The following is a 72,089-nucleotide window of genomic DNA, read 5'->3' on the forward strand; positions in this document are numbered from 1 at the left end:
TTAGATGGACAGAGCATTTAGTGCAGTCATTCTTTTAGCAATAATGTGACAATACGGCTCTTAATTATCCCAGAGCATGATAAAATATGATCTCTAACCTAATGAATACACTACTTACCTTTTCTTCTAAGACCCTGGTGGATATAAATTGCAAATTCATCCAAGCAAGCTTGAAGTAAAGGTCACAAATAATACTCAAACTACTTTTTCTCCTTTTTCCCGTGGAAAGGATTTGAAGGTTGATGCCATTATCCCTTAGGGAGTCTGTATGCCTCAAGCATTCTTACTTCATTCAATACAATACATGTTTTAAATTTTTACCCTAGTCAGATACAGTGTCTAATAGGCCACATGTTGAGCAGATTCCCTTGGGCATAATACAGATGCTTTGCAAAACTATGCATACTGCTGAAACTTAGTGTGATGCCACAAGCCTTGACATGCATGTCAATTAAAATTGTGCTTCTGCGCTTGTGTGCATCTGTGCTTATGCCTGTGCATCTGTCTTGTGTCTGCATGCGCGTCATTGTTTGTGTAAGTGCTTGTCTGTACTTGTACGTGCGTGTCTGCCTGAGTTTGTGTGTGCTTGTGGATGTGTGCAACTGTGCTCTTTTACACATGTACATCTGTGCATCTGTGTGTATGTATATGTGTGTGTGTGTGTGTGTGTGTGTGTGTGTGTGTGTGTGTGTGTGTGTGTGTGTGTGTGTGTGTGTGTGTGTGTGTGTGTGTGTGTGTGTGTGTGCGTGTGCCTTTCTTATGGGTATCCCATAGATTTTTCCACAAAAAGTGATGCCACTGTGTGCTCTGCATTTTGATCTTTAGAAAATAACAAACACTTCTTCCATTGTACAAAGGTGAACTTAATGGTCCTTAAAATCAGCTGTACATCCTGTTAAAGCACTTTAACTTTGCTGAAATGCAGTTGTGGTTTAAAGGATAGGGAAACATTCAAACACTAAAACAGTCAGTTCTGATCTGGTGTGGAACAAAAGAGTTTACATTCTCCTTTTGCAATGGTTCAATGGTTCTTTATTTTCACATATGCACAGCATAGTGAAATGCATTTGCACAACACACAAATCCACAATCGCCATATTTTGTCACTGTTTATAAAGAAAAAAGAAAAAAGTCCAAAGTACATATGTTGAATGCCCAGGTAAGCCCCAGACTGCTGCAGGCCCACAACGTGATGTCCCTCCACTTGCCTGACTGCCTCTGTATCCCGGGAGATGCCTCCTGCAGCCAACCTTGAAGGCGCTAGAGGCAATGCCCCATTCCCTCTTTGCATCTGTAATAGCCAGCAGCTCTCTCCACCAGAAAGAGGAAATTAAATTTCATCCATTAGAGATCTAGACTGGTCCATTGAATGAAAAGGTACAAAAAACATAGAAAATAGGTGCAGGAGTAGGCCATTCGGCCCCTAGAGCCAGCACCGCCATTCGATATGATCATGGCTGATCATCCAGAATCAGTACCCCGTTCCCGGCTTCTCCCCATATCCCTTGATTCCGTTAGTCCTAAGAGCTCTTGAATACATCCAGTGAATTGGCCTCCACTGCCTTCTGTGGCAGAGAATTCACAGATTCACAACTGTCTGGGTGAATAAGTATTTCCTCATCTCAGTCTTAAATGGCCTATCTATTCTTAAACTATGACCCCTGGTTCTGGACTCCCCCAACATCGCGAACATTTTTCCTGCATCTAGCCTGTCCAATCCCTTAATAATTTTATAGGTTTCTGTAAGACATAAGGAAGCAATGATACTTCAGTGATCCCTCATCTCTTGTTGCATGTAATATCTTGTTGCTGTCACATGCATGTTTATATACTGCAGATCATTCCGTGTAATAATTTGATATTTATTGTAGTATTGAGCCATTGAAAACTTGTCCAAAGATGAATTTGCAAATTTTGAAATAAATAGTACTTCCTACTAGTCATACAGCTAATATACAGCACAATATTTAAAACAATGAATAAAGCATTACAAATATAAATTAAGTAATGTGTATAATCTACTAAGAGGAAATGCATTTTATTAAGAATATGTTACTTCAGGTTGATTTATGGAAAGTATACAAGCACATTAATAAGCAGAAACATGTCTTTCTCCAATGTCTTCCTTGTCTTTTATAATAGAATGCATCTCCTTACTCTTTAATCATTTTGAAAGACAGCTAAGATAGTTTTACATACCTGGCATGTGAGAGTATTGAAGGCATAGTGCATGCATGATCCTTCCATAAATGTGTATCATGCACTGGAGCTTGCCTCTGCAGATTGTGCTGCTGCTACACAAGCTTTAATCTGTTTGATTTAACTATTCACTCAAAGATCATTCAAGCATAGATAATGGAAGATTTCCACTGATCATGATTTACTAAAGACCTATCATTTGAGCTGTTTCCCATCCTTCCCCCTCCTTGGCATCCAAATGGCTTTTAATTAATTACACAAATTTTGCTTCCTTGTCCATTTACAATAAGGTAATTCTCACTTTGTGTGAAGCGATTCATTATACCATACCAGATCCCTTAGATAGGTCAATGGGTACATTGTTTCTGGATTTAATTTGTTGGTCAGGAAAAGTGAAAATTGACCATTACCTTTGTGGCTTTGTTTTCAATCACGTTATTGAAAATGATTGATTTAATCACTTTTACCTACTATCGGAAAATCCCCACTTTGACTTTGTTCACATTTTCTTATAATTAAATCTTTTGACAACATGATCCATATTCTCTAGTGTTCTCATGGCTTGAATTTTACTTGTGACATTTCTTCTTTCTTGCAAATCTCTATTTTATAATAGTAGTTCCTCAGTTAATCACATTAAACCTAACTACTCCTAGTTTGATATTGATCCTCTCCACATCCACTCTATCCAGGCCTTTCACTATTCAGTAAGTTTCAATGAGGTCCCCCCTCATCCTTCTAAACTTCAGCGAGCAGAGGCTCAGTGCCGTCAAACGCTCATCATATGTTAACGCACTCAGTCCTGGGATCATTGTCGTAAACCTCCTCCGGATCCTCTCCAGAGCCAGCACATCCTTCCTTAGATACGGAGCTCAAAATTACTCACAATACTCTACATGCAGCCTGACCAGCACCTTATAGAGCCTCAGAGTTATTCACAACTCTTTCTCCCCTCTGATTATCTACTCAAGGTCAAACCGCACTCTTGTTATACAATCCAGGTGACATAGATTGAGATATTTTTGGTGTTGTTGGACAACATAACTAAATTGAACAATTCATGGCCTTACAACAAACAGAGAGGATAACACCAATACAACCTATGAAAGTCAGGGGTGGTTGCATCAACCAATTTGTCCTGGGTGTGATTTTTGTATTGTAAGAGTCTGTCAAGACAAACTTTAGTAACTTGAAAGGGAAATGTGGACAGGATTGATCACAACAGGCTCCTTTGAGTGATTGTTTTGAGTGGTGGGTTACAAATTCACATGGAATTAAAGAAAAACATATGTATGTTGAGAATGAAGGGGAATGATATGTGAATGCTAAAAGTATGTCAGTGTTTCTACATATTTTTTGTGAATGTGAACAATAGAAAATTAGCTTACCAACATTCAAAATACAACCTGATGAAATTTGAGGAGAAAGAGGGGAGTGTCAGGTTAACTCTCAATGAATAATTGGCAATTTCTCATTATATATAGAGAGTCAGAGGTGAAAGCTCATTCCGGGCTCTCTGTGACTCAAACTTAAATAAACTGCACCATCAGCTGCATAATGCTGTGTTCTTAATTACAAATTCTCATTACTTCTTTGAGCAACATTGCTATTTATCACATTAGTTGAATATTAATTTGCAAGCTTTACGCCATTTGATTGTATTAGTCACAGAGAGCATTTAAAATAGAAAGTAGTGATTTAATTGCTGCTATTCATACTTGATGATTACCCTCTGTGGTGTGACTCAAATGATATGATCATAAATTGCATGGGTTCTTTACTGAGACACAAAATAAACTCCAGCAAATTGGCTAAATTATACAGGAGAGGCAGGGTGAGCTTTGAGACCCTGCCATTTATTTTCTTCATTCCCCATCCTTTTTGGTGAGAGTCTCATGTTCTTAGGTGTTAATGCCACCCACAATTTATCCTGGACTAACTACATTGCAGCTACAGCCAAGGAAATATACCAATGCCTCTACTTCCATGCAATACTAAGGCTGCATGTCTCCAAAAACTCTGATCAACTTCTACAAAATAAAACATCCTATCAGAATGCACCACAGATTGGTTTAGCAACAGCACCGCCCAAGACCGAAGGAAATTAAAGAGTTCAAGATACAGCCCAGTGCTTCACACAAAACAGCCATCCCTTCATCCAAAACCCACCTCCCTGCCTCCCCCATTAACTTAATTTATACTTCACACTGCCTTCTGAAAAGTAGCCAACATAATTTAATTCACACCCCAGTCATTCCATCTCCTCCCCTCTCCTGTCGGATAGAAGATACAAGTCTGGAAGCATGTACCATCCATTTCAGGAACAGTTTCCTCCGTGCTGTTATTAGTCTACCGAATGGTCCTCCTAATTGTTAGAATATAGTCCCGATCTTCCAACCTACCTCACTGCGGACCTTTTTACTATTTTCTGATCTGCATTTTCTCTGTAACTGTTAAACTATAATGTTGTAGCACTATACACTGCGTTCTGATTATTTTTCTCTTTGCACTAGCTGTTGTGTGGCTTGATTGTATTCATGCATAGTATGATTTAATTGGATACCACACAAATAAAGCTTTTCACAGTATCTCAATATGCATGACAATAATAGCAGATGGAATTTAATCCAGACAAATCAAACAGATCGAAGGTATTTATTTCACAGATCGAAGGTATTTATTTCACAAATGCTGGAGTAACTCAGCAGGTCAGGCAGCATCTCAGGAGAGAAGGAATGGGTGGCGTTTCGGGTCGAGACCCTTCTTCAGACTGATGTCAGGGGGGCGGGACAAAGGAAGGATATAGGTGGAGACAGGAAGATAGAGGGAGAACTGGGAAGGGGGGAGGGGAAGAGAGGGACAGAGGAACTATCTAAAGTTGGAGAAGTCAATGTTCATACCGCTAGGCTGCAAGCTGCCCAGGCGAAATATGAGGTGCTCTTCCTCCAATTTCCAGTGGGCCTCACTATGGCACTGAAGGAGGCCCATGACAGAAAGGTCAGACTGGGAGTGGGAGGGGGAGTTGAAGTGCTCAGCCACCGGGAGATCAGGTTGGTTAAGGCGGACTGAGCGAAGGTGTTGAGCGAAATGTTCGCCGAGCCTGCTTTGGTTTCGCCGATGTAAAGAAGTTGACATCTAGAGCAGCGGATACAATAGATGAGGTTGGAGGAGGTGCAGGTGTACCTCTGTCTCACCTGGAAAGACTGTTTGGGTCCTTGGATGGAGTTGAGGGGGGAGGTAAAGGGACAGGTGTTGCATCTCCTGCGTTTGCAGGGGAAAGTGCCCAGGGATGGGGTGGTTTGGGTAGGAACGGACGAGTGGACCAGGGAGTTACGGAGGGAACGGTCTCTACGGAATGCAGAAAGGGGAGGGGATGGGAAGATGTGGCCAGTAGTGGGGTCCCGTTGTTTACTGCCTGGGTGATGGTGGAAACAGACATGAAAGTTGAATTTAAGAGACTTTTAGATAGGCACATAGATATGCATGGAATAGAGAGAAGCAGATCAAATGCAGGGAAAGGAGATTAAACTAACAAAGCATCATGTTCATTATAGACATTGTGGGCTGAAGGGTCAGTTCCTGTGCTACACTGTTCTATGTCCTAACACTGCTTATTAGGAGGAACTTCTTTTTCACAATGTTATGAACTCGGGAACACTGCATCTCATGCGATAAATCAGGATTTGCTGTGATATAGAAAATAAAAATAAGATAGAGAAATGTTGTATATGATGAATATTACTCACAGAAGGTCGTTGAAACATTGAAGAACATACCACCTGCTCACCATCATTATCGGTAAGAATGAGAACAGAATACAGAATACAGAGAATACAGAATACAGAGCCTTTATTTGTCATTCGGTACCGAGGTACCGAACGAAATTACGTTACCAGCAGTCTCACAAAAAAAGATACACAAGACACATAACCCCAACACAAACATCCATCACAGTGACTCCAAACACTCCCTCACTGTGATGGAGGCAACAAAACTTCCGCTCTCTTCCCCACGCCCAAGTCCCCGCGACCGAGCCGCACCGGGCGCTGAAACATCCCACAGCCGAGCCGGGCGATGGAAGACCCCGCGGCCGTACCGTGCGCAGCTAAGTCCCGCGGCCGAGCCGTGCCGGGCGATGGAAGGCCCCGCGGCCGAGCCGCACCAGCGATGTAAAGTCCCGCGGCCGAGCCGCACCAGCGATGCAAATTCCCATGGCCGAGCCGCGCCGGGCGATGTAAAGTCCCGCGGCCGAGCCGCGCCGGGCGATGATAGGTCCCGCAGCCGAGCCGCGCCGGGCGATGTAAGGCCCCGCGGCCGAGCCGCACCAGTGATGTTAAGTCCAGCGGCCGAGCCGCACCGGGCGATGGAAGGCCCCGCGGGCGATGGAAGGCCCCGCGTTTTTTAAAGTTTTTTTTTAGCGCAAACGGAGATACGACTCGGAAAGGGTCGCATCTCCATTGAGGAAGAGATTTTTAAAGGTTTCCCCCACCCCCCCACCACCCCCCACATATACACAGCTAAAGATAGACTATTTCATACATCTAACACTAACAAATAGACAAAGAAAGAAGAAAGACAAACAGACTGCCGGCGAGCCGCAGCTGCAGGGCAGCGCCGCCACTTCTACTCCTAGTTTGATATTGATCCTCTCCACATCCACTCTATCCAGGCCTTTCACTATTCAGTAAGTTTCAATGAGGTCCCTCCTCATCCTTCTAAACTTCAGCGAGCAGAGGCTCAGTGCCGTCAAACACTCATCATATGTTAACGCATTCAGTCCTTTACTCACAATACTCTCGATGCAGCCTGACCAGAACCTTATAGAGCCTCAGAGTTATTCACAACTCTTTCTCCCCTCTGATTATCTACACAAGGTCAAACCGCACTCTTGTTATACAATCCAGGTGACATAGAACTAGGAATGACATTGTGAGCCTTTCCTAAAATTTAATATTCTGTCTTGGCAATTTAGGGATGAGCATATGAGCAGACTGACATTGTATGGTGAGGGTGTGTTGGTTATTGTGGGGAGAGGGGTGTACAGTTAAATTTAGTTTAGTTTAGTTTCGAGGTACAGCGCAGAAACAGGCCCTTTGACCCACCGAGTCTGCACCGACCAGCGATCCCCGCATATTAACACTATCCTACACACACTAGGGAAAATTTACATTTATACCAAGCCAATTAGTCTGAAGAAGGGTCTCGACCCGAAACATCACCCATTCCTTCTCTCCTGAGATGCTGCCTGACCCACTGAGTTACTCCAGCATTTTGTGTCTACTTTTAACCTATAAACATGTACGTCTTTGGAGTGTGGGAGGAAACCGAAGATCTCGGAGAAAACCCACGCAAGTCATTGGGAGAACGTACAATCTCTGTACAGACAAGCACCCGTAGTCAGGATCGAACCCAATTCTCTGGGACTGTAAGGCAGTAGCTCTACTGCTATGCCACCGTGCCGCCCTACATTGGGAAGATAGAGGTCACTGCGTGCAAAATCAAACCCTAAGCCAATATAAATGAAATTTTATGAACTATGTATCCTTTACTTTGTTTTCATGTGTTCATCAATATTTGATACATTCTCAAACTTCTAAACCAAACATAAAGCTAATGGGTTTATACTAACTCAGAACATCTTGGTATCAAGTTGTTGGTTTCATCTACTTTCCCATTTACCAACTCATTCAAAATACTGATAATCATTTCTCATGCAATCTTGCAACATCCTTTGAAAGAATTATCAATGTATACAATCCATTTCCATGACTGCCCACCCAGAATGCCAGAGGTCAAGGTTATGCCTGAGTTACCACCATAATGCACTCCTCAATAATTCCTTCAGTAAAAATAGGAAATAGAAAGAGAGAATGGAAGTCCATAATGCTCCTATTATTGCTTTCTATACCTACCAATAATGGTAATGTGACCAGACTCAAATATCTAACTGGTTACATTATTTATCAAATTGGAAAACCTTATTACGGCAATGAATTGAAATTCAAATGTAATGGACTTGTGAGTGCCCGCACTGAAATCTTCACAGAAAAAAGGTATAAACACCTGCAACCTGATGACCTCTTCTCGAGAATAATAGACAGGAAAAATTGTGATTCTGATTTCAACACTATATTTTGAAAAATTAATTTTGTATCATTGGAACATGAAAATTTACTTTTCACTTTTCAAAACAAAAATGTACATATTTTTAGAATTTAAAGACAGAGTTGTACTGCAAAGAAATGGGGCCTTTAACTCACCACAATCCTTTTGCCCATTCCATTTGGAAACACGAGATCCATATCTTTTGGTGGCTTATTCAAGTGACTGTCCAAGTCTCTCTTAGTGATGTTATTTAACCCCATAACCTCCTCTGGCAGCATTTTCTGGATATCAACCAGTTTCTAGGTAGTGAAAAAGAGACAACTTTTTCCTTGGGTCCCCTTTGAAATTCCTTCTTCTCACCTTATACCTATTCCCTCTTATTTTTGATATCTCAACTAAGGAGAAACAGTTCTGACTACCAACCCTATCTATACCTCTTATAATACATCCCTTTAGAGTCACCACTAAGGCTCCTTCGCTCAAAGGAATATAAACTATGGCTATTCAATCTATCTTCATAACTAACGTCCTTTAATCCAGGCAACATCCTGTTGAATCTCCTCTGCCCTCTCTCCCTCCTCCCAATAGTGTGGTGCCCAGAATTACACACAATATGCACCAAGTATAGTCTAACCACATTTTTGTAAAGGTGAATCTTAACCCAACCTTTACATTCTGCAGCTTGATTTGTGAAGCCGTGGGCTTTTTCATCACCCTGTTTGTGTTGCCACATTTAGAAAACTATGGACATGATCCCCAGGTCCCTCTGTTCATCAACATTCCTTATTGCCCTACCATTTACCATACTGTCCTACCCCAAAATACACCACTTTGCCCTTGTCAGGATTAAATGTCATCTGATCTATATCTTGCTGTAATCTGAGAAAATCTTGCTTGCCTATCTACAACACAAACAATTTCTATATCTTCTGCAAACTTACTAATCATATCCACATCGTACACAAATTATTAATATGGCTCTCAAAATGTCACCATTTGGCAATCAAATTTTGGTGTTTATTGTTTGAAGGATGACCATTAAACCCATTGTATTTTCAGTTTTAAAGGGCTGCTTCTTTAACATCTGATCTTAATTTTATCAGTAAAGGTCAAGCATTTCTTGAAAAAAAATCCTTTTGGCAGTACAATATCTTGCTTCAATAGTAGATATAATGCTTCAAATCTTAATTTAATTTAAAAAATATTTCATCATTTGTATCTAAATTACAATTTATAATTTGCATTGTTTAATACCCAGCACATCTGTGTGATTTTCAACATCTGTGTAACTTTCACCCTCCATTATTTCAGTGATTTTGAAAAGCATTAAAAATCAGCCAGGCACTGTGTGCTTCCTTTTCGGCCTTTGGAACAATCATGTAACTTTTTTGATTTTTAATGTAATTTAGCAGGAGAGAAGATTGCTCTTTGTCACTGAGACCAAAGTTGAAAGTGCTGCACTGGTAATAGAGTGGCTACCATTGGCGATGCTATTTCCATAAAAAAAAGTTGAAATGACTTTCACCCCTGGCTGTCACTTAATATGTGCAAGAGCATCAGACAGCAGTGGGCATTTGCCTCCTACAGTTCCAGTTTCATTGAACTTAATGGAACCAGGTGTGTGGATGTGAGTGCAACTGACAGCCAATACTCATCTATTGTAGGTATCCAAACATAATCTGTCCTTTCTAGTCTTTGTATCTGAGGCAGAAATTACTCTTATCAGTTTTGCTTGAACACTATGGCATGTGAACCACCTTATAACTTGCATTTTAGCTGAAATTAATTTTGTAGCCTCATTTGCATAGGTCAAGGCCCATACTTATTTTTGGCGTTTGAAAGATAAATTTGAATAATTTCAATTATCTTCCCATTGGATAGTAATTAAATTTTAATGACATAAAAAAAGTTTTTTTTTTCAGAATGCTGAGCCTTTAATTTAAATGAGCACTCATCCCAGTTATTGGGTAAACAAGATGATTTTCTACAGCTATCTCATTTCTGAACAAGTTCATTTCCTCATGGCTTTACCTAGCGTGCATTAATAGCTATTCTTGTTTAGGAAAAATCCTGCTGGTTTAAACAAGATGCTGGAGCAACTCAGCTGGTTAGGCAGTATCTCGGGAGAGAAGGAATGGGTGAAGTTTCGAGTCGAGACCCTTCTTCAGATTGATGTCAGGGTAGGGGGCGGGACAAATATAGGATGTAGTTGGAGACAGGAAGACTAGTGGGAGATCTGGGAAGGGGGAGGCGATAGAGAGCGGAAGCAGGGACCACCTGAAGTTAGAGGTCAACTGGGGTGTAAACTGCCCAAGCGAAATATGAGGTGCTGTTCCTCCAATTGCCTGCCTCTTTGTAGGGTACATCGGACATTCCCTGTTCCAGGCGTACACTGGCCCTATCCCCTAACTCTACCTCCGCTACATTGACAACTGCATTGGTGCTACCTCTTGTACCCATGCAGAACTCACTGATTTTATCAATTTCACCACTAATTCCCACCCTGCTCCTAAATTACTTGGACCATCTCCGACATCTCCCTACCATTTTTGGATCTCACCATCTCCATCACAGGAGACAGACTAGTGACCGACATCTACTACAAACCTACTGATTCCCGTAAGCTATCTTGATTACACTTCTTCCCACCCTGTTTCCTGTTAAAACTCTATCCCCTCCTCCCAATTCTTCCGTCTACACTGCATTTGCGCCCAGGATGAGGTGTTCCATACTAGGGCATCGGAGATGTCCTCATTCTTTTGGAAACGGGTGTTCCCCTCTTCCATTATAGATGAGGCTCTCACTAGGGTCTCCTCAATATCCTGCAGCTCCGCTCTTGCTCTCCCTCCCCCCATTCGTAACAAGGATAGAGCCCCCCTTGTCCTCACCTTCCACCCCATCAGCTGTCGCATACAACAAAGTATCCTCCAACATTTCCGCCACCTCCAACGGGATCCCACCACTGGCCACATTTTCCCATCTCCACCCCTTTCTGCTTTCTGCAGAGACCGTTCCCTCCAAACCTCCCTGGTCCATTCGTCCTTTCCCACCCAAACCAACGCCTCCCCAGGTACTTTCCCCTGCAACCGCAGGAGATGCAACACCCCTCAACTCCATTCAAGGACCCAAACAGTCTTTCCAGGTGAAGCAGAGGTTCACCTGCACCTCCTCCAACCTCATCTATTGTATCCGCTGTTCCAGATGTCAACTTCTCTACATCGGCAAGACCAAGGGCAGGCTCAGCGATCGTTTCACTGAACATCTCCGCTCAGTCCGTATCAGCCAACCTGATCTCCCGGTGGCTCAGTACTTCAACTCCCCCTCCCATTCCCAATCTGACCTTTCTGTCCTAGGCCTCCTCCATTGTCAGAGTGAGGCCGAGCGCAAGTTGGAGGAACAGCACCTCATATTCGCTTGGGGAGCACACCCCAATGGTATGTTTGTTGACTTCTCTAACTTCAGGTAGTCCCTACTTCCCCTCTCTATTCCCTTCCCCTTCCCAGTTCTCCCACTAGTCTTACTGTCTCCAACTACATCCTATCTTTGTCCCACCCCTTCCCCTGACATCAGTCTGAAGAAGGGACCCAACCCGAAACGTAACCCATTTCTTCTCTCCCGAGATGCTGCCTGACCCACTGAGTTGCTACTGCATTTTGTGTCTACCAGCTATTCTTGTTTGTTTTGTAGCACATTAGCAAGCATGTGGGGAAAAACCTGTTATGTGTGCTTCCCGTAAGGTCGGATGTGCTGCAATTGCAGAGACAAACAGAATGGAGCAATAGTGCTGTGCTTGCTCAATTGTCAACCATGCACTTAACGAGCATAAGCTGCAATAATTGGGTAAAATTCCTTTGCCGTTCACTTTTTTCCAATTTCTTTAAATCTTCCCAAATAACACAAGATACCCAGACTTCCAGCCACTGACAAACACACTTCTTTAGATGGTATAATAACATTGAAGGCTGCAAAATCAGTTTGGGAAAATTGTTTAAGGTAAGATAAATTAAGATGCAACTTTTTGGCAGCAGCCGAGGCCTCGCAAGACCTTCTTTATACCACTCTACATGCACAATACAATGCTTTGTCTGCCAAAGGCTCAAAATGCCTTTGGGATCTTATTACTGCTGGATAGAACTGATTTGAATATCACAAGACTGCTTTCACCTGAAGCAAGTGGGATCTCTAGCTGTCCATATCCAATGTGTTGGCCAGAAAATGCAGCAGTCATGGCAGAGTGGGTGTGAGATGGTAAATAAAATTCTGTCACCTCATGTCCTCTTCCTGGCTTGGTTAACATTGGGACCGAGGCCAGAAAATGGACACATGGAGTTTCTCTTTATTTTCCCAGAGTGAGTTGTTATTTCAACAATATATGAAATAATATTTTACAGGGTTCAATTCGTGTTGTGAGTTAGAAAACACTATACTGAATAAAATAAGATGACTTTTAATATATGGCATTTTTCATTAAATTGAAAATTTTGAAAAATAATTAAGTTAATAACAGAAAAAATGTAATTATTTTTACTTTAGTTAATTATTTAATCTATAATGTCACAAATATTAATTTCTGCTTTAATTGGACCAGTATTGATTACACAATATTTCATGATCGCTTAGCCTTTGAGGAGAACCAGAATTGACAACAGAATGGAAAGTACTTTACCAGTTAGCATGCTGGGATCCTAATGGTGTACTTTTCAACTGAAGTGCATTTCTTAGATAATTTATAGTTCCATGGCCTTTAACTATCATCATATAATTTAGGAAATGGGCATTGTTTCTCTTTCACAATTAGTTTAAGTCTTTATTATATTTATTTTAACGTCTCTAAGGAAAGCCAGATTAATACTGCATTATCTTTTGTTGTTTTGCAGGATTAATTAAACATTGTCTCTGCCTCGTGCTTATAATATGCTTGAATATCAATTGTCACTCAACAAACATTTCACACACCAGAAACTACACGATATTAGAGTCACATTGATGTAACGCAGGTAACTGTCTTTCACAGGGCATAGCCCAAGGGTTTTTCTTTGCCAGTTTGAGTGGACAGTTAGGTCCAATTTATTAAGTCACTATTAAAATAGCACACAAAAGTATGCACCATGCCAAAATTGTGCTTGGCAATTTATACGGTGGAGATTTCACTGAGCAAGACAACTTAAATCAAGTCAAGACCAGAATAAAATTACTGAACCTTCCCCTCAACCCATAAAGTCTTTTTATTAAATGAACATAATAAAAATCCCAGGGTTCTCCTGAGGTCACAGAGAAAACTGATTTTCACACTATTGGAACTCCTGCACGATCTTAATAAAGCAGGGCTGTTGTAAACCAGTCTTGCGCACAGTTGGATTATGTGATTACCACAACAATTTGCATTGTCTGGAGTAGGTAGTCCTTAACTAGAGCAGAGAAGATAGCTAAGCAGATTGTCAGAAGATGGTTGTCCCAAAGTTAGGGGCATTCTGAACCTGAGAGGGCTGTGCATCCATAGTCAGTAAATACTGTACATCAAGGCTGAAACTGATAGATTCATGGAGATTAGGGGTGTCAGTGATTATACAGGGCAAAGAGCATAGGATTATCCCAAGTACTGAATGATTGAGTCGGCCTGAGTAAGTATGTGGCCTATTTGAGCTTCGAGTTATTATCTCTTTTGTTCTCATTTCCAATGCTTTAAACCAAAATGGCGGCGTTGCCATAGCAGCTGCGGCTTACCTGTGGTCCATTTGTCTTTGTGTTTTGTTGTTTTTTTGTGTCTTAATTGTCGATGTGATGTCGTGTTTCTGTGTTTTTATACTATGTGTGTATGTGGGGGGAGGGGGGGAACTGTAAAATTGTAAATATGTGTCCCTTCCGAACGGAGACCCGACCTTTGTTTTCTGGATTGGGTCTCCGTTCCTGCTGCGGCCTACCATCGGCCCAACTCCTGGAGCTGGCGGCCTCCAGGGCTCTGGTTCGCAGAGCCCGCGGATCGGACTTACCATCAGAGGAGCCGGCCGTCTTCGGAGGCTGCGGGAGCGGCTGCGACTCGCCTTAGGCTTGGGCCGCGTGGATGCCGACATCGGGAGCTCTGGCAGCGGCAGTGGCAGCGTGTTCGCCCGCCCCGGATCGCGGGGCTTGGGTCGCAGACATTTCACCGTCCGGCGCGGCCTAAAATAGGCCACGGGATTTTTCTCTGCTGGGCGGGGGCTTCAATGTCGGGAGCCACGACCGCCCCGACGTGCAGCAACAGCGGCAGCGTGTTCGCCCGCCCCGGATCGCGGGGCTTGGGTCGGCCCGCTGCGGACCGTCCGGCGCGGCCTGCAACCTGACCGCGGGAGAAGATGGCAGGGGAAGGGAAAAGACATTGTGGCCTTCCATCACAGTGAGGAGAGGACTGGAGGAGACTCACTGTGATGGATGTTTCTTTGATGGATGTTTCTTTTTTTGTGTGTTTTTGGGGGTTGTGTAATTTGCCTATTTTAATGCTTTTATTGTTGGACTGTGGGTGACTGAAATTCGTCCAATTTGGATGACAAATAAAGCTATCTTGAATCTTGAATCTTGTTTTGTTTTCATAAAAATTCCGGTCAATTTCCTTTATATTGCAGGATTTCAACAAATAAAAATGATATGTTTGTTCAGGATTCTGGTCACTGCATCTGTGGGCCTGTCGACTGTAGATGACAAATTGTCCTCTGCATTATCCATGACATGGTGATCAAAATCTTCACCGTTACTGGTGGCTTGGTCAACTGCTTCGGGTCATGTCAGTCCGCCTGTCTGACAGTGCCTTTGTGGTTGTATGACTGTAATGATGATGATTTGACAGGAAGTTTGTTCAGCAAATCGCCCAGCTTGTGTAACAATCACAAATGAACCTACTGAAGTGGATGTTAGGAATAGGAATACTTTATTGTCACATGTGACTAGGCACAGTGAAATTTTGTATTTGCTTACACAATGTATACAAATCGATGTTCTATCAATTCCACAGCTTTATCCACACAAGGTCCATCTACAGCATGCAATTGGTCACACTCATGAAGAATTGCAGCAAACCCCTGGTGGCATGATTATACTGGCACAGGAAGAGCAGTCAGCATTAAGTCAGTGCACCCATTGAGATCAAGCCTTAATGTCATCTCAAATATATATTCAAAGGTTATTGTTCACACTGCACCAACAAAATCCTACCAAAAATGTGCTGAAAAAATATATTGCAAATAAAGGGAAGACTATTTGTCCTCATGAAGATGGGGGCTAAAACCTGCTATAAATGAAGAAATCCAGGCCGACTCTCTTGAGCTAACCAGTGAATTTTGTTATAAGCCAGTTTTCCCTGAACTCCACGTAATGTTTCTTGAATAAAGCAGTCCCAATGGACCTAACCCACTGCAACAGTGAGTGGAGCAGACTTCAACCAGTGACGAGAGCTTGGGTCTCAGAACCCCTTAATAGTACAGATGTCAGAGGTTATGTGGAGAAGGCAGGAGAATTGGATTAGGAGGGAGAGATAGATCAGCCATGATTGAATGGAGGAGTAGACTTAATGGGCCGAATGGCCTAATTCTACTGCTATCACTTATGATCTTGCGAACTTACAATAGCCTTTGGCATCACCCAATACTATCAACGGATTTTCAACTGTTTTTATGCATCTCTGGCAGAAATACAATGCATTTAAATAATCATGCACATTATTAAGGAATTATACTGGGACAGGATAAATTATTATATTTATCCTATTATATACAGTATTATTAAAATACTAGTGAGTAAAAATTAAAATACACTAATAATCACTCAGACACCTACCTTTTTGTCCACAGGTGATCCTCTTCAAAGGAGTTGGGTCCCCATTTGTACATCATTCCTCCACTATGCGATACTGCATGCAGAGTCCATCCATATTCCCTTTCTGCAACAGGTTCTTGAAGCGTTGAAGAGCATGTTAGGTGTCTCAGATGTTGGTCAGAAAGGATTTGACTAAGTGGAATCAAGGTATTTGGTGATAGGTTTTCTGCGGCAGGAGCAGGACGAAACAATGGGTCTGGCCTGGCCTTTGTCCAACCATCTGCCGACTAAACCCCCCTCACCTGCAGACACCTATCACGAGTGGGAGAATCTCATAAACAGGGATAAAGTTACAAGGCTAAGGGGTGGCCATATAAAAATGAAATGCAAAGCAGATTCTTCTTGCAAAGGGTGATGAATCCCTAACCCTATCCTGGGGGGTTAAGGAGGTTATCTAATTCCCCCTCACCCCTCCCCCTTCCCCTTCACCCCTCCCTCCTCCACCCCCTCCCTCTCCCCCACCCCCACGACCCCCTCCCACATCCCCTCCCCTCCCCATCCCCTTCACCCCTCCCGCATCCTCGCCATCCCCCTTCCCTCCCTCCCTCTCCCTCCCCCTCCCTACCCCCTTCCCCCCTCCTCCCCCTCCACCCCTCCACTTCCTCCCCCCTCGGCCCAACCATGGAGCCGTTTCTTCTGCGGAGCCGATGCGTCTCGGCTGCGATCGGCGGGGAAAGGTGGCGACGGCATTGACCCGTTGTCGGGTGGGGAGTGTCTCCCGGGACAATGGGTGGGCGAGACTGGACAGGGAGAAGGCACTGATCTCGGCCCCATTTCTCCTGCTGCGAGCAGCGGGGACGGCCATCTTGTTGGACCCTCTGCGGCGCGCTGCACCATGGGAGGAAGGTCAGGTGCGGGGCATGCCGGGACGGGCGTCGGTCCTCCAGCTGGACCTCCCGAGGTGGGGAGGGGAGCGAATCTATTAAAGTTTATTCGGTAAATTGTTTTTAAAAATTAACAAAACTGGGTTTATTCACACCACAGAGGAATGGTGAGTAGGGTGGGCCTAAAATTGTTGCGTTATCGTGTACCGTTTGGGCTGTGTAGAAGACATGGTATACACATAAACACAAACAAACCGAGAGTTTTAGAGGCAGGTAGGTAGGTAGGTAGGTAGGTGGGTAGATAGGTAGGTAGGTAGGTAGGTAGGTGGGTGGGTGGGTGGGTGGGTGGGTGGGTAGGTAGGTGGGTAGGTAGGTAGGTAGGTAGGTAGGTAGGTAGTGAAGTAAGGCATCTGGGTAGAAAGACTGAGAGATTAGTTGATGTACAGAAACAAATGGAACTGGGTATGCTCGTACCTAATCCTTGAAATGGTAGGACATGTTGGGACAGTAGTTAGTAAAGTACTTGCGATTCATAAATGGAGGCATAAAGTACAAAGTAGAGAAGTTATATTCAACCTGACTAAGACGCTTGATAGGTCATAACTGGAGTATTTTTGATAACTTAACTTTAGAAAACACTAGACCAAGTCGACCCGTTGGGCACAAACCTCTCTTCCATTGGTGCAGCACCCTCTCCTCCCCTCCTCCCCCTCCCTTCCCTCCCCCTCCCTCCCCTCCCTCCCCCTCCCCCTCCCATCCCCCTCCCCTCCCCTCCACCCTTCCCTTTATCCCCTTCCTCTCCCCCCCACTCCATCTCCCTCAATCCCCCTTATCCTCCCTCCTCCCCTCTCCCTCCCCCCTCCCTCCACCCTCTGCCTCCCTCCCCCCTCCCTCCCTAGGAGATAGATTTAAACTTTAAAATGTGAATAACTTCAAACATATAACACCGATTTCAATGAAACTTCTCTCATTAGCACCAAAGGGTGAGTAAGGTGGGCCTGATTATTGTCGCGCTATCGTGTACCATTTTGCCTGTAGTTCAGGAACAAACAAACAAACAAACAAGAGTTTTAGTATATAGATTTGACGGACACACAAAGGCTCCAGAAAAGGTTTACCAGTATAGTTGCAAGGATGCAAAAAATCAACAGAGAAATTGGTTGCACTTCTTGGAGAAAGACGTTTGAGAGGAGATTTAATTGAGATGTCAAGACGGTTTCAAATCAGGTCAATAGAGGGGAAGTGGTGCCCATTAAAAAATGGTTGTTGGACATAAGGGGAAGGAATAGTATTATGGAAAAAGATGCAGGTTGTGTGTGAGGAAAATCTTGTTTATGTGATCTTAAAAATACTAGCTATAGGAATGTTGGAAATTAATTCTGCCTGAACTTCCATGAAAAAATTAAATGAACATTGAGATTCAATATTTTTCAAGTATATAGGCAAAGAGTGAGGGACTGGGACCCACTGGATTGTTCCACCAGGAGGCAGTACGGACTTGATAGGCAAATTAAAATTTAAAACATCAGGTGTTGGAATTCTGAAATTTAAAAAAAGACTAGAAAAAATACTAGACATGTCACACAGGATCTGCGAAAGAAAAATAAGTTAATATTTCAGGTCCCAATTCTGACCTTCTCTTTCTATGAACTGTTTTCTTTCCACAGATGCTGCCTGATCTGTAGGGTGTTTCCAGCATTTTCTGTTGATGGACAAATGGCTGCCTTCTCTTCTGAAGCATTTCTATAATTCTGTTATATGATTCGCTCTTATCAAATCTTCTATGTGCATAGTAATATCCAACATTCTGCAGAGAATTACGGAGCAGAGGTCAAAGATAAGCTGTGTGCAATATGCAGACATTTGCAAGAATTAATATAAATTTAACAAGAACTGTAAGTAAGAGGTAAGGTTGAGGAACTACCAGTTATGTACTCACTGTGATTTTAGAGAAATGTACCTAGGCAGGTAAACAACATGCATCTTGAATTGTGTAGACATCATCTGTGCTTCCATTTCTATTCAATATCCTCCTCAATTATAATGGAAATCAATGTGCAAAATGAAGTTTGAGTGCAAGCTTTAGATTGCTTTCAAAAAGGTAATCATTACAAAATAATTTAGACTCAGCATGCTGACATTGGCATGAATAGCCCACAACTTAAAAATGAAGCCTTTTTGTAATCTCCAAACAGGTTCAAAAAGCATATCTTGCCTTTCAGTCAGCAGAATCACATTTGGAATCAGAGTGCACCTTAGCATTCTCTCGACAATTATGCAACAGAGAGGGGCAAAATAATCCAGCAACACAAGACGAGGAAAAATACAGGAATATATCTATCAGTAAAGATTTTCTGGGGTTGTTGGTGTTTTCTTGTGGCTGTAATCTTGTCTAACATGTTTTGGAACTTCTGCTACACGAATGAGGGGTCTGATAACAATATATTAAACAGGAATATTATCAGGAACTAGGTTGGTTGCTTTGTTGGTCCTGGGAATTTAGAATTGCATTTTGGCAATGCATTTGGGAGAGTGAAAACGTTAAGAAATACAGCAACAATTTAAACAGAATAAAATGTCCCCCAAGGCAATTTACAAGTGTGATATCCAAAAAGAAATCTTGATAAAATAAACATGAAAAGAAGTATGAGAAAATTAAAAGTAAAGAAATATTATATATTTTTTTGATCATATATGATGTGAATCTCACTGGCAAGCTATTAGTTAATTGCCATCACCAATTTCCACTGGGAATACAGAGAAACACATTATTGAACTGCAATAGGCCTGGTGAAAGCAGGCCTAGAGTACTGGAGAGTGCTACAAGTTGGAGAATATGACCTGACGATGACGACGGGAACTGCATGTTTCTAATCAAGGTATTTCATTGTTGAAGTAAAACCTGCAGCTAATCATGATTGAATTTCTCTGCTTCCGGATGGGAGAGAACCTGAGTTTGGGACTTGCGATGGAAGAAGACCTGATGAATTGCTGCAGCAAATGTTTAGCAGGCACAACTGATGTAGAGGGAGTATATGGTAGATCCCATTCAACTTGGCTAGTTAGTCTTAGGTGATGTGGTGAAGTTGAGAGTGCATGGAAACCTTGATGAAACAGGTTCAGGGTACCACAAACCATTCAGCTTCATAGCAGTGGTAGAAAAAGTAATGGACCAATTTCAGAGTTGTAATAGGAAGATCTCTCAAACCCACAAGAATAATAGAATTAGCACACCTTACAAAATGGAAAAGTTGTGCTTGACCAACTTTATTGAATTTAAAAAAATAGAAAAGTCAAATAAAGGTAATGCAATAGACATAAAACATATGGATTTCCAAATTGATTTAACGTAGTGCTTATTATAGACTTAAGACTAAGGTCAGAATATTGGAGTTTGGACAAGAATGGAGAGCATAATGGTTACAGAACAGAAAGCAGAGATTAGTTTTTCACACAAGTTAGCCATTCAGACTGACAAATAGTAAGAAGCATTGTTCCACAAGGATGAGTGCTGAAAAGATTGTGTTCAGTGCAGAACTAGGCTAAAGTAAATCATCACGCTCTTCTCAATCCTACTTGCTGCCATACTGTTGCACTGGTGCAACTCCCACTGGAGTGGAGATTATTGAGAAACTTTTCAGCCCTCATGATTTCCCTCCAGAATCAAGATCACCTCAATGAATTCAATGACTACACAGATAATTCTTGTGAATTAGCACATTTGGGGAAACTAAGACCAAAGTCAATGTATTTCCTTTTGAACGTAGGAAAGACATGGACTTAAATTAGATTTTCAGAAGTCACATCCCCAAACAAACAACCCCACCGACAAAACATTAACCTATAATCATCAGAAATTATGAGTACAATTATAATAAACATGGATCTCTTTCCACATCTTAGGAGCCACCTCCCAGAGAAACAAACATCAATGACTAAATTCATCACCAGTTATGGTGCAGTAGAATAATAGCCCACTGAATAAAAGTGTTCTCCGGAACAAAGGTGTCAAACCATAATAATAGGCAGTCATGTAATGGTGATCACCATACTTCATGAACATATAATAATAATAATAATGCATTACATTTATATAGCGCTTTTCATACACTCAAAGACGCTTTACAGGGATTTAAAGAACATAGGGAAGTGAATAAATAGATAAATAAGTAAACGAACAGAGAAAGGAGACAGAAGGTGAGGTGACCTTCAGTGGTTGAAGGCAGTACTGAACAGGTGAGACTTCAGTGATGTTTTGAATGCTATACTATAGAACATAGAACAAGAACAATATAGCACAAGAACAGACTTTTCTGGCCCATAATAACTGTCGAAAATAATCCCAAGAACACATCTTATCCAGCTGCACAGAATCCATATCCTTCCTTTCCCTTGCATATCCATATACATATTCAGAAGTCTCTTAAATGCCACGATCATACCTGCCTCAACCACCACCACTGGAAACACATTCCAGGCACTCGCAACCCTCTGTGAAGAAAAACTCACTCCGCACATCTCCTTCGTACTTTGCCACTCTCACCATAAAGCTATTCCCTCTAGTATTTGATATCTCCATCCTGGTTATGACTGTCTGCCCTATCAATGCCTCTCAATTTTTTATACTTCTTTCACATGTCTCTGCAACCACTGGCATCCCAGAGCAAATGATTCAAATCTGTCCGATCTCTCCATGTACCTAATACCCCTAATCCTGACATCATTCTTGTAAATCACTTTTGTACACTTTCCAAAGCTTCTACATCCTTCCTGTCATGGAGCGAATAAAACTGCATGAAATACTGCAAATGGTGCCCAAGCAAAGTCATACAAAGCAGCACCATGACTTCCTGACTCTTACAAGTATACACAATGTCCTGACTTATAAAAGCAAGCATACCATATGCCTTCTTAACTCTATCTACTTGTGCTGCCAACTTCAGGGATCTTGGACTCCAAGATCCCTCCGTACATCAATGTTGAAAAGGGTCACATCATTAATTGTATATTTCCCCCTTATATTTAACCTCCCAAAACACTCCTCACATTTGCTCGGACCAAACTCCATCTGCCATTTTTCTGCCCATTTTTTGTAGTTGATTTATATCCCGCTGTATATTTTGACAACTTTCCTCACAGTTCGTGGATACCAGCAATCTCTGTATCATCTGAAAATTTAATGCTACCTGTCTATGTTAGCGTCCAAGTCATTTATATATAATCACAAACAGTAGTGGTCCCAGCACAGACCCTTGCAGAGCTCCACTAGTCATAGACCTCCAGCCTGAATATTATCCTTCACCACAAGCCTCTGTCTTCGATCATCAAGCCAATTCAGAATCCAAACGACAAGACAGCACATGCATGTTAATCACATGTATCTTCTGGATTTGCCTACCATGGGGTACTTTATCAAATGCCTTACTGAAATCCATATAGACAACACCATTCACCCTACTCTCACCAATCATCTTTGTCACTTCCTCAGAAAAACTCAATTAAGGTAGTAAGACATGACCTGCCATGTACAAAGCCATGCCGACTGTCCCTAATTAATCCATTCTCTTCCAGTTGCAACTGTATCCTCAGAGCAGGCAGCAATCACCTTGCCAGGACAATTTTATCAAGGTCATTATGGTGATTTTTAAAAAATGTGATTGGCTCCTCCTTATAGTGTCGTAGACTTGTGCAGCAGGAAAACAGGTTCTTCAGTCTAATTTGTCCAAGCCAACCAGATTTTATAATTAAGTTAGTCTCATTTGCCTGTGTTTGAACCTTTTCCTTCAAGACCTCCCATATCCATGTATTTTTCTCAATGTTCTTTCAATATCATCCTTGTACTCTCCTCTACAGCTTCCTCTGGCAGCTCATTTCATATAAGTAGCACCATCCTGTGAAGAAATAGCCCCTCAGTTCTCTTTCAAATCTTTTTGCTCTTGTCTTAAACTCATGTCCTCTAGTTCTGGAGTCTGCTACGCTGGAAACAATACTGTCACCTTATCTATTTTTCAAGATTCTGGTTACCTTTCTGCTCAGCCTCCTTTGCCCCAGGAGAAAAATTCCCAGTCAATCCAGCTTATCCTTATAACTCAAGCCTGGCAACATCCTTACCTGCATAGCAGGGCAACAAGAACTGCATACAATACACCAAATGTGGTCTCACTAATTTCCTGTACAGCTGTGGTGTGACATCCCAATTGCTGTACTCAATACTCTTGCCAATGAAGGCAAGAATACCATACACATTCTTCACCACCCTGTCTACTTTCAGAAGACTCTGCACCTGTATCCTTAGGTCTCTCTGCTCCACAACACTCCAAGGTCTATCAGGGTCCAATACTTGAGATATTTGCTCAATCACACCATTTGTTGAACACTATTCCACTGAGGATCTCAGTGAACTGGATATATATTTTGTTCCTTCTTGCCAGAAGCTGTCAGTTAGAGTGCAAACAGCATTGCGAGGATTGAGTACTTCACTAGGATGGAGAGTGATAGTCACTGTGCACACATTGTTTTCTCAACATTTTGGGTCAATTCTCATGGATTCATGGAGAGATACAGCATCAGACAGACCCTTTGAGGTAACAGCTCCACTAACCATGCCACCGTGCAACCCTTTGTTCAGAACTTTGCCAAATTCTAGTGTGGAAATGTAATCTGCTATGTATGTATCCTCAGGCAGTAAATCAGATAGGTCAATGCTCTGCGCCCTGGGTACAAGCATAGTCCTTATTCTTTGACAATCTGCTGTGCAGCTGCATTTACTCTACCAGAACAAACCAAAGGGTGGCTATGAAGATACTACATACTCATGAAATAACTGATACCACTGGTGTGAAATGCATATGCAGATGAACGGTAAAGAACCCAACAGAATGTGAAGGAATAGGAAATGGAAGGAGTGCTTCTGCAGTGTGAATGACATTGAAAAGATCAGCACTAGTTGGCAAAGTGGATGTTAAAGTCGGTACCAGGCTCTGCATGCTGCACACCATTATGGCAACATTGATCTTGCCAGCAGCCTTACAGTGAACAGTTGAAAAACATGATGAGGCAAAGGAGCTCGGAATGGAAGAGGTGAGAGTGAGGCCACTCAGACAATTTCACTATGAAAAAATGTATTTGAGCATCATCCTAATTCACTAATAGTCTTATGCCTTAATGTTCTCCTGTTGCTAAAAATCCAGCTTTCAGTGCCACCACATATGGATCCGGAAATGCTATTGATTTAATATGATTTTGGATTGGGCACATCACGGCACATCCTGGCACACCACGGTCGAAACTGAGACAGCGTTAGGAAATGACGTTCAGATTCCTGGTTTGGCACAAATTTATTTCCACAATCTAATACATTTTTAGAAAGTCTTTCTTTTTTCCAGCATTAGCAATACTTCTTGACATCTTTCGGCGAGAACATAATATATTTTGCTTAATACAACAAAAAATGAGTTTATTCGCAAAATTGCATTTACCCCTTCACCTTTGTGTAATCCGAACATAACCACTGAAAATGCCTTAGCCTGCTGTATGAAATGTTTTACTGCTCTCTCTGGTATACACTAGTTAACTGCTTAACGGATTTACAAAACTTTTACAACCCTACATATTAAACCCCTTGCATGTTATGGTCTCTTTGAAATCCCACAAACAGATGCAATTGCTGGAACAGGTAGGTGCATGGTGTTAATTTTGATTGAAGGGTGTGGCCAATTATGTGGATCATTCAGGTGGAATCTCAGTTTACCCCATGCATAATTCTGTCATAGAATTCCTCAATCTTTTGTGCTGGTTGGGTGATTTTCAGTGAAATGCATTAAAAATGCTAGGATCATCGCACGTAAATTCATGTTCTCTTCAACAGTTAAACATCATAATTAAATTTACATTGAAAAATAAGAGATTTATCAGCTTTAGGACACAATACAACACTGTCTTTATTTTGTTAGCATTAGAACTGCTTCATTTTTCATTTATGTTGTAATTTTTTTAGGTTTTGGAGAATATTATTTTTCTCCATTCACATTAATGTTGCCTTAATACTTATTTATATTGTGGTTCTTATGGGGATTGGAAAATATAATGACTAATAAGAAATTGTTTTAAGAAATAGGATATTTCAGTATTACAGTATTTGCTAAAAGCTAAAAAATGAATTTGATATTTTGCCAATATTTCATCTGATAGCTTTAGTTAGTATGAATAGTAGATCATTCTGCTTGCAATCAATAAGTGGTGAAATGGGTACTTTGAAGCCTGCAGCAAAAGGATTTTGTATTCACTTCAATGTGACGAGTTTGAAATTCACTCTGTCTGGACAGATTGGTTGGTGATTGGGTAAGGAGTGATGTTATTGCCCAATGCTGCAATTCTTAGCCCTGCAGGTTGAAATTTTCTATTCTTTGCTGAATAAATCCCAGAAATGCTTTATGGTTACTTGAAATTATTTTAACAGCATTAATTAAATAACAATGAATAGTAGAACTTCAGGCCAAATATTACCTCAGTTTATCAATCTATATTTAATGGTTGAACAGTTTTTAAATGGGTTATGGTAAGATGAATGCGAACATTGGATTCTGCAGAGAAAATATTAATTTCAGAAGTAACTGTGATACTCTTTTGTTTTGAACTACTAAAGTGTGAGCCCGGATTTCTGTTTAAATGTGTTATGAATCAATCTCAATGTTTTTGGAGGTTTTAGCTTTGTTCTGATCGGTAAATTGCTCTCCAAGAGCAAAGTCTACCCAGGTAAATGTTACCTCCCAAATGGTTCTCACTAGCAAGTGGCATCAGTTAGATAGTGTACATTAATCCAATGTATACAGAGAAAAAAAATTAGCAGCATCTCTAGAGAAAATGGACAAGTGATGTTTCAGGTCGGGACATGGGTGCAGGTCCAGGTGGAAGGTGCAAGTCACAGGAAAGGAAGGAGGGTGGCAAAGGTGGGGGGAAGTTGTAGGTTATTTATCCAAAATTGGAGCATTCAATGTTTGTACCATTAGATTGTAAGCTACCCATGCAAAATATGGGTGAGGTTATCCACTTTGGTGGCAAGAACAGGAAAGCAGACTATTACCTGAATGGTGGCCGATTAGGAGAAGGGGAGATGCAATGAGACCTGGGTGTCGTGGTACACCAGTCATTGAAAGTAGGCATGCAGGTGCAGCAGGCAGTGAAGAAAGCGAATGGTATGTTGGCATTCATAGCGAGGGGATTTGAGTATAGGAGCAGGGAGGTTCTGCTGCAGTTGTACAGGGTATTGGTGAGACCACACCTGGAGTATTGCGTACAGTTTTGGTCTCCTAATCCGAGGAAAGACGTTCTGGCCATAGAGGGAGTACAGAGAAGGTTCACCAGATTGATTCCTGGGATGGCAGGACTTTCATATGAAGAAAGACTGAATAGACTCAGCTTGTACTCGCTGGAATTTAGAAGATTGAGGGGGGATCTTATAGAAACTTACAAAATTCTTAAGGGGTTGGACAGGCTAGATGCAGGAAGATTGTTCCCGATGTTGGGGAAGTCCAGAACAAGGGGTCACAGTTTAAGGATAAGGGGGAAGTCTTTTAGGACCGAGATGAGTACGTTTTTTTTCACACAGAGTGGTGAATCTGTGGAATTCTCTGCCACAGAAGGTAGTTGAGGCCAGTTCATTGGCTATATTTAAGAGGGAGTTAGATGTGGCCCTTGTGGCTAAAGGGATCAGGGGGTATGGAGAGAAGGCAGGTACGGGATACTGAGTTGGATGATCAGCCATGATCATATTGAATGGCGGTGCAGGCTCGAAGGGCCGAATGGCCTACTCCTGCACCTATTTTCTATGTTTCTATGTTTCTATGAGGCACACCGATTTTGCCCCTTTCTCTTTTCTGGCTACCTTCCTCTGGCTTCATAATTCACGCATCATCTATAATTATCTCACACCTTTTGTCTTTTCGTCTCTGACTTTGTGACCATTTGCCTATGAAAAAATCCTCACTTATATCTACTCAAAACTTGCCCCTCTTCTCTTCCAGCTTTCTCTATGCTCCCCATAGCAATCAATTGGAAGAAGGTTCCCAATCTGAAACATCATCAATCAATGTTCTCAAGTGATGCTGCCTGACCCACTGAGTTATTCTGTGTCTTTTTCTGTAAACCAGCATCTATCGTTCCTTGTTCTTCCTTGATATTTTGCGAATTGATCAGAAAGAAATTGGAAGAAAGACCTATTCCTAGAAGTTCAATCACATGCTGTCTTTTCAGAACTATGACCATGAAATTCATTGTTTCCTTAAAGTGGAATATGATTACAATGGCTTCTAATCTGAATAATGTCAATTTGGAAATATGACCGGGCACTTCCTGCTGTGAATCGTATTTGTCTGGAACTGGATTAGACATGCATGTGATGATGTCATATCCCAAGTACTCCAAAGACGTACAGGTATGTAGGTTAATTGGCTGGGCAAATGTAAAAATTGTCCCTAGTGGGTGTAGGATAGTGTTAGTGTGCGGTGATCGCTGGGCAGCGCAGACCCGGTGGGCCGAAGGGCCTGTTTCTGCGTTGTATCTCTAAATCTAAAAAAATCTAAAAATCTAAAATCTAAAATCTAACATCTACAGACTCCTAACTCATTGTCATCCTAGAATACTACTGATTGCAGCCTCCTGACTTATAGCTGGCAGGCAAGCACCCTTGAAAAAGTATAAAAATTATGGCCTAGTAGTTACTGTCATGACATTTAAGCAGGTAATATTGCAATGTTTAAGAAACATTTAGACAGGTACATGGATAAGATAGGTTTAAATGGATATTGGCCAAATGCAGGCAGGTGGGACTAGTGTAGATGGAACATGTTGGTCGGTGTGGACAAGTTAGGCTAAAGGGCCTTTTCCACGCTCTATGACTGCATGACTCTATGAAGCAGAAGCAAGCCATAGAGCCACTTGCACTTTCTCATCATTCAATAAAATCATGTCTGACCTTTTACCACACTGCTAACTTCTTGCACCAACACCAGTGTTAGCAATATTCTTAATATCAAAAATCTATTGATCTTTGTCTTGATGTCAGAACCATCTTGAATAGAGTACTCCAAAGATGTTCTACCGTGCTCTGCTTCTGGACATCCCAGCAAAGGGAAAACATCAGTTCTACATCAATCCTTTTAAGAAATTGAAAGAAAATTACATGTTGCAAATCTAACAATGGGTCGTCAACTTGAAGTGCTAGCTCTGTTTCTTATTCCACAAATGCTGCTTGATGTTTTGAGTGTTCCCTGCATTTTTGCTCTTTATTTAAGCCCCATGAGAATATACATACAGTCTGAAGAAGGGTCTCGACCCGAAACGTCACCCATTCCTTCTCTCCCAAAATGCTGCCTGACCTGCTGAGTTACTCCAGCATTTTGGGAATAAAAACCTTTGATTTGTACCAGCATCTGCAGTTATCTTCTTATACATTTCAATGAGGTCATCCCTAATTCTTCTCTACTTAGGAGAGTATAGGTCCATTGTGCATCGATTCCTCACATGATCACTTCACCATCCCAAGAAATCCTGACAGAGAGAGGAGCAAATTAACTTCAATTGGGCTACCTGATCTACAAAGTATGCATCTGCAGGTATTTCTGTCTTATTTTAATTTCCAACAACTGTAGTTTTTTTCTATTTTCAGGGCTTACTACGAAAAGCTCTTGATCCTCTCTCTGACAGGATTTATTTTTACCCACTTATTTCTACCCACCTTTTCTTCAACAGGTTTGATTAGTCACCTACCCCTCCCCCGATCCAGTCACCCCTACTGCAACCCCCTTGTCTGCAAGTCCAGTACACTGCCCCACCTCCCCTCCCACAGCACTTGGGTCACAGTCACCACCCACTGCTTCTGCTTCTCCTGCCCCAACCCCACCACCCCCATCTCCTCCCCCCACACCCCCTCCCCTTCCCACACCCTTGAGCACCCAGCCCCTGTGCTCCAATCTGTCTTTCTCCACAGTCCAGGTGAGAAATGAGCTCAGGAAGATCAATGCGAGGAAGGCGGCTGGTCCGGACAGCATCAGCTCGAGGCTCCTCGTGTCCTGTGCAGACCAGCTGTGCGGAATAGTGGAGCATGTCTTCAATCTGAGCCTGAAACTGGGGAGAGTTCCACAGCTGTGGAAAACATCCTGCGTGGTACCGGTACCAAAGACGCCGCACCCGAAGGAACTCAACAGCTACAGGCCGGTGGCACTGACATCACACCTGATGAAGACACTGGAACGTCTGATCCTCGCCCATCTCCGCCCCCTGGTGAGACTATCAATGGATCCGCTGCAGTTTGCCTACCAGACTCGCATCGGGGTGGAGGACGCCATCATCTACCTGCGGAACAGAGCTCTCTCACACCTGGAGAGGCCGGATAGCACTGTGAGAATCATGTTTTTTGATTTCTCCAGTACATTCAACACCATCCAGCCGGGGCTTCTGGGGGGCAAGCTGGAGCGCACAGGAGTGGACCGGATGGTCACAACGCATAGATCAACTTGCACTTTACCCTGTCTAAAACTGTTACAATTGTTTCGTCGGGTTGCTGTTGTCTAAATTACTTAAATTATTGCATCGTATGGGAGGCGCATTCCCAATCTCATTGTACCCCTGGGTACAATGACAATAAAGATATATTGTATTGTATTGTATTGTATCACCACCTCACATCCTGGATTCTGGACCACCTCACCAACCGACCACAGTATGTGAGGACAAAAGACTATGTCTCGGACATGGTGGTCTGCAGCACTGGGGTTCCGCAGGGAACAGTGCTAGCTCCATTCTTGTTCACCCTGTACACTGCGGACTTTAGGCACAGCTCTGCAGACTCCTATCTACAGAAGTTCTCTGACGACTCTGCCATCGTCGGCCTCATCACAGGCGACGATGACAGGACGTACAGAGAACTGATCAAGGAGTTTGTGGACTGGTGCCAGCGGAACCGCCTTCGGATCAACGCGTAGAAAACCAGGGAGATGGTGGTAGATTTCCGCAGGCGCAGCCAGGTCCCCCCGATAGGGGGCACTCCTAAGGACCTTCTACAACACTGTGGTTGCATCAGCCATTTTCTATGGAGTGGTCTGTTGGAGCAGCAGCATCTCAGCGGCGGAGTGGAAGAGACTTGGCAAGCTGGTGAGGAAGGCCAGCTCTGTCCTGGGTTGCCCTCTCGACTCAATACAGGCGGTGGGAGAGAGGAGGATGATGGCAAAGATAACATCGCTGCTGGACAACGACTCCCACCCCATGCAGGGCACTGTCACTGCACTGAGTAGCTCCTTCAGTGACAGACTCCTTCACCCCAAGTGCTTGAAGGAGAGATATAGGAGGTCCTTCCTTCCCGCTGCTGTGAGACTGCATAACCAGCACTGTTCCCAGCAGACGAGTCAACAGTACCAGTTGAGGAATACACAGTAAACTGATGACAATTTATCCTTGTCTTTACTTTTATTTATAATGAATGATCTCTTGCTATCCACTTTGCTGCTGTAACATTGTAAATTTCCCCGGTGTGGGACAAATAAAGGAACATATTATTATTATTATTATTATTATTATTATTATTATTATTATTATTATTATTATTATTATTATTATTATTATTATTATTATTATTATTATTATTATTATTATTATTATTATTATTATTATTATTATTATTATTATTATTATTATTATTATTATTATTATTATTATTATTATTATTATTATTAATAAACATTAGGTCCATCTGGTCCATTGCAATTCCCAGCAGAGCAAATCCATCAGTTCTATCCGTCTTCCTTTGTTTCCTTATAGACCTCAGTTCCCCGTCACTCCCTCTTTGATTCTTCTTGTCACTTACCTAATTGTAGGTAAATGGAGGTAACTGTGGTCAAGGAGCTTGTGTTTAGGAGGAAACTGGAAACTGGAACTGAAGTTCTGGGAACCACATGCACACAGACTGCTCCTATGGTTAACATCAAACAAAGATCCCTGGAACTGTAAGGCTCAGTCAGTCAGTACTGACTGCTGCTATCACTGTTATCTTCCCCTAGCTGCTTCTTAATTCCACCTGAACTGATCCTACTGCTAGGTTTTCCCAGAGGAGAACATACTGAAGAAGTTAGTTGTAAGGTTAGTTGTAAGGTTATTGTCACTCCAGGTAATCACAAAATGCTGGAGTAACTCAGCGGGACAGGCAGTATCTCTGGATAGAAGGAAAGGGGTGATGTTTCGGGTCAAGACCCTTCTGCAGTCTGAAGAAGGGTCTCGAACCGAAACATCTCCCATTTCTTCTATCCAGAGATAATGTCTGTCCTGCTGAGTTACTCCAGCATTTTGTGTTTATCTTCGGTTTAAATCAGCATCTGTGGTTCCTTCCTGCAATGTATTGACAGCCCAGCCTATTTTCATTGCACTGCACACCACACAGCAACGTGAATTGAGGGAGAAGGTCCTGAGCAGTGGGAACTTGACTCAGAAATGCCCGATCAAGTTATTTTCTTAACTGCACTGCTTTCTTGTGTCAACCCTCACAAACCATTCAACCTCACATTCAATCTTCACAAAGTTCACAGCTCTCTCTAGACTATTAGCTGGTGTTCCCTGTAGCGGCTAAACATCTAAACTGGCCTTCATTATCCAGCCCTCAGCCTCTTCCACCCCTCACCCCATCCTCAAACTACGAAGATTGTAAGCCGCATATTCATCACTTACTTCCTTTCTCCATAATCGTTGATCTCACATTTGCCCACTCCCACTACCATCTATCACAGGCCCCAAATTCACCTAAATATAGATTCCAAATTTGCAAATTCTCCTCAACCTCCAGTCCAAGGATTCACATTCTCCACACATCTGCAATCACGAGGCTCAGGTTCACATTTTACATCTTCTACTTCAAGTCATAGCTTCCAGAATTATTATATACCCTCTCTATCTCTGAATGCCTGCCATAGATTGGCAATCATTCCCTTGACCTCCAATCCCAGGCCCCACATTCAGTACTCGTCCTCTTGACCTCTGGCCCAGGTTCCCCTTCAGCTCAACTCATCGGTGATGACCAGAATGTCCATTTACCATTAGTCCCATATGCCCATTTGACCCATGCTATACTGTAAATTAAATGGTTTTTTTTAATGTAATGATTAAAAACTAATGTTATTGCTATCTTATGCAGTTCAGTATATATGCATATCCTGTACAGACAGATACAAGCATATTTGACATGCTTTAAAAAAAATGATATTTCAAGTATTGGAGGGTTTCAATTATTCATCATATGCAGATTTAGAAAATGATGTATATTGCAATTTGAAACGATTTCTCCCAAATCATAGAGGTTTCAATGCATAATGTTGACATGAGTGAAACAGCTAATTAAATGCTGATCCCTTTTAAGCATGAATAAGAAAGAAATAAAGGGCACCAACAGGGACAAAAAATCTCCTACTTGTTTTTCAGCTAATCCCATCTAAAGTCACTTTTGCCAACCTTTTCAGCACTGGTGCAGATCCATGAACAAAACTAATCAATCTGTTTGTTAACAAGATCGAAATATTAACGCTGAGAAGTTAACTCTTAGCAGTCTTACTTTTAATGGTCTTTTATATTGTATAGATTGGCGCACAGACTGAAAAGGACCAAGTTTCTCTTGCCTCACTCTCTAAGTTTTTTTACCTGAGTGATCAGCTTTCCTGCATTCAAAAGATCACCTTGTGATCTGGAAAACAGAAGTGAACCAGATATTCAAGATGAAGTGAGAGTCAATGTGTAGTATCATCATGGACAGCTTCATCTGGCATATTCAATTGTTTTGGATGTGCTGTACAACATGTTATTGACTTTGTTGATTACTGTCTGCATTAGCTGAAGATGTTAATCAACAAAGACTCCCTAGATTTTCTGTGTGACTTTTGACATTGAACATATCTGCTACTTTTTCTCATCAGTTTGTAAAGTAGTATACAATATTTCAGAAGCATCCATACACTATGGACTAAAAGTGGGAAAATGGGACTAGTGTAGATAAGGACCATGATCAGTGAGAACATGATGAGCCAAAGCTAGGACACTATAATATTTTGACATCACTATTAAATGCTGCCTGCCACTGTTCTGTCCATACACTTAACATTAATGTGCAGTCTGTTTTTACAACACTGATTATAATAAGAATAGGAAGCTATACAAATTGTCATAGCTTATGAGCAGTTCCAGGGAAATATAAAAGCAGGTACATGCAAAGTTTCAGGCAAACGAGAGAAGAAAAGTAGTGAACATTTTGCTATTATCTTGCCTTGATCGAGAATTGAATGGTAGATACTTAAGTGAAGGGGAACAATTTGCACAACTATGCATCATGGTCTGAAGGAACATATATGTTTTGTTGTCTTTCCATCTTGGCCACGCAATGACCATGTCATTAGGTTGAGCTGTTTTGTTAATGGAGGATGACTGCGGTTGTCAACAGTGATTGAAAATTCATCTGAAGTAAGTTTGGGCCAATTCAAGCAGCTGGGTTTCTCAAAAGAACCTGATAAAAAAAATGAATGTGTGCTGATTTCTTTATTATAATAAAGTTGCTATAAATACAGTAAATCCTCGTTATTACGGACCTCTTTATAACAGATTTTGGTTTTCGCGGATGGTCCTACGAACCTTCACCACCAAGGCTGGGCTGCCAATGCCACCGCTGGCCCACACCGCCTCCCCAGCTGCTTCTAGGCTGGGTTGCCAACATCAGTCCCAGCCCGCGCCATCTCCCCGACCGCTTCCAGCCTGGGCTGTGGACGCCACCCCCGGGCCACACTGCCTTCCCGGCGCTTCCAGACCTATGAATTTATGCTTCCAGATTAATGAGCCAGACTTTGGGTTAGAAGCTAATTTAACCATTGTGTTGTCATAGCCAGAATAAATCATGATGGATGGCAAATATTGTGATATATTTGAAGTAAAAGTAAGTTGTGACATTAAAACCTCTGTTGTTCTATTCTGTTATGCTGCAAATTGGCTACAGAAATGAAATATCATACTGTTACAAGGAGAAGTGCTCCAATGAAGCCATCATCCTGATCAATATATCTTCTGAGGTATCACAAAATGCTGGAGTAACTCAGCGGGTCAGGCAGCATCTCTGAAGAGAAGGAATGGGTGACGTTTTGGGTCGAGACCCTTCTTCAGACTGATCCGTCTGAATCAGACTCATCCGTCTGAAGAAGGGTCTTGACCTGAAACATTACCCATTCCTTCTCTCCAGAGATGCTGCCTGACCCGCTGAATTACCAGCATTTTGTGATACCTTCGATTTGTACCAGCATCTGCAGTTATTTTCCTATACAATATAGCTTCTGAGACATCCACACACCTTTTGAGTGATAATAAACCTGATTCTTTTACAATGATCAAATGTAAATGTCCTTGAAGAATTAATAAATTACTCTTTACAAAACCAGAAACTGGAAATTCAATCAGTTCATTTATCATTGATTCAGGAATTCAAACATTCAGACAAAATATAAGTAAAATGCACCTCATTTTTTTAGGTACGTTCAAAGTTACTGGTACATTATTTTTCCTTGAATCATGGTAGATCGACTAGATATAGGAGGCATGTTATTAAGTTGGAAAGAGGGCAGAAAAGATTCACAAGTATAATACTGTAACTGAAGGGTTTGAGCTATAAGCATAGATAGGCTGGGGCATTTTCCCCCTGGAACATAGAAGGCTGAGGGGTAACCTTATGGAGGTATATTGATAAGAATATGGTTGGCAGACAGAAAGCAAATTCTCTGCCTCAGAAGACGGTGGAGGCCAATTCTCTGAGTGCTTTCAAGAGAGAGCTAGATAGAGCTCTTAAGGATAGCGGAGTCAGGGGGTATGGGGTGAAGGCAGGAACGGGGTACTGATTGGGAATGATCAGCCATGATCACATTGAATGGTGGTGCTGGCTCGAAGGGCCGAATGGCCTAATCCGGCACCTATTGTCTATTGTCTAAGAAGAATCATCACCATTTTTTCCCTGGGTAGGGAAGTCTAAAATACGACTGCATAGATTGGAGATAAGATGGTAAGGGGCACCTAAAGAGCAACTTTTTCACTCAGTGTGGTGTATAGGTGGATTGAGCTGCCAGAGGAAGTGGCAAGAGGCAGAAACAATTATGATGTTAAAAGACATTTTGACAGGTATATGGATCGGAGAGGGATGTAGGCCAAACATAGGCAAATGGGACCAGCATGACATGAATAGGTTGGGTCGAATGGACTATTTTGACTCTATCATTCTATGTTTCATCGGGTTTGCTAATGGAAGAACACTGAATTTGCAGGCCTAGAATTTGTATTTTCCGTTTCAGGCACACCCTCAGAATCAAGGTTGATTTACTTCCATAGATGGGGCATAGGTGATATATGGGGTGTGGGGGAGGGGGGGGGGTTGGGATGGTTTGTGAGACTGAAATTTAGGCATAATCGATTACAGGGAAACGTAGTGAGGCAATGGGACCACACTATGAGCTGGCACGGGCTCTTTGTGCTAAATAGCCTCCTCTTATGTCATATAGGAAATGGAAATTTGACGGACTTTACATTTTATAGGACATGATTGCTTAAATCTCTTATTCTCTCCATCTCTTGAACAACATCTTGGTTAAACTTTTGTAGAGATTTAGGTATATGATAAGTAAGTCATGTTCATAAATTGTCAAGACATGTTTATCCCTTGTAACTTTATGAAAATGTAAATCCCTATCATATTAACTACACCATCAGCAAGGTGGTTTTTTTAAAAATGTGTGCATGTGTATATATAAATTCTTAAAATTTTAACATTTAATGTAAAAATCTTTCCAAACCATTTTGCAAAAAAAATTTAAAAGCTCTCAAAAATATTGAAAAGTCTGAGCAATATAATAACACATCTAACAGCTAATCCTTATCTTATCTCTTGAAATACCAATGCTCGTTCCACCTTCTCAACACTGCAAAGTTTTGTTTTTTCACAACCCTAATGCCATTTCTGCCCATGATAACATCAAATCACATTAAATAGTATAACATATAAATAAAAATAAAAATTGCCAATTCCATGCGTGTAGTTGCCAATCTCTGTTGCATCTTAAGGATAGGGCATTGAATTTAAAAAATACATTATATTTGTCCATGCAATTGTGGAAATATTATTCTGAATTTCTTAAACAGACATAGAATGTAGAACAGTACAGCACAGGATCAGGCTCTTTGGCTCACAATGTCTATGCTGAACATAGCGCCAAGACCAACTCTTATCTGTCTGCACATAATCCATATCCCTTCATTCCTTGCAGACCAATGTGCCTAAATGTCTCCAAAGGTCTCTTAAATGTTACTATCATAGCTGCCACCACCACCATCCCCGGCAGTGTGTTGCTGACACAATATAATACAATACAATACAATATATCTTTATTGTCATTGTACAGGGGTACAACGAGATTGGGAATGCGCCTCCCATGCGATGCAATAATTTAATTAATTTAAACAACAACAACCCAACGAAACACCACTCTGTGTGAGAAAACTAACTCTGCACATGTTCATTAAATTTCGCCCCTTTCACCTTAAAGCTATTTGATATTTTCTTCCTGGGAAAGGGGTTCTGACTGTCTACCCTATCTATGTCTCTCATAATTTTATATACTTCTACCAGGTCTTCCCTCAACCTCCGGCATTCCAGAGAAAACAATCCAAGTTTGTCCAACCTTTCCCTGTAGCTAATACCCCCTAACCCAGGCATCATTCTGGTAAACCTACTCTGCCCCCTTTCCCTTCACTACAAAATTACTTTTGTAACTTAATTAGGTCCTAACAATGGACTACGAGTAATTTTGGAATGATCGTGGGGGAATATTATCTGCTCTATGCTCAAAGGCGGAGTAGGGTACAGCATGGGAAATTAAACATCAAAGGAAGTTCAAATTAATTTTGTTTTTAATAAAAGTTAATTTGGAATATGGCTATTCTAATTTACAATGATTCAGAAAGTATTCAGGCCTCTTCACTTTTTCCACATTTTGTTGCGTTACAGCCTTATTTTAAAATGGATTAAATTCATTATTTTATCATCAATCTACACACAATACCACAGAATGAAAAAGCGAAAACAGGTGTTTAGAATTTTTGCAAAGTAATTAAAAAGAAATAACTGAAATATCACATTTACATAAGTATTCAGACCCTTTGCTATGACACTCAAAATTGAGCTTAGGTTCATCCAGTTTCCATTGATTATCCTTGAGATGTTTCTACAACTTGATTGGAGTCCACCAATGGTAAATTAAATTGATTGGGCATGATTTTGAAAGGCACACACCTGTCCACATAAGGTCCCACAGTTGACAGTGCATGTCAGAGCAAAAACCAAGCCATGAAGATGAAGGAATTGTCCGTAGACCTCCGAGACAGGATTGTGTTGAGCCACAGATCTGGGGAAGGGTATAAATCAATTTTTGTAGCATTGCAGGTCCCGAAGAGTACAGTGGCCTCAGTCATTCTTAAATGGAAGAACTTTGGAACCAGCAGGACTCTTCATAGAACTGGCCGCCCGGCCAAACTGAGTAATCAAGGGAGAAGGGCCTTGGTCAGGGAGGTGACCAAGAACCCAATGGTCACTCTGACAGAGCTCCAGAGTTTCCTCTGAAGATGACAGAACGTTCCAGAAGGACAACTATATCTGTAGCACTCCACCAATTAGGACTTTATGGTAGAGTGGCCAGACGGAAGCCACTCTTCAGTAAAAGGCACATGACAGCCCGCTTGGAGTTTGCCAAAAGGCAGCTGAAGGACTCTCAGACCATGAGAAACAAGATTCTCTGGTCTGATGAAACCAAGATTGAACTCTTTGGCCTGAATACCAAGCATCACGTCTGGAGGAAACCAGGCACCGCTCATCACCTGGCCAATACCATACTTACGGTGAAGCATGGTGATGGCAGCATCATGCTGTGGAAATGTTTCTCAGCGGCAGGATCTGGGAGACTAGTCAGGATCGAGGGAATGATGAACGGAACAAAGTACAGAGAGATCCTTGATGAAAACCTGCTCCAGAGCATTTTGGACCTCAGACTAGGCCGGAGGATCATCTTCCAACAGGACAACAACCCTAAGAACACAGCCAAGCGAACGCAGGAGTGGCTTTGTGACAAGTCTGTGAATGTCCTTGAGTGGCCCAGCTAGAGCCCACTTGAACCCGATCGAACATCTCTGGAGGGACCTGAAAATAGCTGTGCATCGACGCTCCCCATCCAACCTGACAGCTTGAGTGGATCTGCAGAGAAGAATGGGAGAAATTACCCAAATACAGGTGTGCCAAGCTTGTAGCATCATACCCAAGAAGACTTGAGGCTGTAATCGCTGTCAAAGGTGCCTCAACAAAGTACTGAGTAAAGTGTCTGAATACTTATGTAAATGTGATATTTCAGTTATTTCTTTTTAATTACTTAGCAAAAATGTCAAAACATCTGGTTTTGCTTTTTTTATTATAGGGTATTGTGTGTAGATTGATGATTAAAAAAAAGAATGTAATCCATTTTAAAATAAGGCTGTAACGTAACAAAATGTTGAAAAATTGAAGGGGTCTGAATACTTTTTGAATGCACTGTAATTCAATGCCCTCAACAAACAGTTTAATGCTTTTGTTTTATTGAACTAATTGCTCCGTGACTAATATTGGTTTCCAGTAACATATGTCATAGATATCAATGCACTGATTTTCATTATTGTTGACTGAGCTGTAATTCGGGATATTAGCATTACACCACTGCACAGGAAGAGATTACCAAACAGACAGAGGAAAATATTTGAGAATATACTCAAAATCTCCTTGAAGGAATGCAACATCCCCACTGACTCCAGTGAACCTCTGGCCCATGACCATACAAAAGTAAATGAGGATTATTTGGGATGATATTGAGAATATCAAATTCAACAATTGGGAGCACACTGAAGCCCTGTATAAGCCACGGGAGGAGCTCACAAACTAATCACCCACCTGCTCCATCTGTGGATGAATCAGCTAATCCCACCTTGGTCTCATTAGCTACCACAAACCTGTCATGGTAGCATGTCATCCCAGGCACTGCCAAAGAGATTACATTAGATAACATGGAATTATTTAAGGTTCATAGACAACATGCAGAAGTGCCTGATTATTATGGCATCTTGTACATTGTCTTTGCTAGGAAATGTTAAATGTTGCCAACATAAGGAAATTATGGAATTTTCCAATTTACTCGATTTGATAAAGTTGTTCAATGTTCGTATTACCCTTTAAGTTCAACTCGCTAGACGAAGAAATGATAAAAACGATAGAATATTACCCTTCATTTTAAGAGACCAGAATACAAAATGTTGTTTTAGTGACACTTAGACAAACCTCAGATGAAGACTGCATTAAGACTTCGTTCTGCTGTTCAGCAGAAACATGTCTCCTTTGGAGGTATGAACCACACATTTACCAGAATTACATCAAGTTTTAAAGAGTTGAATTATGAGAACCAGTAGGATTGTCTACTCTTGAGCCCAAGACATTCTAGCAGAGAAGAAAGTAATTCATATTCTCAAGAAAAGTTTGGAACAATAAATCTATCTTTGCACTTACAGTATCTTTATGATGTTCTCGTCAACCCTTTGTGCAGTCAATTATGCTAATTCAGTGTGAACAGCTTTCCAGAAGACTTTTTAAACAATTTATGCACATATGCATGGTTGGAAGACTCGTCTAATTTGTTGTCCATGCTTGTGAAACTTGCCAACAATTGTTCATAAATCTTTGCAAAATTATACATATTAAAACATGAAAAAAGATGCCGAAAATAAATTTAAGCCCGATGTAGAATATAGGTAATTATTGCTCCTCAGTGCCAGGATCTTTGTGTAAAAATAAATCCTTTCTTTACTGTCAAATTAAGCCATTCGATAGTCCTGTCGGGCAATTGTATTGAAATAGATTAATGTTTTAGACAAAAATATATGCACTTACTAAAAAGTGTAAGGTGAATGTGTCTTCTTGAATGATAAATATAGTTGCCTCAGGCTAGATCAGTTGGTATCTAAAACACAGAGGATTAGTGCCTCCAGAGGATTAGTTGTCATATGCAATAAAGCAGGCCTACTCACTAAAGAGCAACCCTAAAAAGTAGTAAATGCATTATTTTACTACATATAAAAAGCTACAATTTTTGTCTGTTGATTGTCAAGATTTTCATTGCATGGGTTACATTTGCATAGAGCCTTCTCGGCTGCATAAGCAGTGAATTGTTTTACAGTGATTCACATTACAAACTCTCGTCTGCTTTTATTTGGAGCTTGTGTAAAGTACAAAGAAGATTTTCCTTTGTTCAGCAGCTCATATTCTTAAACTAAATTAATTATATAATATCATTACTTCAACATAATTGTAGTAGCAAGTGGCATTGCAACAATTTGAAGCGAGACCACACAAACATATATTATTACCATAATCCAAACTGACTTTTGCTCAAAGGTAATTTACAATTGATTTCACCTGATTTTCAACTAAGAATCAAATTACATGGACTGGTGAGTGAAGTGCAACTAATACATGAGGATGGGTGAGCTGAACTGCAGCCAACTGTTGTGGAGAGAGTCATTGACTCACATCAATGTTTGAGTCAACACCTTCCATCCTCTGGCACTCACACAGTGCAACATGGAGGTGGGGAATAAGTGGGAAATTTGATGCCAGTGCAACTGATCTCCCACTCTGCCACAAGACTCAGCGATGAGGCAGAATTTCTTCAGTCAGAGGGTGGTGAATGTGTGGGATTCTTTGCCACAGAAGGCTGTGGAGGCCAAGTCAAAGGATATTTTTAAGGCAGAGATAGATAGATTCTTGATTAGCACGGGTGTCAGGGGTTATGGGGAGAAGGCAAGAGAATGGGGTTAGGTGAGATAGATCAGCCATGATTGAATGGCGGAGTAGACTTGATGGCCAAATTCTGCTCCTATCACCTTATGACCTACATAGATATACATCTGTCAAACAGCTCAGCTTTATGCCAGGAATAGATGGCATATCCAGTGACATCCAATTCAGATTTTTTTTTATTTTTTAGATTAATTCACTTTTAAAATATCTTAAATTAACAGGAATGAGACAGTTTGAAAAGGCATTGGAGGCTGTCGCCTAGTTAAGCATGTACAAATTATGGACACCCCTACATAATAACAAGCTCCCACGATATCATATTTGAAAGCGTGACATATGTGCATATATACACGTTAATTCCTACAAATGGCAAAACTAGTTTCTATTCCCCAGATAAAAGACATTGCATTCTGATCCAGGATGTCTGCAAGGTTGGTTTCAGTAGCACTGTTTGAAGTAGAGCCAGATGCAAGTATGATTTATCCAAATCTATTAGAGAATTTGCTAAAGTAGTAAATTAAGAGCAATCTACACAGCGCCTTCCAGAGCTGGATGTTATATGGTACAAATCTAACATTGGAAGTTTTTGTTTGGAGACACAACAGTAAAAACAATGACAAAGAGGAGGCATTGAAGGTCTGGTTGATTATAGCCCACAAAACATGCAAACATAGAAGCTTATGGTGCAGAGATCTGCAGGAAACAAATTAATGATCTTGAACATATTGTCAAATGCTAACTTGGAAAAAATACTGACTCTTGGAGGCAGTGATTCCGTCCCAAAATAAATGCTAACAATCTGGGAAAACAACTGTTCCCTTTTGCAATTGATTTGGGCAAAGGAGATGACATTTCATGATTTGCAGACTATCAACTGATGGTTATTGTGCTTTATATAGGGGGTTATTAAGTAATAAATAGTTGATTTCACTGTAAGAGGGAAATGGATGTGCAGAACTGATTGTTATACTGAGAAATGTTGATTTCGGCATAGCTGAAATTAGCATTGGGGAAATTAATAATTTGCAGGCACAATGTGATAAACTGTTGCTGGTCTTACAGGGAACTGCGACAATTGATGACGCAGAATGGGGGGGAAATGACTTGCAGAGAGCAGGAAAGAAACCAATAAGTGGTATGCATGTGCAAAATAATGGTATCAGAAACAGTCTGTCATAGTAATAGAAGAAATGTTCTGAAACATCCAATGCAAAGGTGCTGATATGCAGACTCCTTACACTTATGACAGTTGATGATGAAATATTGAACAGGATAATTGGTCTCAGCATGTTACTGAAGAGACGTGGGGAGGATGAGTTACAGCTCATTAATAACTCAGAGGTTTGGAGGCAACAAACCTGAGACGACAATGTGACAACAATTGCTAAATAATCAGACCAGCCGAGAATAATTTTTTGAAGGATATTAACTAGCCAAAAAGAAAATTCAGCTCAAGAGTTACAATAGGGCAATTATTATAATTAAATGGTTGGAGTCACCTGGAAGTCTGTCTTACAGCAGGGAGGGCTGAAAGCACTACTTTATCACTTCAGCAGGTGGCACTTTGCCTTCCAAAATTCATTCCATTTAAATTAATGAGCTTGGGAAAGAACCGAAGCATAACTTTGTGAACTATGAGAAGGATTCTATGGTTAAGGAATATCAGATGGAATTAAGGGTTTTCTTATTTACATGAGTACAAAGTAGAATTGGACAAAACATGACAGATTCTGGGTAAGGACCACCTCAAAAATGCAAACCTCAAATCCAATATTGACCAGAAGGTTAATAGAAACATAGAAACATAGAAAATAGGTTCAGGAGTAGGCCATTCGGCCCTTCGAGCCTGCACCGCCATTCAATATGATCATGGCTGATCATCCAACTCAGTATCCCGTACCTGCCTTCTCTCCATACCCCCTGATCCCTTTAGCCACAAGGGCCACATCTAACTCCCTCTTAAATATAGCCAATGAACTGGTCTCAACTACCTTCTGTGGCAGAGAATTCCACAGATTCACCACTCTCTGTGTGAAAAAAAACTTTCTCATCTCGGTCCTAAAAGACTTCCCCCTTATCCTTAAACTGTGACCCCTTGTTCTGGACTTCCCCAACATCGGGAACAATCTTCCTGCATCTAGCCTGTCCAACCCCTTAAGAATTTTGTAAGTTGCTATAAGATCCCCCCTCAATCTTCTAAATTCCAGCGAGTACAAGCCGAGTCTATCCAGTCTTTCTTCATATGAAAGTCCTGCCATCCCAGGAATCAATCTGGTGAACCTTCACTGTACTCCCTCTATGGCAAGAATGTATTTCCTCAGATTAGGAGATCAAAACTGTATGCAATACTCCAGGTGTGGTCTCACCAATGCCCTGTACAACTGCAGCAGAACCTCCCTGCTCCTATACTCAAATCCCCTCGCTATGAATGCCAACATACCATTCGCTTTCTTCACTGCTCCAATTTTTTAACCAGATTTAGCAACAGTGCATTCACCAATTCATCAGCTGGCTTTAAAGAATGAAAAATAGAGATGAAACAAGTCACACCAGAAAGCATTTGACATTTTGTAAAGAGGGCTTAAGCAGCAATTTTTTTTTGCTACATTATCTGAGGAGGAAATTCAACCTCATATGTGGTGCTTTAAAGTCTGGCACTGTCATTCACATGATGGATAATAGTCAGGAGTAGGGAATAATATTTGCTCCTTTAAAATTGAATGGAACTATATATAGATAAAGAAGTGTTGCCTACTATTTTATGACCAAACATTCACTCTTTCCACCATCGATACCATTGACAAAATGCATTGCATTTGCTCACTTATTATTCTAGCAATACCTCCCAGATCCATGCCTTCAACCACCAAAATGGATAAGTCCCTCGGATACATGGGAATACCATGCACTGCAACTTCCCCACCAAGTCAGACACCATCCTTCAACCTTGCTAGGTCTAAATCCTGGAACTACTCCCCCCCCCCCACTCCAACAGCACCGTGGGAGTATCTTCACCAAAATGTCAGCGGTGGTTCAAAAAGGCAGTCCACTACCATCATCTGAAGTGCAATTAGTGATTGGCAATAATGTCAAAAACAGATGCATAACAATCTATATTGCTTTGGGAAGATCTTTCATTTTATTTATAGATTACCCATTTTAAGTCTGAAATTGGGAATTCAATACATGACATCCGCTTGAACACCGAGACAGAAATTATGTTATCCCAAAAACAACAGTACAATTGGATATTGATTTTCCAAGCAAAATGCAATTGCAGGTGCTTTATTGAGGTCACCATACAAAGATTCTGATGTATGTAGTGAGTATGTAGTGTGTAATCTTCACTTTACAAGTAGAGGATGATGACTTCTTAGTCAATGATTCAGAATTAGCTGAGGCAACAACACAAAAGATGCTTCTGAATCAAGTCTATCGGCGCACGTTCAAAGATTGCACTAATCCAAATGTGGACATATCACTATTTTACTACAGGAGATTCAAAATGTTAACTGACTGAGGGGATTAGAATGAGGGTATGCAATAGCCCTTCCGTATTTCATGAGAAGATGGATCATAGACAAGTTAATTTAGAAAATGGCAGTATTGTAAATATAGCGGTTATGCCAGAAGCTTCCCGCATGGGTAAGGTGTTGATATATATCAAGGGCATTTATGATAATGGTAACTGAGAGCTGAAGGTTGGGGCTGCTCTCCAACATAGAGAGAGAGCATCAAGGGAGAAGGGTGTGGTTGCTGATGAATAAACATGAGCAGGTATAATATAAGGAAAGGATGGGTGCAGAATAGGTATCAGAGGCTTGGTCCCTCTTCAGTAATCATTAATTACATTTTGCATGCGTATTTGTGTACGGTGCATATATTAATATTCAGCACCAATCATGGATGCTTTTAAATTCCTGTGCACAGTTCTAAAACAACGTTTTTATTTTGACTTTCAGAGATTTGAGAAAAATTGTTATGGTTACATTGATGGTAATCGGACAAACCTCACATGAGTTTTGCAGCACTGATATTCTGTAAAGCATTGTTTTGTTATCCAATGTTATTTAATTGACTGATGTAGAATGCTAACAAGCAGATATTCTTCACTCCATGGCATAAACATATAGGCTTACAACTTTGCAAGTATGTTGGTGAAGTTTTCTTTAGACTGCATTACATCCTGTGAACAGGAGTTCTGTACAATTTGCCAAATAGACTTGCAATGATGGATCAATTAGAAAATGTGAAATTTGTTAAACATTAGAAATATTGGCCGTGCCTTATCTTGCTTCGCTAAAGTATTGCCTTGGTTTTGACTGCCTCCTTCTCCTTTTGCATCCCTTGGGGATCGATGATGACTTGCTAACACTGAAGTTTTACACTCTGGTATTGCATATGCTGATGACGCCAGTGTGGAATCCACAGTCTATGCCTCAGACAGGGCAGGAGGTGGATAGTTTGTGAGATTGTGTGCTCCTTCCCTCATACTGGACCTCTGGGTGCTTCTGATGAATGGACGAGATTCTCAACACCATCCCAAATGCTTCTTCTCCACTTTGAGTAGTTATGCCCCAGGAATCGCCAAACATTGATGGAAATGGTAATTTTTTTTAAGGAGGCTTTTAGCACATTCTTGAATATTTTCCTAGTTTGGTTCAGTAATCTATTCCAATGATGGAACTCGGAATAGACAGTTTGTTTCAGGAATCCAACCCTAATCCATGGTGAGAGGTATGTGAACGATGTGCCTAGCCATTGGAGTTGAATAAGAATTATTAGAATGCTGGATTGGTGGTCTAGGAGAGAGCACTGTTACTTATCCTTCCGGTGAACTGATTTCCATAAACCGTGAGTTTTCTATCAGCTCTGAGATCTTGTTTGCACTCTGTCCATTGTAGCTGATTACTGCTCTCATGGAAAAGGTTGCAGAGATTCCCATTGTATATTTCTCTGCCAAAATATGCTTCAAAGCTGTTATAAATTTCCAGCTGAATTGTCCTGAAATGGGTATAACTACATTAATTGGCTACAATCTACAGACATTGAATTTTCAGCAGGCCAAATAATTTTCACAGAACTAGACCGATATATAAATTGAATGTACAGGCACACTGATCAAAATGTTTTTTGTCCAAAAGTTAATTTAAAAAATGGATCCACAAATTACTTGCAGGTTTATTATTGATATGAATGTGATTTCACTTGTAGAATACTGCTGCATTGAAGTGGAAATGAAAAGAGGCCACAAATGCAACATGTTTTTTTATATTTTATTGCAAGGAAGAGTCTATTATATTGTGTAATTTAACATGTATGCAGTTACATGCTGGCTTTAATAGATTTGCAGGTTAGATTTTTGTACTATCTGGTGGCTCTTTGAATTCAATGCTCTCAAGGTGCCAGTGAACAGATAAAACTGATGAGATAGAGGCACAAGAGATTGGAGATGCTGGAGTCTGGAGCATAAACAAAGGAGAGCAGCTGGAAAAACTCAATGGGTTAGGTGGTATCTAAGGAGAGAAATGGACAGTTGACATTTTGGGTTGACCATATAAACTATCTTTAGACTTTAGAGATATAGTGTGGAAACTGGCCCTTCGGCCCATCGAGTCCACGCAAACCAGCGATCTCCCCATACACTAAGACTATCCTACACGCTAGGGACAATTCACAACTTTTTTACCAAAGCCAATTAACCGACAAACCTGTACATTTTTGGAGTGTGGGAGGAAACAGGAGCACCCAGAGACAACCCATATGGTCACACTTAAAAGGTGCAAACCCATTCCTTTAAAAATGTAAAATTTGGAGAAACTCTGGGAGTTAAAGGCAGCCAAGTCACCAGGAACACACTTATTGAACCTAAAGGATTTTAAAGGAAGTGGCTGCAAATACAGTGGTTGCATTGGTTGAATGTTTTCATAACTCGTTGAACTGCAGGAAGATGCCTCAAGTTTGGCTCCTATTTTCTCATGTTTTTTTGTGTGCTTTAAAGGGTTTGCATGTTCTTACTGTGACCATGTGGCTGTTCTCTGGGTGCTTCAGTTTCCTACCATTCAAAGATGTGTATGCTAATTGGTTATCTGGCTGCTGTAATTCCCCCCCTGGTCTGTAGGTGAGTGGTAGAATTGAGGGGGCGGGAGGGTTGGAGTTACAAGATTTTGAGTTTCTTTCTGTGCCCGAATGGAACTAATCTTGAATATCCATTTACGTTATCCCTGCTGTTCCCATTTCTCTCAGGGCTGCTTCCGCTGCAAAATCTCTTTTCATGAAATTCCTGTTTTAATGCCCACATGAGGTGGGTTTAAAGTGGTAGTTTTCAAACTGGAGGTCAAAATCAATGGTGAGTAATGGAGTTTTAATATACAGATAACCAAAATTGATTTAATTCACAGCTTGATCTTGCACAGAAAAGTTGGAGAGTGGCGGCTTGGTGTATAACATCACAAATGCAGTTTGAATAGTGTGGTCTTGGATTACACAGTTCAAACTTAATCTCAAGAGTAAAGAGTCAAGATTGCTTATATGTTATATGCATCAGGAATGCAATAATGAGATTGTTAATAACCAAAGTACCAAGTGAAACCAATATAAATCGCCCAGTAGTTTGTTGCTGAAGTAGGGTTGTGGTCAGGGTTGTGCAAAGTGGTTCAAGAACCTGGTGGTTGACACAAAGAAGCTGTTCTTAAACTGGGAGTTAACGGCTCTCAGGCTCTTGTACCTTCTTCCTGGCGTTGGCAGTGAGATGAGAGCATGGCCAAGGTGGCGTGGGTCTTTGATGATGTAGGGGCCATTTTGCATTTATTAGTTATTTTAGTATATTATTATATTACTTTGTATTCTGCTGTATTATTTTTGGACACCACGGGGTTAACACTATGCTTACGTATATGGACTGGGAGAGGCCAGGGGAAGAGTCAGATTTTGAGTATAACTTGCCTGGCACTGACATAACGTTTCAGTGGGTGACACCAAGAACTGCTAATATAGGGTTTAGCAGCCATACGATGGAAGCCTGCAAAGATAATAAGGTTTTAGCAAATGTAACAGGATACAAAGGAGTGTTGGTGAGAAACTAAGTTTTTACTAGAAACAAACAAGTTAATGAAAGAGATATGTCGATATATTTTATTGCAACTTCAAATAAATGATTAACTAACTGCAACATCGTGAAGATCTCTCTGTTGTTATTATTTGAGTCAAGAACCACCGCTCCCATTCCTTCGTCAAATGGTAAGCTTAAGGACTTTATAAGGAAGGATCTAAAGCTGGCTGCTACATAGGGTAAGAACTTATCTTTGCCGGAGCGCATTGTAACAAATTATCTTCATGAGCGATAAGCTGTACGTGCTTGCTCAGCCAGAGAATAGATCAAGAGCTATCCTCGGTGAATGAAGATAAAGTAAATCTGTCTCTAAAGAGTCATTTAAAAGGAACTAGCTCTAGGAGTGGAGACTGAAGTTTGTAGCGACTAACAAAATTAGGATTGTTTTGTCGCAAAACTTTGAAACAGCTACGGGGTCATTGTCGGCGTTAAAAGCACTACGGAGATTTTAAACTTCGAAAGCTGTTATTGCAGTAGGCCTTATTGGAAAGCTGTTTTTTCAGAAACTGTATAAGAAAACTATGACTGAAAAATGTTGGAAATGTGAGAGCAAAGTAGTAACCATCAACATGGCTAGTTATCAGCTTTGTTTTGAATTCCAAAGATATGACTTTGCATCAATATGTCTTAAAGGGATAATGACGTACAAGTATGCTTGTACGTAAATCTGATGTTCGGCCAGCAGTTGGCGCCATCAGAATGGATTCCCAAAGGGACAATGATTTTTCTTCAATAGGTGAAACTTCAAAGTTCTCACATCTTGGCTCCCTGAAAAGCCAGCATGAGATTGAAGAAGAGAAAACACAGAAAAACTCAAGATATAAACAAACTACCAACTTATTAGAAATGATGAAAGAGATTGACTTGATTTAATTTTTTGAAGGGGTGACCAAGGAGGTAGATGGGGGTGGTGCAGTGGATGTGGTATACATGGATTTCAGTAAGGCTTTTGACAAGGTCCCACACAGGAGACTAGTCAAGAAGGTAAGAGCCCATGGGATCCAGGGCACCTTGGCAAAATGGATAAAAACTGGCTTAGTGACAGAAGGCAGAGGGTGATGGTAGAAGGGTGCTTCTGTGACTGGAGGCCGGTGTCCAGTGGGGTGCCGCAGGGATCGGTGTTGGGTCCCTTACTGTTTGTAATCTACATAAATGATCTGGATGTCAATGTACAGGGCATGATCAGCAAGTTTTCAGATGACACAAAGGTAGGGGGGGGGGGGGGGTGGTGAATAGCGAGGAAGGGAACTGCAAGCTGCAGAAAGATATAGATGAGATGGTCAGATGGGCGGAGCAGTGGCAGATGGAATTTAATCCTGAAAAGTGCGAGGTGATGCACTTTGGCAGAAATAACTTGGAGAGGGAGTACACCATGAACGGAAGGACCCTAGGGAAGACATGGGTACAGAGGGACCTTGGAGTACAGGTACACAAGTCCTTGAAGGCAGCAGGACAGGTGGACAGGGTGGTCAAAAAGGCATATGGGTTACTGGCCTTCATTAGCCGGGGCATCGAATATAAAAGTAGGGGGGTAATGATGGAATTATACAGAACACTGGTGAGGCCACAGCTGGAGTATTGTGTACAGTTCTGGTCACCACATTATAGAAAGGATGTGATAGCTTTGGAGAGGGTGCAGAGGAGATTCACCAGGATGCTGCCAGGGATGAAGGGCCTCGGCTATGAGGAGAGACTGAGCAGACTGGGGTTGTTTTCCCTGGAGCAGAGAAGGCTGAGAGGGGACATGATCGAGGTGTACAAGATCATGAGGGGCATAGATAAGGTAGATGGCGGGGAACTTCTTCCACTGGTGGAAGGTTCAACAACGAGGGGACATAGATACAGGGTAAGGGGAGGGATGTTTCGGGGGGATGTGAGAAAGAACTTTTTCACCCAGAGGGTGGTTGGAGTCTGGAACTCACTGCCTGGGGTGGTGGTGGAGGCGGGAACACTCACAACGTTTAAGAGGCATTTGGATGGGCACTTGAAATGCTACAACATTCAGGGCTACGGTCCAAATGCGGGAAAATGGGATTAAAATTAGACTGTGTTTGGTAACGGGCGGCGCGGACACGATGGGCCGAAGGGCCTCTGTGCTGTAGGACTCTATGACTCTATGACTCTATGAGAACATGGAATCAGGAGAAAATGTAAATGGAGTACAATCTAACCTGATTCAATTAATCAAGGAAGCACTGGTAAAGTTACCACTGCCTGAAGATGAGCTCGAAAACCAAAATCAGTGGATTCACCAAACAGTGGAATATTTTATCAGATTTACACCTGGAGTACTGTGTGCAGTTTTGGTCTCCAAATTTGAGGAAGGATATTCTTACTATTGAGGGCGTGCAGCGTAGGTTCACTAGGTTAATTCCCGGAATGGCGGGACTGTCGTATGTTGAAAGGCTGGAGCAATTAGGCTTGTATACACTGGAATTTAGAAGGATGAGGGGGGATCTTATTGAAACATATAAGATAATTAGGAGATTGGACACATTAGAGGCAGGAAACATGTTCCCAATGTTGGGGGAGTCCAGAACAAGGGGCCACAGTTTAAGAATAAGGGGTAGGCCATTTAGAACGGAGATGAGGAAGAACTTTTTCAGTCAGAGAGTGGTGAAGGTGTGGAATTCTCTGCCTCAGAAGGCAGTGGAGGCCAGTTCGTTGGATGCTTTCAAGAGAGAGCTGGATAGAGCTCTTAAGGATAGCGGAGTGAGGGGGTATGGGTAGAAGGCAGGAACGGGGTACTGATTGAGAGTAATCAGCCATGATCGCATTGAATGGCGGTGCTGGCTCGAAGGGCTGAATGGCCTACTCCTGCACCTATTGTCTATTGTCTATTGTCTATTGTCTAATGTTTCTCGCATTTTCAAGTTTTACTCTAGTATTTTATACAGATCCGATGTACCTTCCTCGTTTTTTGGACACACATCCTCTGTTTTTGAAGCTCAGAATCCTAAACACTATTTACCGTACTTTCAACATCCTATTATTTTCAAAGGACCAACCATCTAGTGGGCTCTAGTGGGATAGGCAACGTGCTCTGCAGATCTTCAACCAGGTGGTAAAGCCGTACAAATTGCTCCCAGAGTTAGGAATCCATTCAATATAATATGTTGCTGTGGAAACAGCAAATGTTTAATGGGACACAATGGGAGTGGATTGTTGTGCTGGCTACATGAAATAAATGGCGATCACATGGGATTGGATCCAACATCAACAAAGCCACCCTTAATTAGCAACTAGTTCATTCTAAATTGCCCTCATTTTTATTCATTGGTATTGCAGGTACGCATTGAAAATACTCTGCTGAGGCAATGTAGGTTGCTCATCTGATTTTGGAGTATTGGCTCATTGATTGGATGGAATACAAGGAGTTTTATTCTGCCTGTTACTGTATTGTAGTTTAATGAACGCTGTATGGTTTTAGAAATGAATGCTGAAGGCAGAGGGAGATTTCCAAATGTTGCAGTAACATTTGTAAAGCAAAAATAAAGTGTTTAGCGTGTCCACAAAACAACATTAAAAAGGAAAGTTGCATTTAAATGCTGCATCATCCTCATTTTTTGGTCACTTTATTTTTGCTTAAAAATGTATCAAAGAACAAAGGACTGAAAGAAAAAAATATCAACAGGAAATGAATATACTATTGATGCATTAGTTAAAATAACACTTTTAAAGAACATAGTTCTTAACCTTTTAATATTCTTTTACATCCCACACATGCCTCTGTAGTTTGAATGTTGGCACAGGAATAAAGATTTGGAGACCAAAATACTCAAAATAAAATAAAAAACTGAGCAATGGAACTATCCCTTCCAAATTATCTTGCTGTAATATAGTTTGTCTCAATACTAAAAAGTGTTAGATTGCCAAAGTGAAAAGTTGTTTAGCAACAAGATCAATTACATTGTCCCATGAATGGCAAACAGTAAATATTTGAAATGTACACCAAACAAACTTTGATCAATATTGGTGACTGGCTATTTGAATTCCAAATAGCAAGCTCAATGTAGATGTTAAATAGGCACAGAATTTGATCCATATTTTATCCCTTATTGCAGAAATATTAATTGGTGCTCTTTTCAATACAATAATCTCCCTGCCAATACATAGCATAGCTCTAGTGAGATTCTTCCAAAATACAACTTGGAACTTTTGGGATTTATACTAGTTATAATGAGCTACTATATCTCAATGATTTTCACACGTTAAATTGTCAACTCTTGAAACTCATGTTGCTCCATTGCTAAAGAAAAATACATCCTTAAAATAAGAAACACAGTGATATTAATACAGTCAGCCCCATGTAGCTAACAATTCAACCATAGATTGCAAGTGCCTTGTCACCATCACATACTTGTAAGAACCATTTTGACAGCTAACATGCAGCAGCAGGTTTTCCATAACTGGATTTGCATCACCATGAGTTTCATTTCAGCTTGCAAATTTTATATAAACATAGAAACATTAGTTGTGTTAACAAATATAATAAAATATTTTTCAGTGAATCCATCTCTGCTTTACTTTCCTTGAATTTATGTTCTTTCATCTTTTAGTGAATTGCATTTGAATAATGTATGCAACTTTAATGAAAAGAATAGTCCATTGGCATAGAAATAAAGAATCTTGTTGCAACTTATCTTTTCACTATGATACTCATTAAGTTCATTTTGAATAATTATTAAAATTATATTCTGGTGATAGAAATACTGACTATGCTGTTATTGGCAAAGAAATCAGTGTTGAAAGGGCTGAAACAAAGAGAATTAAAATCATTTCTAATTAACAGAAATCTTCATTACAATCAGTATTTCTTTTTGATTATCTTTGACTATAAATAAAGTAAAATGGATATGCCAGCATCACATGTGGTTGCTGTCTCTTAATGGCATAAAGCTGACTGTAAAGTCCTTTCCGATTGCCTTATTACACAGGGAGTGGAGTGATTGATCTTCATTCAAACCAACGAAGAGATTTTAAAGACGTTTCAGTTTAATTATTCTTTTATTGAAGTAGTAATACAAACAGATCTGTATCTATCCAAACTTTTTTCTCGTTGCAGGTCTGTTAAGGACTATATCTCACCAACCTCCTCCATGTCTGACCCCTCCTGTCTCTGCATTTCCAGATATAGCATCTAGTTCTGGCTGGTCCCAGTATATTATGCCCATATATGTATTCATCTCACGACAACCCCCAAGTGTCCAAAAATAATACAGCAAGATACAAAATAATATAATATACTAAGCAGCTAGTACAAACACAAATGGCTCCTACACTGACAATTAATCATGTGGAAAAAATAATATTTTAAAGAATCATATGTAAGTGTACAGAAGAAAACATCTCAGTTATGATCTACTAAATTAAGTCTGAATGAATTAGCTATTATTGTAACAATGTTGTAGTAATGTATGGGTTAGGAGCTCATCTGACCATTTTATCTCTACCGGATGATAAAACGCACCCTAAATTCTCATCCCCAGCTCTTGTCCTTAGCAATTTAAATAATGACATCTCGAAGTTGATGTCCTGCCATTCTACTCTTCAAATTATTGCACTATCAAACATAACAATCCCATTTGTACATCCCCAATTTTAGCTCACACAATTAAATACTAATCTGCTGACAACCCTTTCCTCCCATTTCATGGACTACCAATTTCCTTGGATGACTCTCTCCTCCACACTGTCATTCACATATTTCAGTCCATAACAACTCAACCATCTAGTCCCTGGCTATACAATGGTAAACTACACACAATGAGGGCCTTTGGAAAATTGTTGTTAATCTCACAAATTCAATTGATAGCAAAATAGTCACACTTCAGTAATAGAGAAAATGATCATTATTAAAAGAAAGAAGCAATAAATGTTTTGGGAAAAAAAATGATTTTCTCAAGGCACTTTTACTCTTTTCTAGACTTAATATTGAAAGCAGAGCAATTTTAGATTCTAACCATGCTTCTATATATTTCGGACAGTAGCTACGGCAATGATTCATCTGCACCTCCTCCTGCTGCAGTATTTCTTTCTGGAGGAAGACACAGATCAATGACTTTAGGACTAGAAAATGTGACATGATGACACAGGTTTCTAAGCAAGCACAGAGATATGAATAGAGAGGCAGGAAGGAACAAAATAGAATGACTAACCAAATGAAAATTAAGATAAATTAAAGATCCAAAAAGAATGTGGGTATGAGTGAAAGAGAATAGTAATGAGGCTAGTAAGAAATCAACAGATCACACTCCGCATCTGCTCAAATTTTTAAATTCAATTCCTTGTATTTTTTTCAAGCATTTTGTTTGCAGATTAACAGTCACCTGTAATAAAGACAGCATCTTTATGAAACAATATCTTTGGAATATTCTTTTATGTAGTTCTTGTTGGTAACCATGCAATAGACCATCAATCACCACTTGACATTTCATAGGCATTCATTTTGTTGAATGTGTAGGAACAAACTTCAGATGTTGGTTTATACTGAAGACAGACACAAAATGCTGGAATAATTCAGTGGGTCAGGCAGCATCTCTGGAAAAGAAATAGGTGACTGGCAGTCTGAAGAAGGGTTCTGACCTGAAACATCACCTATTCCTTTTCTCCATATTGTTCAATACGCATTTGCATGCCTGGACCATTTATGTTCTCTGGGGGTAAAATCTGACATAGAAATATATGGCCTACTATCCTTGTAGCTGGATCAAATTGTATAAAATTAACAGAATTGTTTTCCTTTTCCAGTCAATATACCACATAAAACTTGACATCTTGAATTGTCATCCTCCATAAATGAGAAGTGCATTCATAGATTAATCAGTGAATGGTAAAACACTTCACTGACATTACAATACAATACAATACAATACAATACAATACAATACAATATCCTTTATTGTCATTGTACAAGTACAACGAGATTTTGATTGTCACTTCCATATCGATGCTATCAAATCAAATATTTAAATAAATCACGGCGAACATGTAAACAACAAGAAGGGGAGGGGAGGAAAAAGTAAAAGGGGGAACGAGATAAAGTGCAAAAAAGGTTCATGCCCCTAGGGGTCAGTTGTGCCAGATGACCCTGGGGGCAGAGACAGATCATGGCGGGCTCTCAGCAGGGCCAATTCAGAGCAGCTATAGCTCTAGGGATGAAGCTGTTCCTTAGTCTGGAGGTGCCGGCATAGAAGGCTTTGTAACGTCTGTCAGATGGTAGTAGTTCAAACAGGCAGTGGCATGGGTGTGTGGAGTCCTTGTAGATGCTGGTGGCCTTCCTGAGGCAGCGTGCATTGTAGATGTCCTCCAGGGCTGGCAGCTGTGTCCCAATGATCCTCTGCACTCTGCAGACGACCCGCTGAAGAGCTTTCCTGTCCGCTGCCGTGCAGTTGAGATACCACACATAGATGCCGTATGTCAGTATGCTCTCTGTGGTGCAGCGGTAGAAGGTCATCAGAAGCCGTTGTGGCAGACCGACCTTTTTTAGTGTTCTGAGGAAGAACAGCCGTTGCTGTGCCTTTTTGACAAGCGCAGCGGTGTTGGTGAACCATTGTATCAAATACTTTGATCTCCATGCTCATATGAAATGGGTTGTGAGATAAATCTGAGAATGAGAAGAACCAAAGTGTGCTTGAGAGTTAGAGGCAAAGTGATGACTCCTTCAGATGAGGAAGAACCAAAAATGCTGCAGCAGAGATAAAAGAGCTAGTGAGAAAAAGTTTTCTTTGCATGCTGTTGGCAATCTACATGCAATTTGTGTTTGAAATTGTCCTAATGTGCTGAACTGAAACAATAGTTCAAGTTTCTCCTCAAGGTCATTTGTATACTCAAGGCAAAATCTCTCATAAATGAGTGCAATTGATCCACAAATGAGGAAACACTTGCTTTTCTTTGTTAACATTGCAAAGGAAAATATTTACCTGCAAGTTTTAAAAAGATGGAATCAGACAGGGCCTTTGGGGAATACAAAGAAAAGAGGAAATAATTCAAGTTGGAGATTAGAAGGGCAAAAAGGGGTCAAAAAAGTATTTGGTGGGTCAGAATAAAAAGAATAGCAAAGTTTCTTACAACCACAGTTAAAGCAAGTCAGTAACCAGGTGGAAGGTAAGATCACTCAAAGATAAATTAGGACATTTATGCTTGAAGTCAGAGAATGTAGGCAATGTACTAAGCGAGTACTTTGCATTTGTTTTCATCATGGTGAAGGGCATGGAGGAGAGTGAAATCAGTGTGGAGGATACTAATATGGAAGAGCAGTTTTAGATTAAGAAGCAGGAGGTTTTGGGACGTTTGAAGACCGTTATGGTGGATAATTCTCCAGGACCAATCCCAGGTTATCAAGAGAGGCAATAGGGGAGAGTGTGGGAGCCTTGACAAAGATCTTTACATCTTATATGGCAACAGGAACACTGGAGATTACGGAGAGACCAGATAGAATTGTATACAATTATAAGAGGCATAGATAAGGTAGCCAGTCAGAACCTTCTTCCCAGAATGGAAAAATCAAATACTAGAGGTGAGATGGGCAACATTTAAAGGAGATTTACAGGGCAAGTTTTTACGTAGAGGATGCTGAGTGCCTGGAATGTGCTGCCAGGGGTGCTGGTGGAGGCAGATATGATAGTGGCATTTAAGAGACTTTTTGATTGGCATATGGATAAGCAGGGAATGGAGGGATATGGATTATGTGTAATCAGATAAGATTTGGTCTTGGCATCATGTTCAACACCGTCATTGTGGGCTCTTCATGTGCTATAATGTACTATGCTCTATCTACTGAGATTTCACCCTGGTATTTTTTTTATTATTACAACTCAACATAGATTTGTGACCAAACAAAAGATTGTCGTTACTCCACCACTTATGATTAACTCAAGTTTGAAACACATTTTTAAAATTATTCTGTAACATTTGTTGGTGCCACTGATCAGTTGGCTGATTATCAGGAAGCTACTGATGTTTTTGCATCTTAAAATGAGCTTTGGGAAATTTAGCCAGGATTTGGTTGCAAACTGATGTACTGTGGATTAAATTGATTTTAAATTGCCTCGTCCTGTCAAAAATAGTGCTGCATCATCATATTTCTGGGCATTAAAGTTAAACCAATGATTAGACAATTTTATCATCAGAAAATGATGATAAATACACCATGCAAAACTACATTAAAGGGTTATGTATAAAGGCAAACAGATTGGCCTAGACTTCTCAAAAGTTTGCTTTTGCCTTGTGAATCAACTCACTTGAAATCAGCCAAGCTAGCTCAAAAGAAAATTACATTTTAAAATGCAATTCATATTCTGTGGAAATGAAGAATTTACAAGTTCTTAAAAAAATAGAAAATACTGGAAATAATATGAGGAAAGAAATTGAGTTAATATTTCAGGTTGATAAGAGGTCTTTGACTTGAACTGCTAAGTATGTTTTCTCTCCACAGATGGTGCCTTACCTGGTGAATGTTTAAATATCACAATTGAGTGCCTGCATGATTTTGGTTTTGTTATCTTTAGGGCTGATTTAAAATGAGAAAGTATCGATAAGAACTCACCATGGAGGTTTTGAAGTGTGGTCATTTTTGCAGACAGAACAACTTCATATTAATTTATACTTTAAAAAAAAATGTATTTATTTAAAAGATCCACATTAGCTAGTGAGTTGGAATGGGTCTTGCTGAATGATAGAAACTTAGTTTCGTTTATTATTATCACATGTACCATAAATGAATGATAGAAATTAAATTTCAAAATGTTATTTTCTTTTGAACTAATTTGACTGATTTCAAGTGATATGATGTATTAAATCTATTGTCCAACAGATAATGCTAATTTACTAAGAACTCATAATCTACTTAAAACGCAAAGGAAACAAAACATAAACTACAACTTCTCCCAGTAATGCAGAGCAATTGTCCGAAAAATGCAGTAAATGGAGGATAGTCACATATATTGTGTGCATGCAATGATCTTTAATTGGTGTCATCAACAACTCAACAAGACTGAGTTACAAGGGATCTTCCCAATCATCTCCACTCTGCCTGCTTAAAACATTGTCACCATGTTAAAAAAAAAACACTCTAACTATCACAAAAGCAAGTTATTGTGAATACTGGAAAATGAATTTAAACTAACATCAGCTGATCGGGCAAAATCTATGAAGAGAGAGTCAAGAGTGGTTAAATGTCATATGTAGCAAAATGAAACAATTACATCCTTAAGGGCCTGTCCCAGTTATGTGATTTTTAAGGCGACTGCTGGCGACTGTCAAAGTCGTAGCAGATCGCCAAAATTTTCTTTTACACTACGACACTGACCACGACAATGCCGAGTCAGGTCGATACAAGTTACTTTTTTTGTGAAACTAGCACCTGGCTAAGAGATTACACCGTCTTCGGAAACATCGCAAAATTCCCACGCTTACCTGACCGTCAAACTGTCACCTCCAATCTACCTGTCAAATGTCCTGACGGTAAATAAATTGGTTAAACAAAACTATCTTCTGGTATCTTCAAATATTTTTTCTTAATTTAATATTACGTGCTTCTAAATGCATCTGCAACAAGGGTTTTTCAGTGAACCTCCAGCAGAACCAATGCGTTCCCGTGGGAGACCTGGAATCTGGTTTTAACGTGACATCCGGGACTTTTCCGAAAGACAGCGAGAACCCGACTGCCAAGACTGTTGTCCCCACTGTCTTTGTATCAGCCTCCCCGATATCAACATCTTTTACTTATCCAGTCCCGCTGAAAATCCCACGGCCACTCTTCCTCCAACTGTTGGGAGATCCAATTCCTTGTAACCTGCTGCAGTCAGGTAGAAGAAAATAGACACTAAAAAATGAGTAACTCAGTGGGACAGGCAACATCTCTGGAGAGAAGGAATGGGTGGCGTTTGGGGTCAAGACCCTTTCTTCAGACTGAGAGTCAGGGGAGAGGGGAACCGAGAGATCCCTGGACGTTGGTAATGGTCTGGCCGGACCTTGCTGTTCTTATGGTCAGGTGTCCATACCCCCTTTAACAGCATCGCATTAACTCAGTTTGTCTTTGTGTTAGTAGTGTCTGTCTTTGTGTGAGCGTTTGCCTTTAAACGTAGTGAAATGCTTGGGTATGTGTTTGCTTCATTGATCAAAATAAATGAATGAAAAGAGTTCTCATAGTGCAGTGCCTGTGTCAGCGTTTTATTTCATCGGTCAAAATGAATGAGACTAGAATCTTTGAATGAGATGCCATGATAAAGTACTTAGAAACACAATAAATTCAGACTCTAATTTTGTTTTAAATCACCAAAATCAACTTTATTACAACAAACTATATTCCTATGAAAGATGGATAACTAAATGCCAAAATCTTTTTTTTTTTTAATTGACACTTCAAACGATTACAAAATATGCCTAAAAATTTAACTGGCCGGACCTTGCAGTCGGTTTGTTCAAGTGTCCACCCACCTTTGACAGCATCGTGGCCTCCGCCCCCATTCTACACCTGGCTGTTGCAGCTGCACTTCTGTCAGATGTCAAAACGGGTTTTGACAGTTCCTTTCGGACCTTGTCTTCTCCTGATCCCGGTACCTCTCTCCGATTGACATTAGTAGTCGACAATGAAATTCATCAGTCCTCAGTACCGGCGACAACCTAGCAAACCTGGGGACAGCACGCGACAGCGTCCGCAATAAACTACAATACCTGGCGACAAGCCAGCTGTCGGCGAGAAATTTCTAGCAGGTAGATTTTTCCGCGACCCGCCAAGATCCGCTACAATTCATTGAAGACTCCACATGATCATGTCCGCGACACCCCGGCGAACGTTCGGCGGCAGCCTAGTCGCCGGCAGTCGCCGGCAGTCGCCTTAAAATCGTCTAACTGGGACAGGCCCTTTACTTGCAGCAGCACAACTGGTTTGTAAACACAGAAATAAACAGTTAATTATTTAGGTCAGTGACCTTACCTCTCATCAAACTGAAATGTTAACTCAATTTCTCTATCCACAGACCGAGAGTATTTCATCAATTTTATTTCATTTTCAAAAATAAACACTCAATATTACATTGAATACAAATTACACTTTACATTGCATATTCCTTTAAACTGGTCTAGCTGATTCCAGGTGAATTACCTGGAATAGATTGTTTTAGTAAAACGAAAGCAATCTATTAGAAAGTCTGGACCAATCTCATTAAGTCTTGTTGCATTACCCACCGATGTGGTTTTGCACAATGCATTTGTCATCATTTTTTGTTGAGTTGTATCAATTGAAGGAAGATAATCTGATCATAGCTTTAACTTTATTGCAGAGAATTTTGATGATGTGGCATTGTTTTGTCAGCTCCATGCAAGTGAAAATTGATTTCAACCACTGTAAACATGATTTATGATTATTTCCAGGATATATCAATCCAATTACGAAAATCACCAGGATGCGTCCTGCTGTCGAACAACCTTGAAAGTCCATCATATTTTATGCATACACCACCCAGCCCTTTTATTGGTTCATTGCAGTAAAACTTGGACCATGTTGTCCTCGGGGTACTGGTTATTGGACACGTTGGACAGCACAATGGCACAGTGGTCGAGTTACTGACTTATAGAGCCAGACCCAGGTTCGATCCTAACTACGGGTGCCTGTCTGTATTAACGTTTGTACTTTCTTCCCGGTGACCTGCGTGGACTTTCCCCAGGAACTCAGGTTTCCTCACACACTCCAACGACAAACAGGCTTGTAGGCTAATTGGCTTGGTAAAATTGTAAATTGTACCTGGTGTAGAATAGTGTTAGTGTATGGGGATTGCAGGTTGGTGCGGACTCGGTAGGTTGAAGGGCCTGTTTCCATGCTGTATCTCTAAACTAAACCCCTGAACTAGCTTGGTGCCATTCCTCCAGAGTTCTCTCAGAACACAGGAAATAGAACTACAAGTGGACCTCAAGCCCCCTGCTGCCACTCATTATGATCATTGCTGATTTATACTGGCCTCAAATTCTGTTCAGTGCCAGTTCCCCATCACCCTCAATTTCTTGATTATTAAAACATTTAACTGTCTCCACCTTCAATATATCTAATAATCTGGCTGACACCACCCTCTGGGGCAGAGAATTCTAGATATCCATAGTCTCTGAGAGAGGACGTTTCTGCGTACATCAGTTTTGAATGACCAGTCGCTTGTTTTGTAGTTGGAATTGGAATTGTTTTCTCTGGAACGCTGAGGTTGTGGGGAGACCTGATAGAAGCATAGACAATTGTAAGAAGCATTGACAGTACAGAAAGTCAGAATCTTTTTCCCAGAATGAAAAAAAATGAAATACTAGAGAGCATAGCTTTAAGGTGAGAGGGTGAAAAGTTTAATGGAGATGTGTGGGACAAGTTATTTACACCGCGGGTGGTGTCTGGAATGCACTGCGGGGGGAGATGGGGGTTGATGTGTGAGGCAGATACGATGGTGGCAGGTAAGGTAGGCATATGGATGTGCAGGGAATGGAGGGGTATGGATTATGTGCCAACAGATAAGAGTTGGACTTGGTATTATGTTCGGCACAGATATTTTGGGCCTGATGGCCTGTTCCTGTGCTGTACAGCATTCCAAAATGCTTAACAACCAAAGCAAGACTTTTGAAACATAGTTACTGCTGTATAGTATTCTTCTATTAATTTTGTTTAAAATATTTTTAATCACTTTGTAATGTCAGCACAAACTATTGGTGAGACAAAGTTCATTTATTCCTACCTAATCTCATCATGACATCAGGGTTTACCTCAGAAATGGTTATCTAGTGAGAGCACTTCACCGGCCAATCATTGTTCAGAGCTTTGAGGTCTACATGAAGCATGTGGGACTGGAACACAAACTTGTCCCAAACTTGCCTTTTATCCTTTACTCTTTCACTGTCGTATATCTCTAAAATCTTTGTCCCTCACCTTATCACCACTCCCCCACACAATCCAACTACTTTCTTGTCTCTGACCTAAGCTCAGCATGGAAAGAGGAAGCTTCATCTAATTTCACCTCGTTGTAGTTTCTGGGAAGGTAATTGTAACATTAACCGTGGATCACTGTACCTATAATGTTGGATTCACTCTGCATTTTGCACAATGCAAGACTCCAGAAAAGCATTGAAATAATAGCAGATTCTCAATCCTGTTTTACCAATGTTAGTTGAGGTGCACACATTACTCAGTCTTGGTAGTTCTCCCAACTTTCCTGTTCCTGGTATTTATACATTCACTGGAGAGAATGGACGAGGCCATAGTTTAATAGTACTCCAGGTGCCAGTGGAGATTCTGAGTCCAAATATTTGCTAAATAATTTGAACCCAAGTCATTCTGAGGCATACATCACCACTGAGCCATAGTGAAAATCTTTTGAGAGGCTTAATGATTCATATCAAATGCACCAGTGCTAACCGGATCCAATTTCAAAAGGCTGGAGAATCATTCAATGCAGCACGTTAAAGACACTAAATTAATCCTTGTGGTGCAATGTTTTGTGTTCCATGCAAAGAAAATTCATCAAAATTCCATTCCTAAGTTTGTTCTTAAAAACCCATTCTGTTTGCACTCTAAGGTTTGTGGACTGAAGGGCTTACACAGCGGTGCCAGGGATGTGAAATACTTTCCAGTTTCAAACACTGAAATTACATGCACATTGCAGACTCACAGACGGACTGGCAACCCCACACAGAAACAGCCCCGAGCTAGAGCTGTGGCCTACTTCTGTATTAAGTCATGGGAAAAGCATTGACTGAGTTTACTGGCTGGGAATCTGAGGTATGGCTCATCTGACAACAGATTCCTGTTTAGATTTGTTAGAATTAGGTTTGTTGTTGTTTGTTTCAGATGCCATTCCGTCCCATAAACAATGTTCCTGAGACTCTGACCACTGCCTTTGGCCATGCTGTGTCCCCAACTACCCTCTCAACACTGGACCGAAACCCAATCATGTTTTTGACCGCCACTTCACACCAGGCCATAAGAATTACTTTGAATGTCCCTTCTCTAATCCTCTCACTCCTCCTGATGCTAACCTTGATCCCCCCACATTTCTTACAAATGTCATAAGCCTTATGAATGAGATAAAATTAATACCAGAATGAATACACTAAACTGATGTTCATGAGATTATGATATAGGAGCAAAATTAGGTCATTCGGCCCAACAAGTCTCTGCCATTAACTCATGGCTAATCTATTTTTCATCTCAACCCCATTCTCCTGCCTTCTCCCCATAATTTTTAATGCCCTTACTAATCAAAAACCTATCAATCCCTACTTTAAAAATGGTAGATTCATGGCCCTCTGGCTAAAGAAATTCCACCTCCATTCCAAAAGTATGTTCTTAGGTGCCCTCTGGACCTAACATCCTCTCCGCATCCACTCTATCTAGGCCTTCCATACTACTGATTCAATCCTGCAAATTAATCTTATGGGAATCCTGCACCAGCACTCCCAAGTCCCATTGCACGTCCAATTTCTGAATCCTCTCCCCATTTAGAAAATAGTCTACACTTTTATTCCTTCAACAAATGTTTGTACACTTTGCCACGTTGTATTCCATCTGTCATTTCTTTGCCTCCTCTCCCAACCTGTCCAAGTGGAATTCTCTGCCACAGAGGGCAGTGGAAGCCAAATCACTGGATGGATTTAAGAGAGAGTTAGTTAGAGCTCTAGGGGCTAGTGGATTCAAGGGATTATGGGGCGAAGGCAGGCACGGGTTATTGATTGGGGACGATCAGCCATGATCACAATGAATGGCGGTGCTGGCTTGAAGGGCCGAATGGCCTCCTCTTGCACCTATTTTCTATGTTTCTATGTTTCTATGTAAGTCCTTCTGCAGACTCCCTGCTTCCTCAGAATGACTTGCCCCTCCATCTATCTTCGTATCATTCGCAAATTTGGCCACAAAGCGAACAATTCCATCATCCACATATTTATCCCACAACGTAGAAGCTGTGGGATCATATCCCTTCCCATGAAATAAAATATTTATTGAGATATATTTTACAAAAATTCTTCATTTTATTTTACTTCCCGTGTCTTTTATTGTAAAACATTTTTTTTCGACAAAGCAGGAAAATCTGTGATTCATTCAATGCAAATGTGGCTGTCGAGAATCATCGAGGCATAGAGAATAAAGACAGTGGAAGAATAAGGAATTGTACATTTGTTATTAATGTGTGGATGGAATTGAAGAGCTCCAAATGCTCCCTGAGAGGGGGAGAGGGGAGGAGGGAGGGAGGGGTGTGAGGGGAGGGGGAGTGGGGGAGGAGAGGGTGCTGCACCAATGTAGGAGTGGTTGGGCCCAACGGTCCACTTAGTCTTGTAAACTAATTTTGCTTTTGATGATCATTGGCTTTGTACGTGGCAGGTTGTGCCTTGCTAACTATTAAGTTTTTTGAGGAGGTGACAAAGGTGATTGATGAGTTTAAGGTGGTGGATATTATCTACAAAGTATTTAGTATGGTTTTGGATAATGTCACCCAAGGTAGGCTGATTCAGAAGATCACCGGGCGGCACGGTGGCGCAGCGATAGAGTTGCTGCCTTACAGCGAATGCAGCGCCGGAGACTCAGGTTCGATCCTGACTACGGGTGCTGTACTGTAAGGAGTTTGTACGTTCTCCCCGTGACCTGCGTGGGTTTTCTCCGAGATCTTCGGTTTCCTCCCACACTCCAAAGACGTACAGGTATGTAGGTTAATTGACTGGGTAAATGTAAAAATTGTCCCTAGTGTGTGTAGGATAGTGTTAATGTGCGGGGATCACTGGGCGGTGCGGACTTGGTGGGCCGAAAAGGCCTGTTTCTGCGCTGTATCTGAAATATGAAAAGAAATTAAAAAAAATAAAATAATATGATTAAGATGCACAGATTAATAGTGACTTGATTCGGTTCATACTGGCTTACTGAAAGAAGACTGATGGCATTCGTGGTAGAGAAATATTCAGGCTGGAAGTCTGCAGGGATCTGTGCTGGGATCTCTCTTGTTAGTGATACATAAACGTAGATACACATAAATGTAGATGGCTTGGTTAATAGGTTTGCTGATGACATCAGAATTGCTGGGGCCATGGACTGGAGGAAGGCTGTCAAAATATCCAGCGGGATGTAAATCAGCTACAGAAATAGGCAGATAAATCAATGGCCGTTTAATCCAAGCAAGTGTGAGGTGTTGCACTTTGGGGGTCGAATATGAGGGGAAAATATTCAATTAATGGCAAGAACATTAACAGCATTGATGTACAGACAGATCTTGAGATCCCAGTCCATAGCTCCCTGAAAGTGGCAACACAAGTTTACACAGTGGTAAAACAGCATTTGGTATGCTTGCCTGCATTGATTTTGGCATTGAGTCTCGAAGTGAGGAAGTTATGAGGCAGCTTTACAGGACTTTGGTTACGTCACATTTGTAATATTGCGGGCAGTTTGGTAGGTCCTTTGGAGGAAGGATGTGGAGGCATTGGAAAGAGCGCCAAGGAGGTTTACTGGAATGATGCCTGGATTAGGGAGTATTAGCTATAGGGAGAGGCTATGGACAGACTTGGATTGTTTTCTATGGAATGCCGGAGATTCAGGGGAGATTTGCTAGAAGCATATAAAATTATGAGAGAAATAAGTAGGGTAAACAGTCAGCACATTGCTTACACAGAGGGTTTTTAGTGTTTGAAGGTGTTGCTGGGGGGTGGTGTTTGAGGCAGGTACAATAATGACATTTAAGAGGCTTTTAGATAGGCACATGTATCTATGCAGGCAATGGAGGGATGTGGATTATGTTCCGGCAGATAAGACTTGGTCTTGGCATCATGTTCAACATAGCCATTGTGTGCTGAAGTTGCCTGTTACTGTGCTGTATTCCTTCATGTTCTATGTTCTAATCATGACAATGACTCTGACCATTTATGGTTTGATGTGGAAAATGATTCAAGTAGGAGTCTTGGTTGAAAAGAATGTTAAGAAAAAATCTGCATGTTAACTGGGGAAGGGTACAGGCAATTGACATTGTGTTGGTGAAAGGGAAGTAATCATATCAATTGAAGGGAAATGCAACTGAGCAGCCAACTTTAGTGCCAGAACAAACTTTAAACTGTGAGCGGAGATGTTCCCTGTAACCGGATGAGAGACTGAAGAGATCATTAAAGTGACAACAAAGAAACTGTGCTTGATGATGGAGCTGCTGATGATCACTTCTGTCATTTGAATGAGTAGTCAGCACTTGATAGATATTATATTTTCGGATGGGTCTGCATCTGCACTCCTAGTTTTCACTCTGAAGCATGAGACCTCCAGAGTTGTGAGTGCTAAGTGTTGGATTCTTTTCTATTTCTGTTTCTCTTTTCATGTGGCAATTCCTGTAGCATCTTCTCTTCTTGTCCTGGGTCTTATCTTTGTTGTTTGTTGTTTAATTTCCACCCACCAATGTTTTACTTCCTTACTCTTGGCCTCCCACTCCACTTTTTGCCACCAGAATTTAAAATTTTGATGTGAAAACAGATGTTCCTTCAGTAATCCAGAACACAGCGCATACCTGAGATGAGAAAAAGCAATGGGACCATTGAATGTAGTTGCAACGGTGGAACAGGCGGAGGATGATGGCTGACTTTAGTGGAGCGTCACAATGGCTGGGAAGGCGGATGAAGGCTGCAGCAGAAAAGGGTCCTTGGTCATCTTGGACTCCATGCCACTGGATCCTGACCCAGATCTGTCAAGAACCGTGTAGTGGTTGTCTGTGCACCAGTCTCCCCACGTTAAACAAAGCCACGCACAGGCATACTAAAAAAGGACAGCCATACTCGCTTTGACTGACTGCCGATGATGATTGTTATTCTAGCCACATCAATCAAAGTGGCAGAGGTTGTGTTCATAGGGCCCTCCCTGTGAACCTGCACATATCAGACAATCTGTTTTTGCTGCTACTACTTCACAATATGGACAGCCCTAGGGCTGTAACATCTGTCTGTGCGTAATGTATGTATCATGGAATGATTTTCCTGTGGATGAGAAGGTTACTGCAGCATGAATATTTCATGCCACTGTATCTTTTCAAGCCACAACATGAGATGGCGTACAGTCTGCATCCCAAAAAAAGTGTAAAAAATTGACAGCTGCTCGATATGCATGGAGCAAGATTTTCATGGAGCAAGACTTCCATTGTTGTGGAAAGAAAGTAGCAGGTGCATAGAATCCAGAGCAGCTTTCACTCTTGAAAGACAAAACAGTAAAACCTGGGGCTCTGATGTTTTGTGAATGCAACCTTTCTGCTCACTCCAGTAAGGGGTATGAATATGGCTGCACACTTAGATTCCCTGGTACAGGGACTGGTAGAGGTTACTTGTGGAGTACCAGACACCTCTCATAACTTGGAGATACAAGGAACTACAGATGCTGGTTTACAAAAACCCCACAAATTGCTGGAGTATCTCGGCAGGTCAGGCAGAATCCCTGGAGGACATGGATAGCTGACGATTTGGTTTTGGACTCCTTTTCAGACCTGTGATAACTTTCTACTCTGAACACTCCTTTTGACAATAAACAATAGACAATAGACAATAGGTGCAGGAGTAGGCCATTCAGCCCTTCGAGCCAGCACCGCCATTCAATGCGATCATGGCTGATCACTCTCAATCAGTACCCCGTTCTTGCCTTCTCCCCATACCCCCTCACTCCGCTATCCTTAAGAGCTCTATCCAGCTCTCTCTTGAAAGCATCCAACGAACTGGCCTCCACTGCCTTCTGAGGCAGAGAATTCCACACCTTCACCACTCTCTGACTGAAAAAGTTCTTCCTCATCTCCGTTCTAAATGGCCTACCCCTTATTCTTAAACTGTGGCCCCTTGTTCTGGACTCCCCCAACATTGGGAACATGTTTCCTGCCTCTAGTGTGTCCAATCCCCTAATTATCTTATATGTTTCAATAAGATCCCCCCTCATCCTTCTAAATTCCAGTGTATACAAGCCTAATTGCTCCAGCCTTTCAACATACGACATGGACGCTGCCTCCTTCACACACTGTTCGTCAGAAAAAATGTCCAAGTTCATCTGCCCATTTCTGGTGGATGTTATGCTCCTTTTCAGCACAGTACAAGGGCCATGAGGAACAGTCGTATTTCCTGCATGATCGATATGGCAATCTCGATAACTCCATTCCATTCTGCACCATCCACAGACTCCCTGACTGTCATCTCTACACCAGCAATCTGATACATATGCTGTCCCACAACTACCAACTTCTGCTAATTAGCTTGGTTCATCTCTTCACTGAATAATTCTAAACCTGACACGGGTTCTTGGGTTCTTGCTTCGTACCACAACCTTCCCTGTCCAACATGCAGATAAACTAACCAAACAGGCAGGCATTCAGGCAAATTCCATGCTATTCTGGAAAATCCACACACCTGACCGAACATAAATTCCTTCTCTTTCTGTGAATCAATTCCACAAGGTATATCAAGGCCCAGCTGAGAAGCTTAAAGCCAGGAATGGAATTGTATTTTTTAATTTTACTCAGATATCAAGAATGAACGAGCAAAGCAAGTACTCTCTATTTTTGATAGCAGATCGATAGAAGCTATGTTTGTGGTAGCAAGTAATTATAATCAATCTAATTTGTCCAGACACTGGAGAAATTTAAGAATTATGTATGTACTGGAATGACTGGGTCCCACCTTTGTACAGGACATTAGGAGTCAGTGTAAAAAAAAGCATGCAAAACATCTTAAGTGGCTGGTATTGTTGCGCCTGTGATGAACGCACTTCTGAATTCATAATAAAATGTATCTCATAATTATGCAGAGAAAAGCAATAAATTAACTGAGTTGGCATCCAATCAGAGTTCTGTCATTGTGGCTGTCAGTGCCACTTACACTGAAAACATCTGAAAATACTTAATTACATAGCAGTTCCATTGTGCCCATGTCATTTGAAAGAGGATATTGGATGTTTGGCACATCTTCTGCAACCGAGGACAATAGCAATGAAAGTGCAATAACAACATATTCATCTGGACACCTCAGCATCTGTTTACTTTTCTTCACTGCCTTTTCAACTTTCAACCATCAATGTGGTTAGGCACAATTAATGCCTTTGTGCAGAAAGGTAATGAGCCAGATTTTTCATTAGCAGGACATGTATTATCATTTGTCATTTATTATAGCTGCCCTTGCATGTCTAAGGGTCTTTTTGCATGTGATGTTACTAATAGTGCAAGCTGGTGGCTTTGCAATGCTGAAAACTGGATGTCCAGAATCCAATGACCATGCCAAGTATAGCATCCAGCAGTCAGAAGTGTAACTTGGAGTTTGCGAATTTGGTGTTAAATTAGGCGCAACAAGTGAATAAAGTGGGGGAAAGAGACTCCACACTTCCAGATGTTTGCACTCAATTTCAAATGAATTGAATGGATATATCTAATCAGTGATTAGCAGCTAGTAACACAACAAATGCTGAGTTTGGTTCATATCTAGAGTATATGGTATTTGGTTCGTATCTAGAATATAGCAATTTCATGAGACTCACCACTTTACATCGTGACGCTGATATTGTTTTGCTGTAGGTACAAAATTTACTGTGCACAAAAGTGAAACGAGCACTTACCCTTGCTTTGCTCTTGATGAAATCACCATGCTGATTAATCCGCGGATGAGAGCAAGGGAGTAAGATGTTTCAAATGACTCGGATGCTGATCTTCCTCCAGGCGCTTCCATTGTTGATTTGGCTTCAACCTCACTTAAGGTCACCTTTCTGGTGTGCATTTCCTCCATGCAACACCAAATCCTACAGTATTTCTCAAGCAGCATTGGAATGACACTGGGTTATTGTTAAAACCGTTTTTAATTTTTGTGCTCATTACTTCCAACCCATTTGTGGCAAATTGCAATGTTTTGGGAAATGCAGTGTTACTAGATATGGAGGTAAATTAGATACTTCAAAAAAACAGACCCAGGAAAAAGGTGGACCTCACTAACCTATACCAGCGACCACCAATGCAGTTTGCTTACCATATTTGTGCTGCCTGCTCATTTTCATGATTCACACATGCCCCCAGTGATATTGGCTCAGTAGCTTTGGGGGAAGTAAACAGTGAGTGGCCACAGTGAAGTTAACTTGCAATAAACCCAGCTTGTTAGAAACATAGAAACATAGAAACATAGGTGCAGGAGGAGGCCATTTGGCCCTTCGAGCCAGCACCGCCATTCATTGTGATCATGGCTGATCATCCACAATTAGTAACCTGCGCCTGCCTTGTCCCCATATCCCTTGATTCCACTAGCCCCTAGAGCTCTATCTAACTCTCTTTTAAATTCATCCAGTGAATTGGCCTCCACTGCCTTCTGTGGCAGAGAATTCCACAAATTCACAACTCTGGGTGAAAAAGTTTCTTCTCACCTCAGTTTTAAATGGCCTTCTTAAATTCTTCTTAAAAGCACCGTGAATTGCACCAAAGGCTGGTATGCATTCTATCACTTTTATCATCCCAAGGAGACATAGAAGAATGGAGTAGCACGGGAGTGAGTACTATCACATAGTAGAGATGATAAAGATGAGGAGCAAAATTGGAGAGAAATACTATGCATATATGTCTGAGGGCTTGCACTTATTACCCTTTATTCAATCAAACCAGGAGCATCATTCAAGTGCATTGCACACTTTTCATTAATGAATTGCTTCTGCTCGAAAGCGCAGTTGGCATGTTACTGGAGGCAGTGGCAGCAAACTAATAGCAGAAACACCACAGGCCATCATTCTGTTCTCCACAAGAGTTCAGATCTAGTGAAGAGGCCCGATCTCTTGGAAGCATAAATCTTGTTCAAAGCTGTCAGCATTCAGAATTTCTCCACTGCAAGGCCACATGCTCTTTCTGTGGCCTGACAGTCAACTGGGCAGAATGCTAAATTCATACTGAGATACTGCAGTCTGAAACAGTGCATTCCAGGGTAGAGCTGCATGAGGGCATCACCACAAATGTATCCACTGATTGTAAACTGTGAGGTAGTATCAATATTACCAGCCCTAGTGCAAAAAGGACCCAACATTGACTGTTAAGACAATGAAGAATGAGGAAATGACTTTATGATTGTATATGCTCACTAGAACACAGGCACTATAACACAGACAGGTGGCACGGTGGCACAGCAGTAGAGTTGCTGCCTTACAGTGCTTACACGGGTTCGATCCCGACCACGGATGCTGTCTGTACAGAGTCAGTAAATTCTCCCAATGACTGCATGGGTTTTCTCCGAGATATTCAGTTTCCTTCCAAACTCCAAATACGTACAGGTATGTCGGTTAATTGGCTTGGTATAAGTGTAAATTGGCCCTAGTGTGCGGTGGATGGTGTTAATGTGCGGGGATCGCTGGTCAGTGTGGACTCGGTGGGCCAAAGGACGCTGTATCTCTGAACTAAACTAAACTAAAGCTCACTGAAGCTCACAAAACAGAATATGTTCCAAAACTACCTGAGTGGATATCCTCTTCTAGTTATCCTATACTCTGAGTGGAATACCTATTTATGTGCCCATGCCTTGGAATGACTAACGTATAGAGCAGATCTCAATCTATGTCTATCCTGTATGTTCTGGCTGGTGTTTAAAATCTACTGACATCCACACCAAAAGTGTGTGCAGCTGAATGTGCTTCACTATTGTGTATGTGGTTTTTGTACAATGTAATTTAAATTGATTTAAAACCATTTATCATTGTGAAGCATGTTCTGGTTGAGTTTAGTTGATCAAATTACGTCAGATCAAATATATTTCTGTGAGTGCTGATTTCTTCTTAACTTGTTTTAGTGCTTTCTGCCCACATGCCCGAGCAATGATGGCCTATTCCTTTTAGTCCTCTTAGCTGTGTCATGGACAATATGGACATCAGATGTGTTTCAAAGCAAGCTTTGTTTTAGGTCTTCCACTTATTGCATGGTACTTCCCATTTTTTTGCTAAAAGAATAATGCTTTTCTTTGACGCCTACTCCAATCAAACTCTCTTCTGTACAGGCCATAAATTTTTACTGGTCTTTGACAGGATTTAACTGCTTGCAAATATTTCATGCTATATGACACAATATTTTAATACCAGGTTACATGTGTGGAATTTTATAAATGTCTTCATTTGATATCA

Source organism: Rhinoraja longicauda, chromosome 15 (genome assembly GCF_053455715.1).
Source record: "Rhinoraja longicauda isolate Sanriku21f chromosome 15, sRhiLon1.1, whole genome shotgun sequence".
NCBI classification, from domain to species: domain Eukaryota; kingdom Metazoa; phylum Chordata; class Chondrichthyes; order Rajiformes; family Arhynchobatidae; genus Rhinoraja; species Rhinoraja longicauda.